Below are 71,662 nucleotides of genomic sequence, written 5' to 3'. Positions count from 1 at the left end.
CGACTCCTTCCCCCCGCTTGGCAGCGACAGCCCTTCCAGCAGCACTCGCAGCCGTTCCACATCCGCCTCACGCAGCTCTCGGGCCAGCTCTCAAGGCCGGCCGGAGATCAAAGCAGCCAAACAAGTTGGATGGAAGACTCCTGCACAAGTCACCGCTTCTCCACCAGATTCACACGTAAGGGAGCTGGCAGACATGGTCAAGGAACTACAGCTACAATAGGCCAAAGCAAACGCTAAAATTCATAGCCTAGAATCAGCACAGGCAAACCCCAAATTGCAACCGCAGCAGGTGGCTCACGCTCCCACATCCGACCCCGTAGGTGATCCACGCATGGACACTGAGCAGTCTAAGCGCACGAAGCGTAAAGCACCTCCCCCCTCCTCACAAGCAGACATAGATGCCAAATTCGAGGCAGCTGATACGCGAATGGCCCAATTCGAGGGTGCCCTCCTTCGACTCGCCCCCACCATTGACCGTCTAGTAGAAAGCTGCGCCGCAATGGCAGCCAACATCCAAACCCTTCATGCCAGGCTCGATACCCTCACGAATTCCCCGACATCCGCAACCCCCTTAAAGTCGACAACCCCTCCTAACTACCCAGCACCCATTATTGTCGCTACGTCGGAGAGTGCAACCGCGCGCTCACGTGCAGGCGGCATTCTTAAATCACCCGTCGTGCTATCACAGCGCCCCGAACCCTACGGGAAACGCGATGGCTAGCTCCTCCTTCACAGTTTGGCAATGGAACTGCAGGGGCTTCAAGGCGAAGCGGCGAGCCTTGGAGCACACCCTGCAGGCCCAGCCGCACACCCCCCACATCATCGCACTTCAGGAAACCTACATGGACACGAAACTTACCAGCTACGCCGCATATAACCAACAAACGACAACAGACCACCGGCCCAACACCGCCATCCTGGTCCACCGAAATTTAGCAGCTAATCATATAGACCTTAGTTACCCCGAGGTTCCGCACACTTTCGTACAGGTCCTACCGAACAGCCGCTCACAAGCCCCGCTCCACATCCTCAACGTCTACAGCCCCCCTAGCGACAAAAGCACACGAGTGGCAACCCTCGTTCGTAAGGCCTGCGCGACTGCACAAACAGGGATGCTACTCATCTTAGGTGCCTTCAACGCGCCGCATACCGAGTGGGGCTACCCCCGCAAAGCATGCGGTCGTATGGGAGCCAAATTGTGGGAGACAGCCCAAACACTGGGCCTGACACTACTCCTAGACCCCGACAGGCCTACTCCGATTGGAAACAGTGTCTCACAGGACAGCTGCCCCGATCTCACTTTCGCCCGCAACATCCCAGACGCACGCTGGGAAAACCTCGGCATGAACATAGGTAGCGACCGCTATGTTCTCAGCACAACCTTCACGGCTACACACAGCAAAGCCCCCAACCGAACAATCAGGCACACTAACTGGGACGCCTTCCGATACGTGCGCGCCAAACGCACTTCGGCCCCCATAGACGACCTGGACACATGGACAAACTCGCTGCTCGAAGACACCGCCAATGCCACCTCCACGACTACCCAGGACGAGGATGGCCCCTCTCCCGACGCCAAACTCATACACATGTGGGAGGCCCAGCGCAGTCTTAGGGCTCGCTGGCTCCGCCAAAAACACAATCGACCCCTCAAGCTCCGTCTCGTTCGCCTCGAGCGAGAGATCGAAGCTTACTCCATCAAACTGAGTCAGGAGCAATGGCATCAAACGTGCGACCGTCTTAACGGCCAGTTAGGATGCGAAAATTCGTGGTTCTTGCTCAGACATCTACTGGACCCAACTCACACCAAATCCACATCTCACAAGAACCTCACCCGTGTCATACACGCTTTTCAGGGAACAAATGAGGAACTCCTCGCTACCCTGAAAGACAAATACATCAATACTTCCACTGAAATTCCCATTCCTTCAGGATACACGGGTGCTCAGAACACCAACATGGACGCCGACATCACGGCAGGAGAAGTCCGCGCCGCCCTCAACCAGATTAAAACCACCGCGGCCGCTGGCGACGACCACATCGCAAACAAGATGCTTCGTAACCTCGAAGATCAGTCCGTCGAGGCACTCACGGACCTCTTCAACCAACACTGGCATGAGGGTCGCCTTCCAGACACTTGGAAGCATGCCAAAGTGATTTTCATACCTAAGCCAGGCAAACGACTCGAGCTGGGCAACCTTCGGCCCATCTCGCTCACGTCCTGCCTGGGAAAGGTCATGGAACACGTCATACTCAATAGACTCCACACTCACGTAGACCAAGAGGACCTTTTCCCCCCCACTATGATCGGTTTCAGGACCGGCCTCTCCACTCAAGACATTATGTGGCAAATCCAACACGACATCCTCGATCCGAGACCCATCCGAGCTACACGAACCATCCTAAGCCTAGATGTCAGCAAGGCTTTCGACAACGTGTCACATGCTTCCATCCTGGCAAACCTCTCACAAATGAATGTAGGCACTCGCACTTACAACTACATCGCCGACTTTCTTCATAACCGCACAGCAGAACTTCACATTGCAGACCTCCACAGCGAGGAGATCACACTAGGCACCCGAGGAACACCACAAGGAGCAGTCCTATCTCCGTTCCTTTTCAACACTACAATGAGAGGCCTCCCTCCGCTCCTGGAAGAGATACCTCACATTAAACACTCATATATGCCGATGACATTACCCTGTGGACCAACTCTGGCTCTGACGGGGAAATCCAAAACTCCCTCCAAACAGCAATCAATAAAGTACACTCCTTCGTACAGGCGAACGGGCTCAGATGCTCCTCCACGAAGTCCGAATTACTAGTCATCAGGGACAGACGAGCTCGCCTGCCCGTACCCGACCCGCAAGAACCTATTGTGCTTCAAGTCGACACCCATCCCATACCTCCGGTCCGCGCCATCCGCGTTCTGGGTATGTTAATACAGAACAACACGCAAAACTCGGAGGCCATTCAGCGCCTCCGCACCACAGCCAATCAGATCAACGGCCTTATCCGCCGCATCAGCACCCGCCGGAGAGGTATGAAGGAGGATGACCTCTGTCGGCTCACGCAAGCTTTCCTCATTAGCAGGATAGTCTACTCCTACCCCTACTATCACCTCCGCCGGAAGGACGAGGAAGCTGTGAACAGCATTATACGTTCAGCGTACAAAGCGGCACTGGGGCTACCTCAGTACGCCAGCACACAGCTCCTCCTCCAACTCGGCATCTACAACACGCTCACAGAACTCATAGAGGCACACAAGACCACCCAAATCCACCGCCTCTCACGCACTAAACACGGGCGGCTCATACTTGACCGTCTCAACATCAACCCCATAGGCGACGTCCACCCCACGACGACCATTCCGATAGGGGTCTATAGCCGCCTAGTTATAAAACCAATCCCCAAAAACATGCTACCTGGCCGCCATGATACGCGCCGTCAGCTGAAAGCCCAAGCACTAGACGCCACATACCTTGCCGACGAACACGCAATATACGTAGATGCTGCACGGCAAAGTGCAAACACATACGTGGCTTGTGCAACCACGCCACAATCTACTATCGTCACCGCCGCCACAGTAGTAGCTCACTCTCCGACAGCGGCAGAAGAAACCGCCATCGCGCTGGCCATCGCTACCCACGTACGCGCACAGTCCTCAGCGACTCCAAAAGAGCGATACAAAATTACTCGGCAGGTTTTATCTGCCACCCCGCTGCACGCATCCTTCGCGGCTGCACTCCCGACCATAAGATCAATCTGGTCTGGGTACCCGCCCACGCGGGAAACTCTGGAAACGAAGGGGTCGACCGACTAGCCCGAGGACTAACCAACCGGGCGGCCGGCCCCACGGACCCAGACGCTCTTGCCGAGGCTCCCCAGACCTTTGCCGAAATTACCAACCTCTACAGAGAGATGAGACGCCAGTTCCCGCCTCCACACCCCGACTTGAATCGAGCCCAAGCCACCTTGCTCCGCAGGTTGCAGACACACTCCATCCTTAGCCATTCTAGACTTTCACTCATCACAGACGGGGAATACGACCCCGTCTGCCAAAATTGTTACCAGGGAGAAATCGCCACCCAGGCTCACATCCTCTGGGGTTGCGCGGGAAATCCGCCCCCTCGAACCTTACTGCCAGCTCCCTCCGAAGACGGATGGAACCAACTCGTCAGAAGGCCAGACAAGAGCATCCAACTGGCACTCATTTCGTGGGCCCAGGAAGTCGCCCCCACCTGGGGGCCACACCAAGCCCACCTGCCCTAAATCCCGCCAATCTATGGCAATAAAGTTGTTTCTCTCTCTCTCTCTCTCTCTGTTCAGTGGAACTGTCGGGGCTTCTGTTCCCGCGCAAAGCGGGCGGATCTCCGACTTTTCCTTTCAACCCTCGATTCACTTCCGGCGGTGGTTGCCCTCCAGGAGCCAGGGAGTGGCGCAACCCAAGACTGCTTGCTGGAACTGGGGATCTGGGGTCTTCTTCTCGGAGGATCAATGAAAGTTTCATTCATTCATTCCGGAGCCCTCTACTACGGAACCTTTTCCTTCATTTCTTTCAGCCCTTCTTTATCCATTCCATTAAGGCGCGGTTCAGGTGTCCACCGAGATATGTGAGACAGATACTGCGCCATTTCCTTTCCCAAAAACCAATTTAATTTAATGTTGTCCATTAACCGAGAGAGGCGGTTATGCGCCTTTCCTTTCTTCGCATTCAACGGATTCTAAACCACCTGTTTGGTATGAAAAAAAGGAAAGGCGAATAACTGCCTCAGTTTGTTGGTGGTGGAGGTGAAAACTTTTAATTTCTGAAATAGAGTTTGGGAGCCACAGAGTGGCCCCGATACATGGTCGGCGTCCCTTGTCCGGGACACCGCATGACAATGCCCCGTCTCTCGCCCGTTTCACCAGAGCCATTTGGGACTCAAGCGAGGAGCAGTTGAGAAGGGCAGTCTCCCATGCCTCTCTGGAAGGGGTAGGGGAAAGGTGGTTTTTGGGGATTTTGAGTACATGCCCACACCATGTGGAAGATATCACAGGTCTCCCCACAGTGAGGGCATCGCCCAACCGTGTTAGGATCGTAATGTTTAATGATTGCAGAACAGAGTAGAGTACCTGTCTGCAGGCGCCTTAAAGTTTGCTCCTTCGTCTTACTCAGCCCCTTTGCAGGGGCCGGGAAAAGGCGGTGGTTGTCGGTATAATGCGTTATTATTTCCCTAAATCGCAGCAGCGGCTGGTTAGTCTCCGAGCCAGAAGAGCTGGGATGAGGAGCCCGGTGAATAAGCGCTCGGGCAGCCGCGTCAGCGGCCTCATTACCTCGTAAGCCCTGATGGCCAGGAGCCCAAATAATTCTTTTCGGTGTTGGATCAGTGGCAGTCCGTCTTAGAATACCAGCAGCTAAGCGGGAGATCTCCCCTGCCAAGTAATGATCGCATGCTTTTCGGGAGTCCGTAATGATGATTCTCGAATTGGCGTGGGCGGCAGCAAGCGCTGTCGCTACTTCCTCGGCTCGCATTGAATTCGGGGCTCGAAAAGAGAGTCCATCAACGTAGATTTCCTGGTGAACGACAGCGGCCGTGTAAAATCCCGTGGGCGATGGCCCTGCTACATCTACATAATATACACCGGGTCGGGAGCCGTGTTGTTTCTAAAGAACCCGAGCCTGCGCTCGTCGTCTGTTTTCGTGCATGTCGGTGTCCATGTTACGGGGGAGCGGGGAGACCCAGAGCATATGGTGCCACAGTACTGGGATACGCTCCGCCTCCTCTGGAGTGCAGTCGTGTTGGATGTGTAAGCGGTTTAGCAGGCGGCGCCCAGGGGCAGTCTGCATGAGCCGCGTGTATTGGTTCACGAGGTGGGCCTCCCGAAGCTCCTGGTAGGAGTTTAGCACCCCCAATGCCTTGAGTTTGGCATTAGAGGTAGGACAGCAATTCACATCTCTTTGTCAGGAGGTCCTATTAGAGAGGTGGAGGAGCTCCGTTTTCTGGGCCTTTTCATTCACCACAGACTCAGACAGGACTCCACCATTGTGAAACTCAAGAGAGTAGGCGAACAGGTAGGGCGCATGATCCGCCGCGTTTCCAACAAGCGGGGCGGTCTGCGGGGCAAGGACGCGCTTCTGCTCGTCTATGCCTTCATGACTGGCCGGATCCTCTACGCCGTGCCATATCTCCGCACTACTAAGCAAGACGAGGCTCGAATAGACGCCATCATCCGCAAGGCAACTAAGCGAGCCCTGGATCTCAGTTTGTTGATGGACGCCGCAGTCTGCTCTAAACGCGATTGCGGTGTCCACTGACGCAATGAGCAAGTTACACTTCTTAACTCAGAGGCTTGACATACACAGATACAGGCTGCTGACCCGGGGAGTGTGGTTAGAAGTGGTTTCGCATTAAAAGCGCGGCGGACACCAGCACCGTACCGTGAGTGGCAGCCGCGCTTTGACCGAACGCCTCGTATTTTTGCTTTGCCGCAGACGTCTGTCTATATATTCATCGTAATTTTTGCTTTCACGTCGGCCCTTAAAAGCGTCATTTCACATGAGCCATACGCTTGAAAAGGTTCTTAATGTTGTTCATGCACATTCCGGCGGCAGGAAGCGTACGAAAGACGAACTACCAAGAACAGAAGTTGGAACTTGAGCTTATTTACTCCCCTTTCGAATATTAGGATCACGTATGAGCTCATACTATGTCAATGTAATAGAGAACCTCCACTTGAATATCAGGTACTAAAGGTGGGAAAACTATTTCAAGCTGACTTTCGTTATGGCGGTCTGTGTGGCGCCCCTGAGTGCCTGTAGTGAGCGACCATGTATTCTGGCGGCAGTCTTCTGCGTGTTTTGCAGCTTCAAAGACAGTTGCACACTCCGATGAGGCAGCGCGTTAGGGGTAACTGCGTCGATGGGAGCGGACAGAAATGAAGAAAAACCGATCATGGATTATGTAGCAGCGTTGTAGGCTTACGTTATGTATGGTACAACGAGGTCCCAATACGTGTGGCTGGCAGCAACCTACATGGCCAGCATGTTGCCGAGAGGACGATTAAATCGCTCCGTTAATAATTTGTTTGTGGAGGAAAGGCAGTACAGGTTAACATACAATAAATGAAAGTTCAAGAAAGTGAGGACTTCGAAAACACAGCTTATGAAGGCACCAGTTAAACGTAGCGCCGTAGGCTCTGAAGGTGTTCGATCATTTAAGATGGTCCCCAGCTCATCATTTATTGGAGATGTGCTCCTAACAAGAAATAGTTAAATCTGGAGCGTATGATGACATGAACAATAATAAAGCACTGTTTAAACAGTTGACCAGAGAAAAATATCTCAGGACTTGAAACATGTACTTCCTTGATGAGCAACAATCTCGCCGGGCAATTTATGTCCTACATTCTTGGGCAAAAATTTCAGGATTGCAAAAATTTTAGGGACCTTTATAGTAGCATTGAAAGTGATGGTCCATTCTTCCGACGCCTAGCAGAATCTTTGTTTTAAAATTTTTCTATCACTTACATCGAGCAGTTATGACTGCCATGGAAAACCCATGGGGAATGCTTTGGACGATAGTCAAAAATGCTAATAGCAAAAAAATTCAAGCCTGGCGACGGGAGATATGCGGATATATTGCCTTGGTATTAAAGTTTTTGGAGACTTAGTAGGGAAGCAGCACGCTGCGCTAAGTTGCCCGTTGGTCAGTAATTTTTCTCTTCTTTCAAATCTTACGCCCCTTTAGGCGGATTCCCCTAACACAGTAGATACTTACTAGCTTCATTCTCTACTACGTGCGGCTCTTTGGGGGTAGCAAAAATATGTGGTTATTTACGAGGGTCATCCCAAAATTAAGGTCTCCAGTTCTTTTATAAATCGAAAGAAATGTTTACTTTAAGCAATTTACAAACCATTTAAAAGGTAGACCATTCTTCTACTTTCCCACATAATCGCCGTTGCGGTCGATGCATTTTTGCAGACGCTGTGGCAGTCTTTGTGTGCCCATGTCATACCAGCTCGCCGCCATACTATCGAGGAAGCTTTTGACCGGCACACTGACTTTGCCGACAGACTGTATGCGCTTGAATTTTCGCGGCTTGAGCGAATAGAAGTGCCGCTACTCACGTGATTCCTGTTTGGTCTCAGGTGTGAAGTGGAATGCACATTTGATTGTAAAACATTTTATTCGCCGGGAAGAGCTTGGCAAGAGGTCGCGTTAAGTAGTGTGCTGTCCCGACTCCAGTTTGAATTTCCCGCCCGGGCGCCAACTTCATCTGCGAACACTGGACTTCTCTCCTCCCCGCTCTTTCTCTTCCTTCTCCCCGCGCGCCTTCCCTCTCGCCCGCGTGCTTTCTCCCTCTTTACACCTCCCTCCGGAGGTGTCATGTTACGTAACTCGTGACTCTCTCGTTCCTTCTACCGCGCTGCACGACTGTGGCAGCACCGCGTTTTTACAAGTTGTAAATGCCTGGATAAATGTTCGATTTTCCTTGTATTTGCGATCTGTCATCTATCTGAGGAGTGGCCGCAGCCCCAACGCGTGCCACGGAATCAGAATAGTAAAAACGCGATGAACGTCGAGTCGGTGTCTCGCGCAATCTTCGAAAGCACCTAGGCTCCGCTGGCTGGCTCCGCTCTTCAGAAGTTCCGTTTTCGCATCGCAGCCACGGACGACATGGCGTCACAGGACCGCAAGTCGCCCGCTGCTCAAGTGAGTCCGGACCAGTCTCATTTTGCATGCTCTGAGAACACAGCAAGCTATGTGCAGTCACGGCATTCGTCGCGCTCAGCTCGTTCGGAGCGTTCGGCCGTCTCGACAGCGCCAAGCATGCTGGCCGCCAGAGCAAGAGCGGAGGCCGCCGCTGCGCGAGTACAGGCTTCTCTCAAGAGGAAAGAAGCCACGGTGAAACTGGAAAAGGCCAGACTGGAAGAACAAGAGAAAAGTGCGGCTGCGGCAATCGAACGCAAGAAACCCGAGCTAGACATAGAGTTACAAGTCATGCAGTTGTAAAGAGAAGCGGCCGCCGCGGAAGCGCAAGCGGACGTCCTGGAGGCTGCCGTAGATCAGCACGGCGGGGAGCATCACATCTGTCGGACTGTCTCCGAGGCATCCGAAGACCGCGCTCAACGTACCTTTGACTACGTGCTTGACCAGGCTCACGTGCGCATCGGCTCGCGCCAGCAATCGCAGCAGCATGACGGCGGGGAGCATTACGTCTGTCAGAACGCCAATGAAGCACCTGAAGACCACGCTCCATGCACACCAAGCGCTCGCAGCCAAGGCATCACGCAGAACATTGCTCGTCATCCGGGAGATGAAGCTAACGCCCCTGAACTGACCGCCATGGCTAAGTATCTGATTCGGCGCGACCTTGTGAGTACCTCGCTTACGAAGTTCGACGACTTCCCTGAAAACTACCGGTCGTAGAAATCTACGTTCAAGGGAATGACTCAGACTGTCGAAGTCACGGCAAGCGAGGAACTTGTCCTTCTCGTGAAATGGCTTGGGACCGAATCGTCAACCTACGCGAAGAGGCTGCGTTCCGTGCACGTCGGCAGCCCAGAGGCCGGGTTAAAGGTAGTTTGGGAAAGACTTGAGGAATGCTATGGTCGCCCAGAAATTATAGAAGAGGCCATCTTTCGAAGAATTTCGAACTTCCCCAGACTGACCGACAAAGACACCCAGAAATTGAGAGAGCTGGGAGACCTCCTTCTTGAAGTTGAGGCAGCAAAATGTGACCCTCACCTGACTGGGCTCTCCTATCTGGACACCGCAAGAGAGGTAAACCCCATTGTAGAAAAGCTGCCCCGGCGCTTGCAAGACATGTGGATCGCGAAAGGCTCCAAGTACAAACAGAATCATCAGGTCGCCTTTCCCCCTTTCTCGTTCTTTACCAGCTTTATCAGGGACCAAGCGAAAACGAGAAACGATCCTAGCTTCAAACTCAGCTCCGCAAGCGGCACCCCTTCAAGGCTCACAAGAGTAGACAGATGGGCAACGGATGGAAGCCCGAGAAGAGCACCCATCTCAGTGCAAATGACGGACGTGGAAGCAAGCACTGGCCATCCGCCCTCAAACGCATTAAAGTGGCATGATGCAACCAAGTATTGTCCTCTGCACAGGAGGCCTCACCCCCTCCGGAAATGTCGCGCGTTCAGGGAAAAGCCGCTGGATGAACGAAAATCTTCGCTGAAAAAATTTGGGATATGCTACAGCTGCTGCGCTTCGACAGACCACTTTGCAAGAGACTGCAAAACAGTTCTGAAATGTGACGATTGTGGTAGCGATCGGCATGCCACGGCGCTTCATGCTGGAAATGTCAGCCACAGGCCTCCTGTAGCTCAGAACGATGCTGAAGATGCAATTCTAGACAAGGATTTTGCACTTCAGGTGTCATCCAAGTGCACAGAGGTCTGCGGTCAGAGCAACGGTGTCAAATCCTGCTCTAAGATCTGCTTGGTGAAAGTCAGTCATCCGACTCAGCCTCACAAGACTGCAAAAATGTATGCCATCTTAGACGACCAGAGCAACAGGTCCCTTGCAAGAACAGAGTTCTTCAACATTTTCGGACTCAATGGTCACAGTTCCCCCTACACACTAAGGACATGTGCTGGAACTACAGAGGCAATAGGAAGAAGAGCGTCTGGCTTTCTCATAGAAGACATTCATGGCTCCGTGAAGCTTCCCTTGCCAACGCTTATCGAATGCAACGAAATGCCTAACAACAGGACCGAGATTCCAACACCGGAAGTGGCATTGCATCACCCTCATCTCAGAGCTGTTGCTAAATTCATTCCTTGTTTGGACCCTGAGGCCAAGATTCTACTTCTCCTCAGGATGTCTCTCCCGAGGAGAAGTAGAATAGACAAGGTTCGACAACAGCGCAACGGACCGGCTGATGCGCCATTTGCTCAGAAACTGGATCTGGGATGGGTCATCGTAGGAAATGTCTGCATAAGTCGAAGTCGCACACCGGACTGTGTCAGCAACCTCAAAACAAACGTCCTCGAAAATGGACGTCCCTCCCTTTTCGAGCTATGTGAGAATCATTTCTTGGTCAAGGAGAAGCTCACTGCCATGCAGCGGTCGACACACTGCTTCCAGCCAGCTCAGCACGCTGCTAGGAAACACAGCTATGACGATGGGATCGCTGAAACGCTGTTCCAGACAACGGAGGATGACAACAGACCTTCACTTTCTGTCGAGGACAGGAAGTTCTTGAAGCTGATGGACGACGAGTTCTCAAAGGACGAATCCAACAGTTGGATAGCGCCTCTCCCCTTTCGTTCTCCAAGGCCATGGCTTCCGAATAACAGGTGCTTGGCCGAGTCGCGGCTCACAGCTGTCGTACAGACCTTCAAGAGAAAGCCAGAACTTAGGGAACAATTCACGAGCTTCATGGACAAGATGTTCAAGAATGGCCATGCCGAGGAAGCTCCACCAGTTCGAGAAGGAGAAGAATGTTGGTACCTCCCCATCTTTGGTGTTTGCCACCCACGAAAACCCGGCGAAACACGAGTTTTGTTCGACTCCAGTGCACAGTTCAAAGGCGTGTCTTTAAACAGTGTGCTGCTTACCGGTCCAGACTTGATCAACAGCCTGCTCGGAGTGCTCATCCGATTCCGGAAGGAACCCGTGGCCATAACTGTGGACATAAAGCACATGTTCTACTGCTTCCTGGTGCGAGACTACCACCGAAATTATCTAAGATTTCTGTGGTTCCGCAACAACAACATCTACAGTGACGTGGTGGAGTACCGAATGAAGGTACATGTGTTTGGAAATAGTCCTTCACCAGCAGTTGCAACCTATGGGCTGCGGAGAACAGCACGAGAAGGAGAGGAAGAATTGGGCAGCGACGTCAGGCAGTTCATCGAGAGGGATTTTTATGTGGACGATGGGTTGAAGTCTCTCTCTACAGACAAGGAAGCCATCAGCCTGATACGCCGCACACAACAGATGTTGGCCGCGTCAAACCTCAAGCTCCACAAAATAGCCTCTAACTGCCCTACAGTGTTGGAAGCATTTCCAGAAAAAGACTGTGCCAAGGATTTGAAGGATCTTGACTTGTGCAATGGCACGCCGCCAATCCAACGCAGTCTGGGAGTTTCTTGGAACCTGAAGAAGGATGTCTTCACATTTACGACTCCAATCCAAGAGAAGCCATTCACTCGACGCGGTGTCTTGTCAGTGGTGAATAGCCTGTACGACCCACTTGGGTTTGTTGCTCCAGTCATCGTTCAAGGGAAGTCCCTCCTCCGAGAGCTAGTCGTTGGGACATGCGACTGGGACTGTCCACTTCCAGAAGACAAGAGGGCCGCGTGGGAGACGTGGAAAGACTCCTTGCAATTGCTCGAGCAGCTGTACATACCTCGCACCTATTCTCCGGCCTCACTCACTACCGCACAGAGCAAGGAACTGCACATATTCTCCGACACATCAACCAAGGCTGTGGCTGCAGTGGCTTACCTCAGAGTGACATATCCAGATGGTGCGTGTTGGGCTCGACGCGCCGTCTGCAGCGACGACAGTGGCGCCAGCGGGACTGGGCTACGTGAATAACGGCCGGTTTCAGCACGCTGAGTGTGTGTGTGTATTTGTGTACGCGTTTGCTTCCGGTGTCCCGTTCTGGGAATTGTTTTGGTCGCGCACACGTGCGCCCGCCGGTGGCTCCTTACCCTCTCCTTCGAGGTCGAGAAACGGCCGTCGCCCCCTCCTTCTCGGCCGAGAGACACTGCTGGCTAGCCTTTGCGGCAGCCTTTGTCGGCGGCTGCGGCGGTGGGAAAGCGTGGCGGCGCAACCAGGGGACGGAGGCCCCTAAATCGGCTGTCGGCGGAAACGCGTCTGTTTGGATTCTCAAGTTCGCTCAAAACCGACAGCGGACCGACAACGAAAGGGAGTCCATCACGGTGCGAACGGCTCCGACTTGACAGCGAGAATGTGTATATCACCTTAGTTGCCGCCAAAGGACTCCTAATTCCACGGAACGATGGTTGAACAAAATACACAAATCGACCATCTGTGCGTGGGAGGACCGGCGAGAGTGTGAATGTCCCGCCTTTTTGTCACGGTGGCGAGAGGGTGATGTTCCGCCCTTTTGTGGGCGGGTTTCGTCAAGGAATGTGATTGGCGATGTTCGAACAACCAAGTTTCCCCCAGATAGGTACCTAGGGAATTGAAAAGGTATAAAACGTGGCTTCAGTGTGCTTCTAGGGAGAGACTCCTGATAACCTGCTTTGTAAATAAAATCGTCTATCTTGTCTGGCAGTAACCGGCTGCATCTTATTCCGCACGTTGCTGGAGAGAAGAACAACTTCGGAGACCATCCCGAGGTACGAACCACAGTGCACTAAAACATATCTGGCGCAGTCGGCAGGATCTCCAGCGATGGGCGAATGAGAGCAGCAGCGGTGGACGGCGGACGAGACCGGTGGCGTGGACGGCGGACCCGAGAACGTCACTGAGGAGCCAGCGGCCTGCCAAAGCGAGTCCCTCCTGACCTGTGGAAGAAGAGAGCACCGCGGAGCGACTCTTCAGAAGTCAGGCGAGTGCCTCTTGGTTTTCTGTCGGGCGCAGTTGATGACAATGCCATATAACTTGCGAGACAGGGAGGTTAACACCACAGATGCGGAGTCGGACGGGGTTGAAAGCTTGCAGGAGTTGGCGGTGACCAGTGACGCGGTGGGGGATCTGAGTAGCGCCATGGCGGAAACAGCGTCGGAGCAACAGATGAAAATGCTGGAGCTTCGATTTAAAATTGCTGAAGCAGAAAAAGAAAAGCAACGATTAATTCTGGAGAGCCAGAAGTTGCGAGCCCAAGAGCGGGCTGAGTCCCACGAAGAAGGTAACAGCGGAGCGCTAGCTGTGGATAGGTCAGAGGAGGATAGGCGCCTAAAATATGCATCCTTATTGAAAGGAGTACTATCACCGATGCCGAGTCGGGAATTCCTAGTGCCCGGGTGGTTTGAGGATGTGGAGGCGACTCTTGATTCATATGACGTCCCGTCTGAGTGGCGGGCCGGGCTTGTCTTGCCACAGTTGAGTGAAAGAGCACGCGGATTGCTTTCTACGTTGACAGCCGAAGAAAGAAAGGACTATAGAAAAATGAAGCAAAGTATTCTAGATGGATTGAGGTTGTCAGCAGCCGAATATAGAAGGATGTTTGAGGGATCGGCAAAAGCAGCAGATGAGACATGGGGCCAATTCGCAATCCGGCTGGGAAACTATTTTGAATACTATACAAAAACCTCGAAGGCTACCACTTTTGCAGAATTAAAGCAGTTAATGGTCACAGACAGGTTGAAGGAGTGCTTAGCAGCTGAGGCACGGGCCCATATTGTTGTCAATGAGAATCAGAGGTTCCTTTCTCCGGGCGAAGTGGCCAAGCTGGCGGAGAGTTTCGACGAAAGCGTGAGATGCAAACCAGGGTCAGCAGCTCATTTGGGAGGCTATCGAAAGAGGCCGAGTGGGGACCAGAAGGAGCGGGCAGGTGCAACACCTCATCAATGGGAGAATTCTACTTTAAGAGGAATGAAAGGACGGTGCTTTGAATGCAAGTCACCAAATCACTTCGCTAGAGATTGCCCTCTCAAAAGGACAGGGGATAAGGCAGGCAGACGAGGCCAAGAAAAACCAGGAGACCGCGCCGTGGTGGCTAAAGTAAATGCTCATTTGGAAGAAATAGCTCCCGCGAATGAGGTTGGCATGCAGGAAACAGAGAGGGTAGGTAGGAATTGCCTCGAAACAGTAACATTGAAAAGTTCGGAACAAAGCATTAATGCGGTGATTGATTCCGGGACTGAAATGACTGTTATCAGGCGAGCTCTAGTGCCGAAGTATGAAGCAGCTGGTTCCACAATAAAGCTGAGGGGAGCTTTCGGCGAGGAAGTGAGAGCTGAGCTTGCATATGTGCCTCTCAGAGCAACAGAAGGTGCACCGTTTGTCTCGTTCGACAGGGCACAACCAGCTTTGCTATGTGCGCTGACAGACAAACTGTTGGCCGGAATAGACGCGCTCATAACTCCCGCAGACTACAGACAACTCCTTGAAGAAAGGGCAGTTGTAAACAAAGTTGTTTCAGAGGCAGAGACCGAAGGCGGTGAAAAGGAGACGACAGAGCATAAAAATCAGCAGACGGGTGCGTCCTTGGCGGTTACGGGAACAGACGAAGAAGCCGAGAAAAGGCAGAGCGCTCGGCAAGTTTTCCGTGAGGCTCAGGAAAATGACTCGTCGCTGCAGGAGGCTTGGAAGCAGGCTAGAGCTGGCACACATGGAATGATAATCCAGGATGAGTTACTCTATCACCAGGAGCACGTAGTGGGACGGATGTGCACACAGTTGGTGCTGCCATCGCATAAACGACAGGAAGCACTAGTGAGGGCACACGATTCGCCTTGGGCAGGACATTTGGGAGAGCGAAAGACTTTGCAGCGCATAAAAATGTCATTTTATTGGCCGACCATGGGCCGGGAGGTCAAGGAGCATTGTCAGTCCTGCCACCAGTGCCAAATCAGGGCCCCTATGAAAACACAGGACCGCGTACCCATAACGGCATTGGCCAGGCCTAGTGCACCATTCCAGGTGGTATACATGGATTGTATCGGTCCACTGGATCCACCATCAGCAAGGGGACATCGCTACGCACTATGTGTAGTTGATTTGCATACTAGATGGCCTGAGGTTGTTTGTTTGAGGTCCTTAACAGCTAAGGCTACCTGTGACGCGCTCACCCAGATATTTTCCAGAATGGGAGTGCCAGAGACCATATGCTCAGATCAGGGCACAAATTTTACATCAAATTTAACGCAAATTATGCTGCAGAAAATGGGAGCGACTCCCAGATTTTCCACTCCCGATCATCCACAAAGTAATGGACTGGTAGAGCGGTGGAACGGCACTTTTAAAAGGATGCTGTTTCACATTGTAAGCGAGCATGGACGTGAGTGGGATCGAATGGTGCCATTCCTGCTTTGGGCTTATAGAGAGGTGCCACATGCCATCACGGGTAAATCACCGTTCGAGCTTATGTATGGTAGGATGCCTGTCGGACCTCTGGCTATACTGCAAAAGACGTCGTCAGGAGACTGGGTGGTTCCCGACTCATTGGCAGTGCCAGCAGCAGACTATCTCGAGAAATTGAGAAATGATCTCGAGGAAGCCAGTAGGGAAGGGGCAAAAAGTAGCGAGCTCACGCAGCAAGCTTATGTGGGGAGGTACAACTTGAGGACCACCGACAAACAATTTTCTCCAGGTGACCAGGTTCTTTGGCTGGAGAAAGAAGGCGATGGGAAGTTAATGGCACACTGGAAAGGTCCAGTAACAGTTGTGGAAAAGGTGCGGCCATATAGCTATACGATTGAGATAAGTGATGGCACGCGCCGATCAGTGCATGCAAATAAGCTTAGGCCATACAACGCGAGGGTCAACACTGTAGGCATAGTATTTGAAGGCGACACGGAGTTTGGAGAACTTCCCGCGTGGTCAGATACAACGACAGCAGTTGAGCAGCTGGAACGGGTAACTCTCAGCCATTTAGATCTGCTGCAGCAAAGGCAGGTAAAGGAACTAATCGGGAAGCACTGTGAGGTGTTCAGTGATAAACCTGGCCGCTGCAACTGGGGAGTGCACAAAATCAAGCTAAAAGATGGGGCGCAGCTGAAGCGTGCGTACCCTTACAAGGTGCCCATGGCCCTAAGAAAGGAAGTTGACCGACAGGTGGCAGAGCTAAGGTCGTGGGGTTTGATATATCCGATAGAAAGCTCCCATGCACATCCCGTGGTGTGTGTTGCTAAGAAAGATGGCAGTGTCAGGTTATGCTGTGACTATCGCAAGCTGAATGAAGCAACGGAGCCTGATGCGTTTCCTATGAACCTGCCAGGTGACCTAATTTACGAGGTAGCGCAGGCAAAGTACATAACCCTGCTCGATATGCTAAGAGGATATTGGCAGATTCCGTTGGACGAAAAAGCCCAGGAGTACACAGCATTTGTCACCTCGTCTGGACAGTACGCTTGGAAGGTTATGCCGTTTGGACTGAGAAATTCGGCAAGCACCTACCAAAGAATAATCAATCAGATCCTTGTACCACACCGTGAATATGCGTGCGCATATATAGATGACATGTGCGTCTTCTCGCAGACATGGGAAGAGCACCTCGAACACCTCGGAAGGGTACTGGCTTCGCTAGCGGCCGCAGGGCTCACAGTTAATGCCACTAAGTGCCATTTCGCGCAAAAAGGAAGTGCGGTTTCTGGGTCATATCGTGGGGTCAGGAAAACACGGCGCAGATCCAGAAAAGCTTAGAGCCATTCAAGAAATTCCTGTACCACAAACAAAAAGGCAGCTGCGTAGCTTTTTGGGGCTAGCAAATTATTACCGGGATTACGTTCCGGAGTATTCAAAGGTGGTGCTACCACTGACGAACCTGACTGGAAAGCGCGTGCCTCAGAAGATACCGTGGAAGGAGGATGCCGAGGGTGCTTTTATAAAAGTAAAGGAGTGTTTGACAAAGGCCGCAGCGTTGAGCGCACCCGATCTGAACAAAGAGTTCATTCTGGCCACTGATGCTTCAGATTATGCCGTCGGAGCATGTCTAGCACAGTTGGATGACGAAGGAAGAGAGCAACCCATTTCATTCCTGAGCAAGAAATTAAGCCCGGCCCAGTCACGATGGGCTACAATCGAGAAAGAAGCCTACGCCATCATTTGGGCGCTGGGAAAGCTTGACACGTGGCTGTTCGGTGCACGAATCAGGGTAATTACCGACCACAATCCCTTGAAATTTCTTACTCTGACCACGCCACTAAGCGCGAAGCTGACAAGGTGGGCGTTGGCTCTCCAGAAATATAACATTGTAGTGGAGTACAAAAAGGGGTCTCTAAACGCAAATGCCGACGCTATGTCGCGTATGGTCGCCAATGACGAAAGCGAGTAAGATACCGTCGTCCGTTTTCGCGGCCTCGGTTTGCGAGAGGTATGACATTGTTGGGTGCTGCGTTGGCGGGGGACCGAGGGGTACTTGTTGACAGATGAAGTGGGAGCAATGCGTCGAGCTCCTGTGATTGTTGTGTGCAGCAAGTTCGAAGACTGTGCCGCACAGTTTTGTGGGGAGGTGTTGGGCTCGACGCGCCGTCTGCAGCGACGACAGTGGCGCCAGCGGGACTGGGCTACGTGAATAACGGCCGGTTTCAGCACGCTGAGTGTGTGTGTGTATTTGTGTACGCGTTTGCTTCCGGTGTCCCGTTCTGGGAATTGTTTTGGTCGCGCACACGTGCGCCCGCCGGTGGCTCCTTACCCTCTCCTTCGAGGTCGAGAAACGGCCGTCGCCCCCTCCTTCTCGGCCGAGAGACACTGCTGGCTAGCCTTTGCGGCAGCCTTTGTCGGCGGCTGCGGCGGTGGGAAAGCGTGGCGGCGCAACCAGGGGACGGAGGCCCCTAAATCGGCTGTCGGCGGAAACGCGTCTGTTTGGATTCTCAAGTTCGCTCAAAACCGACAGCGGACCGACAACGAAAGGGAGTCCATCACGGTGCGAACGGCTCCGACTTGACAGCGAGAATGTGTATATCACCTTAGTTGCCGCCAAAGGACTCCTAATTCCACGGAACGATGGTTGAACAAAATACACAAATCGACCATCTGTGCGTGGGAGGACCGGCGAGAGTGTGAATGTCCCGCCTTTTTGTCACGGTGGCGAGAGGGTGATGTTCCGCCCTTTTGTGGGCGGGTTTCGTCAAGGAATGTGATTGGCGATGTTCGAACAACCAAGTTTCCCCCAGATAGGTACCTAGGGAATTGAAAAGGTATAAAACGTGGCTTCAGTGTGCTTCTAGGGAGAGACTCCTGATAACCTGCTTTGTAAATAAAATCGTCTATCTTGTCTGGCAGTAACCGGCTGCATCTTATTCCGCACGTTGCTGGAGAGAAGAACAACTTCGGAGACCATCCCGAGGTACGAACCACAGTGCACTAAAACATATCTGTGCGTGTCATGTTGGGTTCGTCATAGGAAAGGCTAAGCTAGCACCACATCCGGAACACACCATCCCAAGGCTTGAACTGTGCGGCGCGGTGTTGGCAGTGGAGCTAGCAGAGCTCGTCAGTCGTGAAATAGATATGGAGCTTGATGCTCTAAATTTCTACACTGACAGCAAGGTGGTCCTAGGTTGCATACATAATGAGACTCAGAGGTTTTAGGTGTATGTCAGTAACAGGGTCGAACGCATCAGGAGCTCTACACGGCCAGAGCAATGGCACTACGTTCCTTCCCACATGAACCCTGCGGACCTCGGAACAAGGTCTGTGCCAGCAGCCCAAATGGCAGGATCGGCCTGGCTGACAGTCCCGGAGTTTTTGTATCATCAAGAACACTGCTCGCGGGTATTGAAGGGCAAGTTCGACTTGGTCGATGCTGATTCCGACACAGAGGTGCGGCCCCAGGCAAATGTTCTCGCAACCAGTGTAGACGTGCAAGAACTCGGCAGCAGGCGGTTCGAGCGCTTCTCGAGTTGGATTAAGCTGACTCGCGCAGTTGCAATGCTCGTGCGGCTGGTGAGCAAATTTCGGGGCACCTCTCACAACGTGTCAGACTGCCCGCATAACAGCTCATCTCGACAACTAGGACCTTCTACAGAACACCTAGCCCGAGCGAAGGCAGTCATTATTCTGTCTGTCCAGAAAGAAGCCTTTTCAGAAGAGTTGAAAAGCTTGCAACGAGGAAAGCGACTTCCGAAGTCAAGCCCTCTGTGGAGGCTGGACCCATGGGTTGATTCCGACGGTCTTTTGAGGATTGGTGGCAGACTAGAGAGAGCCAACCATTTCGACCAGCAAGAGCGGAAGCCCATCATCTTGCCAGGACGACATCACGTCACCACCCTGATTTTGCGGCATTGCCACGAGCTGGTGAAACACCAAGGACGCCATTTTACTGACGGAGCAGTCAGGGCCGCTGGGTTCTGGATCGTCGGAGCTAAGCGTAGCATCGCCTCATACATACACAGTTGTGTTACGTGTTGCAAGCTCAGAGGAAGGCAGCTGCAGCAGAAGATGGCAGACCTGCCCGCAGAAAGACTAACCGAGCCACCTTTCACTTATGTCGGACTAGATGTATTTGGTCCGTGGCAAGTCGCATCTCGTCGGACCAGAGGCGGTGAGGCCAACAGCAAAAGGTGGGCCGTGCTCTTCACTTGCATGAGTATCCGCGCTGTTCACATCGAAGTGATCGAGAGCATGGACACCTCAAGTTTTATTAATGCTCTCCGAAGATTCTTCGCCATAAGGGGCTCGGCAAAGCAGCTGAGGTCCGACTGCGGGACAAATTTTGTTGGAGCGTGCTCAGAACTAAAACTGGACACCAGTGGCCCAGACCACGAGAAGCTAGGAACATTCCTGTCAGACCAAGGATGCACTTGGGTATTCAACCCCCCTCATGCTTCTCACACGAGAGAAGTGTGGGAAAGAATGATAGGAGTCACACGGCGAATTTTGGACTCCATGCTTCTTGAGAGTACCTCTCGTCGCCTTACTCACGAAGTCTTGGTAACCTTCTTGGCGGAAGTCTCGGGGATCATAAATTCCCGACCCCTCGTTCCTGTCTCAACGGACCCCGAGTGCTGGGAAGTGCTGACTCCTTCAACACTCCTGACCCAGAAAGTCGGCGGCAACACAGTGCCACCAGCCTTCGGTGAAAAGAATGTGTATCGGCGACAGTGGCGGCAAGTTCAGTGGCTGGCCGACGCCTTTTGGTGCCGTTGGCGACGCGAGTTCCTTACCACCCTGCAGAGTCGTCGGAAATAGCAGGGGACAACTCGGAATCTCAAGGCAGGTGACCTCGTGCTCCTGAGAGACAGCCAGATTCATCGCAACGAGTGGCCCATGGGACTCATTGTGAACGCCATCGCGAGTGCGGACGGCAGGGTGCGAAAGGTAGAGATCAAGACGGCGACACGGGGAGTGATTAAGACGTTTCTCCGTCCTGTGACTGAGACAGTCCTGCTTATTCCGTGTGAGGACTGAACACATCACATAGTGGTTATATGTATAACCAGACGGGGAGTGTGCTGTCCCGAGTCCAGTTTGAATTTCCCGCCCGGGCGCCAACTTCATCTGCGAACACTGGACTTCTCTCCTCCCCGCTCTTTCTCTTCCTTCTCCCCGCGCGCCTTCCCTCTCGCCCGCGTGCTTTCTCCCTCTTTACACCTCCCTCCGGAGGTGTCATGTTACGTAACTCGTGACACTCTCGTTCCTTCTACCGCGCTGCACGACTGTGTCAGCACCGCGTTTTTACAAGTTGTAAATGCCTGGATAAATGTTAGATTTTCCTTGTGTTTGCGATCTGTCATCTATCTGAGGAGTGGCCGCAGCCCCAACGCGTGCCACGGAATCAGAATACCCAGGTTTCCTCACCCGTAACAATAGAATACAAAAAGGTCTCCTTTTGATCTCCATAAGGCGAAAGAAATTGCCGGGAGAAGTCAACCCATTGCCGTTGATGGTCGTCTGTGAGCATTCGCGGAGCCCATCTTGCGCGCGCCTTCTGACATTGCAACTTTGCGGTCAAAATTGTATGAATAGTGCTTCTATAGATGCCAGGAACCGAAATGCAGAGTTCGTCGAGTGTGAACCTCCGACCTTAGCGCATCATTTATTCGACCTTCACGACTGTCTCTTCAGAAATTGACTGTCTCCCGCTTCTTTCTTCTCGTGAATTTCAGTACGACCAGCTGCGCACTGCCTACACCACTTGCGGACGTTTTTAAAATGCATGCACGACTCTCCATGCACTTCCGTCAACTGGCGATGAATTTCGATTGGTGTAACGCCTTTTGCGTTCAAAAATCGAATAACTGCGCGAACTTCGCACCTGTCGGTAGCAACCAAGGGGAGCTCCATTTCAAATAGCTGCCGTGCCAAGACTGACACTGCCTTTCGTGCTGAGTCATGGCTTGTTTGGAAGACGGGGAACAATGAAAACAGCAGTATGACGAGCAGCCACGCAAACCGTTTCCCTGCGGCCGCAGCCCTTTGGAGACCTTACTTTTGGGATTACCCTCGTAATAAACAAAACGAAATGGAAGGAAAAATATTTTGCCGGCCGTAGCATCTGCTATCCGATACTGAAGCAGCCAGCGGAAATAAAGAGACAACCAGCAGAGCGCACGACATAGGAAACGACAACTATGAGCCAGATTTGTGTTCCTTCCATGAAATGTTTCCTTTCATTGGCGATGAGGCGAATGCGGTAATCGAGGTATCTATTTCTTGAGATTCCATTAGATTGGCCACTTCAGCTCAGCAGGATCAGAAATCTCCTTGATGCAACGCTTTAAGAGCGGTTGTAGAAAACGTTATCGCCTTCTCTACCACCGTTTTTTTCATTTTGGAACTTCACATTTGCTTCCTCCGGGGATTCTTCCTCCCAGTTACACATCGGACACACCAGACGCCCCAAGAACTGTGGAATGGTACCGTGCGATGTCCTTGCGTAATGCATATTTCAGAGTGTTTGAAGCCTTACCTAGACTTACTTTAAGATAGTAAAGCGAGTTCGTTGCATGCATGCTGTATGCGTGCTCTCTTAAACTCCACTCGTCGACCTCATCCATCAAAATGTGGCTTCGCGCCGAGGTTGTCTTAGTGCCGCAGTCACTGAATTGCCGCTTGTTTGACCAGCGAGAGTTTATAGATCATTACTTTCCGTTGTGTCGTCATATGTTCCTTTAACATGATCTAGCAAGCTCTTGAAATGGGCTTTATGGCCACGCCTTACACTATAATATTTCTACGTGTAAACTGAGGCTCCAGGAATCCGCGTGATGCAATCGCTGTTGTGCTCATGGCGCTATTTAGCCTGTAGAAAAACCTCATGATGAATCGATAAGCAGAACTGGACGTTTAAAAAGTCTATTCTGAGGGAACGGTCCAATTGGATGCGAGGATATATAAGCTGCTCAAAATCGCCCTCCTGACTGGCTGCCCTTTCTTGAGCTGTGTGTTTACCGGAATTCTGAAATACGGGCGGATCGACCGCATAAGATGACGCGAGAGCGTATGAAGGAATCCCAGTATGGTAGGCAGTCAATAAGGCATCAAGCGGGTGAGTGAGGACGTTCCTTCCATGCATCAGAGATAAAGAAGCCACGGAGGTGTTAAAGTGATATTAAGTATCGGTAAATGAAGCTTCTGCGCTGCCACAGGGTGGAACGCCGCTCGGGGCAATGGTATGACAATCTTTTATTTTAGTGGGTATGATTCAGAAGAAAAGTTATTAAATTCGCTGAAAAGATTCTGCTTCAGTATCGTCTTTCAGTTGGCCCTCACGTTCTGCTTCAGGTTAATCGCCGTTTCCGGGAAATGTTCACCTTATTTGTCAAGAATGGCACCTTACACCCTATGATTGAGTACAAACAACATTCACGCAGAAATTTAGAAAGCAAGGCATGTAAGTTGCATTTGTAACGGTGCTAGAAAAAATCTATAGGAAATGAAAATCGTGATTTTATTTATGTGCAAGGAAATATATAAAATACAAGTCCGCAAGGCCTTCACATACAGAGACACAATCTCTCTTCGGTAATTAATGGCGTCTATACAGAAGGTGTTAACGCGGTTGGATTAGAAAATTTTTGAATGAATGGTAACGCTCAGAATCCTAGTTAACTGCGATGTCCTGATGCCATTGCCGTCCTAAAATATTTAGGTGACTAATTACTGTGCCTCAGAAATTACTTGATGTGGTTTCGATGATCTAGATAAATTGGGATGTTGAATAGGTCACGTTCCAGCAGGGAGTTCTCCGCCTTTCAATGACAGCAACCATGTTGGCCGCAACCGAAACATTCATTTCATGCACCTGAATCTAAAATTTCAGCCGCACGTAGAAATCATCTTGTGTGAGCTTCTTAAGTTCAGCCGTCGCAGTTTCAGCTGGTCAGCTAAGATGTTTATCCAAGCCCTTTGCTTTTTCCGTCAGGTGTAAATCCGACCATAGTAGATGAATTGCATCGCTTAGGCTTTAGGTAGCTGTTTAGGCATCACACAAATCGACACTCATTTTTTTTCCAGTCAACCCAAATTGCACGCCTTTAAGACACAACTGGGTGGAAAGTTGGGCGAGTCGATAACGGTGATCCACGACATGTAGCGGTAACAGGATGAAGGGCCAAAAAACAAGTACGCAACACAAAGATAACCTAGTGAAGGATGGTCACTGCCGCTGATGGTGCAATATGACTGTAATTTTGACACTGCGGGCACTGCATTGCAATGGTTACATGTGGTTGAAAATTGTATGGCTGTCCCTCTTGACACTTTCTAGTGAAAGTAAAAGGAAAAGAATAGTACTTTGCAGATCACGATCGATGTTCGTAGTAATGATGCCATATTCTTCGGTTGGTTCTGGTTCATTATAAGAAGCACAGCTCCAAAATTACGCTATTCAACACTAATTCCACATGACAAGTGCTGGAAGGAACGGTGACCTACTAAATGCTCGGAAGGTAAACTAATGCCGCAACCTGTATGCGGCACTCGTCTATCGAGGAGCCTTCATAGAGCAGGAAATAGAAATAGAGATTATGATGTTTGTTTTCTTGTCAGTACCTGTACTGTACACCCAAGCCCGCCTTTCCGTGCTTATTTCCTTCACTTCTTTCGAACAGTCCAAACTCCCCCCCCCCCCCCCCCTTAAAAAGCTGCTTCCATTCATGCCGCCTTTATATTTTAGGCGCTGGTCACGAAGGCATGGGCGAGTCGTAGCGCGTCTCTGCACCGCAGACCACCCCACTTGTTGGTAACGCGGTTGATCATGCGCCCTACCTGTTCACCTATGCGCTTGAGTTTCGCTATAGTAGAGTGCGGCCTATGCCTGTTATTGATGAACAGAACCCAGGATCTGGAGCTCTGCCACTTCTCTGATGGGACCACCCGACAGAGATATGTGTAGAGACGTGTTGTCCTTCTGATTTGTCCTGACATGTAAAAGCTCAGATTTGGCGGCAGCACATTGGAGGCCACAGTCGGCAGCATATCCATCGACTATGGAGGCGGCCTGCTGAAGGCGGTCCTCCATCTCTCCAAGGCTCCCCTCGGTGGTCCAGATTGTAATATCGTCTGCGTAGAGCGCATGTTTTATGCCCTCCAACTGAGCCAGTTGGCCGGGCAGGTGCATCATGGCGATGTTGAAAAGAAGCGGTGATAACACCGCCCCCTGTGGTGTACCCCGTGTACCCATAGACTGATAAAGAGCTTGCTTGTCAAGTTAGTGATAAAGAGCTTGCTCCTCAAGTTGAAGAGCAACGGCAACGCGATGGCGGGAGATGCTTTGGCTATTGGATCGTGTTAAGCCAAGCTTAGCCCTTGCAATTTTCTTTGAACTTTTTCGTTTTTCACTCCTTTATTTTTCTCTGACTATTTTACATAGAAAATAAGCATTACATAAAAAATCTGCGGGGCGCTTAACCAAAACAAGTTGAGGGGCTTAATCGCACACTTCTAGCAATATAAAAATTACTTTTAAAACACAAAGCATCTCATCGAGAACAATGCATGCGAGTGAAAATCACGTAAGGCCTCCTGGAAATTTTCAAAGCCTGACGAAAATGATTCCATATTCCAGTATGGTAGAAGCGTAATGAGCGTTTACAGTGAGAGTTGCACGTTACAGGGAGATTAAAGCTCTCGTTTCTAGCACTTATTATGTTAGTGGTTGACGAAAAGTGGATTGTGAGTATAGAATCCTTGAATACAATGCTATGAAATCTAATATACAATTTTAATGGACGCACAAGCATAAAGGGTAGTATCAAAAGCTCTCAACAGAGCGTAAGGTGTGGCTGGTACAAGAAGAAGTAACATCAAAGAAGATCAAAATTTGAATCATGCACTATTCCTTGCCTAAAGCGTTAACGAGGGTGAGGCGATGCTCAAAGTGGATGACACAACAGATAATGAAGCAATAAAGGCATGGCCCTTTGTGCAACGCCTCTAGGTAGGTGCTCGGGAAAGGCAGCATACATCATCTCACACGCGCCCTTCTCGGGGACGAAAGACCACTTGCTGGTGAGTGGGACGAAGCGAAAGTCCAAACTCCTCGTCAAGGGTCTGCCGCTCAGCCGGCTCTTCGATATTGAAATGCTGCAGGATGGTGGTGAAGTAGGCAAACACCACCATGCTTGCAATGGATTCTCCCGGACACTTGCGCCTGCCTGCAAGAATCAAGAAAAGAAACACAGGAGCTACTCAGTTTTTAAAGCGAAAGCTTTACTACTTGCAATTTCAGCCGTTGCCGTGGCGCGGCGGTGCCACCATTGACCTTTAGTTGACCTTTGTGTGACGTCATGTGTGACATCACGCCGAAGAGAAGGGCGACCGACTCGCGAACTCGCAAGCCGCGGCGTTGCCACCACCGGCGCGTAACTCCTGCGCTCTCCGATAGGAGCGTAACAGGTGTTGTGACGCCACGCCGAAGAGAACGGCGACCGACTCGCGCCGTCGCAAGCCGCGGCGGTGCCGCCACCGGCGCCTAACTCCTGCGCTCTCCGCTAGGAACGCAACAGGTGCTTTGTGACGTCACGCCGAAGAGAAGGGCGAACGACTCGCGAAGTCGCAAGCCGCGGCGGTAAACACAGATAAACACAGTTAGAAAACTTGCTCCGGGTATGCGACCCCTTTCTGTCGCAAACTTCATCTCAAAGAGATGCGAGCGCCATCTCTCGGGTAGTGGGAGTACCGCGTTTGTTTTCCCATGGCCTCCGTGACCAGCTCAAGCATCGGTGCTTTAACCATAGAGAAAGATTGTTTAACATCGCGCTTGATCTCAGAGGCCACGATTTCTCTTCACCGCCGCGGCGCCCATTGGTTGCGCTTGGTCAGTTTGCTGCTCGAATGGTTAACGTTAGCTCGCGCTTCGCATCGTCTGCGCCGGGGGCGGCTGCTTATAGCCGCGCTCATCTACGAATTGGAAAGTCCGCGTGCGCTCTATGTCTGGGGTACGTGAGGGCAGGATGCTCGAGGTTGAGCTTCTGGCTGTAAATGTCGGAAAAAACTGGAAGCCCTTCTTTCCGCGGTTTAGAGAAACATGACGTACCGCTTGCCTCCTCGTAGCTTATGTTGATAATGTTATCTAAAAACGTTGAGCTGGGAGTAGCAGACGACGCGCTCATCCTAGAGCTACCGTAGTGCCACCACCTAGACGGCGATAGCGTGGGGCCGCTCTGCTCCCTCGCTCGCCGGCGCAGTTTCCCAACTGTCTTTATCTAGAAACGTTGCCACCACTGGTGCCTAACTCCTGCGCTCTCCGCTAGGAGCGCGACAGGTGTTGTGACGTCGCGCCGAAGAGAAGGGCGACCGACTCGCGCCGTCGCAAGGGCGGCGGTGCCACCACCGGCGCCTAACTCCTGCGCTCTCCGCTAGGAGCGCGATGGTGGCGTTACGCTGAAGAGATTAGTCTCGACTCACGTCGCTAGAAAGCAGTAGCTGTGCCAGCCACCAGCGGCTTAACATTGCTTCGCGATCTCGCGCCGTCCGTGTGCGACGGCGGTGCACATGAACGGCGGCCTGACTGGACTGGATTGTACTGGACTGGATTCGATTGGATTGGATTAGAATAGATTAGATTAGATTACATTAGATAACATTGGATTGGATTGGATTGCATTTGATTGGATTGGATTGCATAACAGATGCATCGCCACAAGTCTAACCACAAGCGCCACCACCAGCTACACTACCACCTGAACCATGGCGTCGGTACGGATATTCCTTTCGCAATTACCGGACTTAACCAAGCTAAGCCGCAGCGAATTTTTTAAAATACTTTCCTACCATTTGACTTGTACCTGTCTTTTAATTAGCTGCCCAAGAGCAGCGTTTATGATCTTATGCGTTCACATTTCGCCATATATCCTCGCTTTTATGGCGCCGAAGAGATTTGCAGTTGCCTAATATTTCAATGCCGCAAAAGCATTAAGCACCGCCTATTTGTTACAAGTTCAAATACGATTAGGTCCCACTGCAGGAACCTTGTTCAGCCAGTAGAGCACCGTTCCCGCACGGAACGAGGCGTGGTTAAATTTCTAACGAGTAGACGGCAATTGATGCGATTCCACCATTAATGCTGACTAATGCGTTTCCGTGAAACCCTTTACAGGGAATTTGTGACAGCAGTCTCGGTAATTTTTTCTGTCACCACGTGCCATATGAGGAGGAACTTAAGGCTACATTTTTTTTTTTTGTAAAAAATGCACGTCGGTAGCGAGCGCTCCGACATCCCGAACCTTTTTGTCTCTGCTATGTAGCCTTAGACAACTGGCCTGCTGCGCGACGTATACATGTGCGCGTAGATGCACTACGGCCTGCAAGGTCAGATGAGGCAAACATGCTATGAAAAAGGGTATTTCCGACAATTTTCCTCTTTAAAAAAATTTCTTTCAATAAGGGAAATCCCAGTACCTGTGTAGTTTGAATGCTCTAGAAAATTGCAATTAGAAAGGTGAATTCTTGAAAAAGAATATTTTCCTCACCAAAAAAAAGAACCACTATATTTTCGTTGTTCACGCATAGACGCCTGTCGTTCAAACATTCGACTGTTTTGCAACAAATCTTAGGCAAGGGATCGAGACGCACCTGCTTTTGATGTGTACCGGTGATCACCTAGAATCTAAATCCACAGTTATGCCCAGAAACGCGACTTCTCTCATTGCAGTGGCATAGGTGATAAGGCCTCATAACGCCTTGATTTCACCGATGTTTGTAGTGTTTTTCCATGCTTAGTCATAATCGATGGTAGGCCCCACACTCACGATAAAATACTGCTGAGGGCAAGGTCTTTCTAACGCAGTCCACAATCGGGTAAAACCTAGAAACGAGCATCGCGCATGTGAAAAATGAAAATTTTGGTTTGGTTTATCGGGGTTAAACGTCCCAAAGCGACTCAGGCTATGAGGGAGGCTGTAGTGAAGGGCTGCGAAAATTTTGACCACCTGGGGTTCTTTAACGTGCACTGATATCACACAGTACACGGCCCTCAAGAATTTCGCCTCCATGGATATTCGACCGCCGCGGCCGGGATAGAACTCGTGTCTTTCGGGTCAGGAGCCGAGTGCCATAAAGTGCTTGCAAACATACCTGCTTTCTAGGTTCTGTTAGTTAGAATTAATCAATTAGTTAGCTTTATCGCACTACCAGACAGCAACACCTCACACCATTTGTTCACAGACCTACGAAATGCGGCTGCGCTTCACGCCATTATTACCATAGGAAAACGGGATCAATCTCTCCGGCTTCTTAGCTCGTGCTCCGCTGTCGGTGAGAAAACGTTCGGGCCGGAAGACCTCCGGATCACCCCAGAAGGATGGGTCTTGAAAGATGGACCACAATGACGAGATCACGATGCTTCCACGAGGGATGACGTAGCCGCTCACTTTGACGTCTTCAGTCGTGCTGCGCACAAGGGAGGGCGTAAGCGTCCACCAGGGTGCCAGGTGTTAAGCTAAAAGGCAAGAACTCAAAGCAGCACAGGAACCTAAAAGAACAGTTCAAGTTCATTTGGGTAGAAGGCGTGTGTGCTGACAAATATAGAGGTGGACATGTAAAAAAAAATTCCAAGTTAAGGACAAAAATTTTATCTTGACTTACGCACGGGGTAGACACTCCCATGGCTGTATTTATTTTTATTACAGGTGTAATAATATAATACTCAACAGTCTAGCAAGGGAACAACAGTTAGCAATTGGTAGCGAGGTGCTGGAAGTAGTAAGGGAATATGTCTACTTAGGGCAGGTAGTGACCGCTGATCCGGCTCATGAGAGGGAAATAATTAGAAGCATAAGAATGGGGTGGAGCGCATATGGCAGGTTCTCTCTGACCATGAATGGCACTTCGCCAAGATGCCTCAAGAGAAAAGTATACAACAGCTCTACCTTACCGGTACTCACCAATGAGGCAGTAACACGGAGTCAAACAAAGAGGGTTCAGCTGAAGTTAAGGACAACGCAGCGAGCTATGGAAAGAAAAATAATAGGTGTAACGTTAAGAGATGGGAAGCGGGCGGAGCGGGTGAGGGAACAAACGTGGGTTAATGGCATCCTAGTCGAAATAAAGAGCGATAAATGGGCTTTGGCAGGGCATGTAATGTGAAGGCAAGATAACCGGTGGTCCTTAAGGGTAACGAAGGGGATTCCAAAAGAAGGCAAACATAGTAGGGTGTGGCAGAAAGTTAGGTGGGCGGATGAGATTACTAACTTTGCGGGGATACGGTGGCCGCAACTGGCAAAGGACAGGGTTAATTGGAGAGACATGGGAGAGTCCTTTGCCCTGCAGCGGGAGTAGTCAGGCTGATGATGGTGATGATGATGATGATGCAGCACTACACCCCTTCATTGGCCGCAATTGCTTCGTTGCGTTTTATTCCTTTCATCTGCTTAGAAGTTCTGCCCATCAATCCTTAGCGTGAAGGTCATACATTCGTTTCTCACCGTTGTCAGTCCTAAGGGTATACAGTCTTAACGGTATACAGATGTCAGCTTTTTGCTGCAGCATGAAGTTGACGCCCGTTGCCAGTGAAAATGACCTTCTCCACTGGCAGTAATGTTAAATTACACTCTCCTTGGTTGTGCTAACTTAAGTGACCTTCGCGGACACTGTCTTCGGTTGAGCCGTGACAATATTTTTTGCGTGAATTTTTATGCCTGATTTTAGATATTACACTCGATTGGTTTTACTGAAGCTGGCTGAACACTTTCTGTGGATTTGGTGAAATGTTTAGGGGAGTCCCCCAAATGTGGAGTCGATTTGGAGTAAGGGAGTATTTACTCGTTGGCAATAACCCGAGCGCAGCCATACGACTAGAAAGGGAAGCTATACAGCTTCCATAGAAAATTCTCAGTTAAGAAAAATTTCGTCCTGGTAAAGCGTTCAAACCGCGGAGCCACGGTTTCACCGTTCTTCTATGGAAGCAGGGTCTTAAGAGGCTATAGCTTTCCTTTGCAGCCGTACGGCTGCGCTAGGGTGGATGCCATTGAGTAATTACTCTCTTATTTCAACTCTACTCCACCTTGGGGGGATTCCCCCAAACATCATACCAACTCTGTTCCCACTTCAAGTTATTAATCAGTTCTCTCTTTCCCTACGATATGCTACCCATACCGGTTAGCGTTACGTGGTAGAGTAACTGCTCCGGTGAACCGGTGGTCCCGGGGTCGAACCCAGGACCAGGACGAAATTTTTCTACAAAGCTTTGTGGAAGCTGTACAGCTTTCCTTTCTAGCCTTATGGCTGCGCTTGGGCGGATTCCAATGAGTAATTACTCCCTTCTTACTTTCTGTAGAGCCATTGAATAGCTGTTCTTCGCTCGGTGCACGCCGGCGCCCTATGCTCCAGTACGCTGTTTCAGCAGCAATGTTGTGAACGGCAACGCGAATAGCTCTTGTGCCGTGTTTCTACCACAACGTTGCCCACGCCAACGCATGCAGCGCACATCTCTCCGTCAGTACCTCCACAGTACCTCCACAAATATTATTTTGATAGTAGTATTAGTTGAGAAGAAGGCAATATGCAATGTACAGCGGGAGTGTGTCTTACAGTTTAACACTAGGCGTGATTATCTGCGGCGATAGCCTAGTGCTTTCATGCAGTGGCCAGCGAAGCTGATTTGTTCGCGCCTGGCCGCGGGCTCGGTGCCCAGTTGGGCCAAATATTTTAAGGCGAAAGCCTTTAATGCCTCATCGCAGAGGTGTCATGCTTTTCGGTTGGTCGAAATGGTTATGACGTCAGAGTGCGCGGATTCGAAGTAATGAGGTCACCCACAGATGTCGGACGCCCCTTTTTGGAGCACTCGAAAACTAATAAAATAGTTGTCGTCCGCTCCGACAGGGGGCATAAGGTGTCCGTGGGTGACCACATTACATACATAATTACTGCGAACAGGGCCATGGACACAACTGAACTCATCGAAGCAGAGAGAGAGTCGTGCTAAAGAAGCAGTCGAAGTCGGCAGTCAAAGTGTGCAGTTGTAATGTGTACACAAAGTGTGTAGTCAAATAAAGCCCTAGTACTGCACAAACAGTCTCGCAGTCAATGCCAAACAGTGCGCCAGGAAAGGCTTTCGCCTTGCACCACTTTGGAGAGCCAAAGTGCCCCCTGAATTTTTTGTTTATTTGTTTATGGCTTTCCCAAGGTCACCCTCATGGACAAGCATCACACATGCCGGTGAGCCGGTTTGAGCTCGTGAAGTAGTGATTTATCACTAAAACCGTCCTGCATCTTCGGTCGTGTGTGAGGAAGAGTACATGAGCCAATAAACCGTCTTCTAGGAATGGCCGACTACTCTCTTCTACCATTAACCAGGGGACTATCATGAACTTTTACAATGAACTAGGGCTAGCGTGGAAGATTGCTTTGGTTTGGGTTTATAAGGGTGTAACGTCCCGAAGCAACACAGGCTATTAGGGACGCCGTAGTGGAGGGCTCCGGAAATTTCGACCACCTGGGCTTCTTTAACGTGCATTGCCTCGCACAACCAGCGCGGTAGATTTAGAGAAAGTTACCTTTCTCCTAATTTTCTTGCACGAACGAAGCTCTGCGCTCTGCACTCCGCTGTTGTGAGTTTCTACTTGTTAGGACATTGGCTAGATAGAATCGCGGCGTGGATGCTAGCGTTACAGGAAAACGTGGTCAGCGCGAACTAAAAGGGAAACCGAATTTCCGGAACATACTCATATAAAAATATCCGCAATTGGTTTCAGTATTAAGTTGATCCTTCCAAAAAGACTATGGCGAAGTTAATCTATGCACTCGATAAATGTGTTATTAGTACAAACATCCTAAATGCCTCTCTACTGCACATGGCTGCCGACAAATGGAATATGCACTTAGTCTTATTTCATCGCTGCAGGATTCCTCGATAACTTTACGTGTCCGCGCGTAATTGTTGTAGAAGAAGGAAGGATGAAAAAGGAAGTACACGGGCCTGCCCACTGGCTTAGCTGAGTCACAATCGCTGCCACGTGCAGACAGAGCAGAGATGAAAGATGTAAGAGGAAGGATAGAAAGAACAGTCGCGCGTCGCAACAACCGCGTCCGCCGAAGCGACGACGCTGGTTCACGCCGGCAAACCGGGTATACCTGGAGCCGTGTAGAACTGCCAAACGATGGTAGCCGCAGCATGGTTTGTTTTAGATGCTATTAAAACCTGTTCTGCGTTTCCATTCAGCCTCAAAATCTAAGTATTTCAAGCCCTCTAGTCGAGAAGCAGAAATGAATCGTTTGCTTCGCTTTTCGGATGATGCATTAAAGCTCGTTTGCAGAGCAAAGGAGCGCAGTTATGTAGCCAACAAGTGAGAACTAGGACGCATTGCTGTCCTACGCAATGAATATTTTGCCATGAATATTATGCAATGAATGAATAAATACACCAGGCCGGAAACAAAGGATCCGAGAAGGAAACGAAACAGGAACTAACTTGCTGCTGTTTTATTAGGAAGGCCGTGTTATGCTTCCTTATATATTTTCAAAAAACCGGCATCATGCAGGCTTGGACTACATTTTGGCAGATCGTCAGTTTCATCAATCACTCAACGAATGTGTCCAGGCAGAGCTCTCAGTGTGCCACTCAGAGATTTCTTCGCTCACTCCGGCACAGCCCACGACCCGGCAGTGCTGAAGCACGACTTTGGTCGAACATTCTTAAGTGTGCTCCTGTACCATACAAGAAATCAGTCAGTGACGCGAATCCTACGTTGTTTTTTTTTTAATCAGAGTGAAAGAACAGAGGTGTAAGGAAGCTTATGTGCTTGTGCTCTAGAAAATGATCTCTGATTACCAAGTGCAAAAAAGTGTTGCCAGAAGCAATCCTTTTTTGGTCCCGAGGAGACAGGACGAGGGTAAGAGATAGAGGTGGGCATTGAATATTTCGAAAGGACTTAAAAAGTAGCGGTGAGCTATCCACATATTTGCCATGTGCTGCACGCAGTAACACAAAGAGTCTCCAGAGGAGTCCAGTGCTACTGATTTGTACACTGTGTTTACCCTGACAAGGTTTTGCTTAGGTGCCGAATGGAGGATGGTAGGAGACAGATTGGGAGCGTACACAGAGGGCCTCACATAAGGGTTTTCTCAATGCCTCACACACTCTAGGGGTCATCACGAAGTCAAGTACTTCCCGCAGAGAAGCGTTCACGCAAACTTTAAATGGCGCAAGCACGTTCCCAAGGTACGCGCTAAGGCACTGAGAAAGCTCTAATACTTTAACTGCACTGTTAGAAACGCAACTCAAGCATGTAGGTTAACTTCGTGCAAATACCTTGGGCAGGCCATTCTTGCTTCGGACGCTTCGGCTGTCGGGTTGGCGAACTCAGATTGTGACCTTGATGAGATCCAATGTATCAAGAATAAAGCAGTCTTAGCTTTATTTAAAATCGATGTCACCGCAACGTCCCCTCTGGTCACATGCCAGCCAACTTACACTCCAGCCACTATGAAGTACAGGCGTGGGGGCGAACGCATTGTCATGTTGCGCGGTGTTTTCGCGGGTCACCGCAGCTATGACATTTATAGATCATTACTTGTGTAGAACCCGACTCACTAACAAACTGAGCATGAACACTGTGCCTTTCTCATCTTTTTTTGAAAGTGTTTGAAGTAGTAACATAGTCTACTGCACGCGTTGATAATTCATGCAGCGCAGTTAATAGCGAATATAAATGAGAGACCAGATATCAACAGCCATCCGATCTTCTGTTGCTATTTGTTTGGTACACATCTGTCGTTTTCTTATCCTGGCCCTTGTTTTTTCGAGGTGTTATCGCAGTATTATCTTTCAATTTTGATTTTTTCCTTTCAGCGCCAAATTATTGACTGCCTTTTATGGTCTTTTGTATTGCTGGCCGCTCTAGTGCATGGCCTCATCATGTCATTCGCTTGCGAGTTGTTCGCCGTTGAATTGCATTTTATTGCATAAATAAGAATCATATATCAGTTTTCGAAAGGATACCCCTCTCGTAAACTGGTGCGTCTAAGTTAGAGTACTCTATTAAGTGCACAGTAACTTACACAAAGAAACACTCAAGCTAAAACGACTGCACTGGGACCAATTGAAGCATGTCTTCGCGGCGAACAGTTTCTCATCTTGGAGAGTAAATGAGCATGATAATCGTTTTGAAGTTGCCCTTTACAGTAGCATTGGGTCTTTTTTAAGGGTCTGATAGTTGGGACAACGACGTTGTTACGGTCGGAATGCCATGTTTACTTTACCTTTTACAGTACATTGGGCAAACTGGCAGGTCCCTAAATGACCATTTGCATGAGCACATAAATGTGAAGAACGGGGGAGGGGGGGGGGAGGACATCTAGCCTCCCATTGCAAAACATCTAGTATCATCCAGATTCTGGGCACTGCGGAGTCATAGGTTCGCATGCTGATCAGCTCAGTAGGGAAGTGATTCAGGCCTACAATATATTATAAAATAAGAACGCATGTATGAGTGAGCCATCTGTCCTTTTATCCGACAAATAAATGATATTTCTGTCTGCTAAGAAGTGAAACCTTTGCGAATGAAAGTTTTTCTTTGATTAGTCCTTTTCTCCACCTTTCGTGCTTTCTTTCAATGTTTTCTTATTTCTTGCGCAACTTGCTTATAAAAGTGGGCTTCTTCGCTACAAATCATCAGTTGTAAGTAAGCGCTCGTGTGTCTGTCTCTTCTCTGCACCCTTGTCTTTTTCAAGGTGTTTAAAGAACGACTTTTTACGGAGCGTCACTCGCTTCGAGTGGCGGTCATGTCAAGATAAAGAGAAGGGTTCCGTGGTCACCTTCGCATCAGGTTGAGCGGGTTCACGGGCTTGCAGCGCGTCGTCTCCCACATGAATGCCCGCGTGTACGGCAGCCTGTGGCGGTCGCGCCACGACACGCGAGACCTTCCTCCGCTGCTCTTGAGTACGGCGTCGATCTCGGCCTGCATGCGGCGCTGTAGGTCAGGCTTGGCGGCGCAGGTGAGCAGTAGCCATTCCAGCGTGGTGCGCATTGTTCCACTTCCTCCACCGAAGAAGGATGCCAAGTTGCCGACGAGGAGCTTGCCTGCGTCGCGGTTAGTTGATTAATGCCCTTAGGGATTCGTGTTCAGACGTGAGAATTGCCCATTGGCCACAACTCCAAAGTCATGGAATAAACTACCTGCCGGGAAGAAGTGTTTCGTCAAAAACTGAATTTATATATAAGCGCCCGCTTACGATGTGATGTGAGTGTATGCTATAGAAGTCTAAGTGGATCAGAATAACCCGTTGTCTCACGATTTCGAGTCTTTTTCTCTCTCTGCTCTTATCAATTCTTCATCCTTTCGTGCAATGCACGGTTCAGGTGTCCATCACAAATAGCATAGATCTGCATGTTTCCTTTCCTTACGTCCACAGCATCACCCATTCACAGAACTGTGCATATCACGGAGTTTGCGACCAGGCTCCGAGGACTTAAAGCTCTTTCTTACGTGTGACACTGAATGCCCAGTGGGTATAATTCTTGGAGCTCCGTGCGCTGATCATTGTTGAGGTAAGCTCTGAGAGCATAGGTGGCTCAGAGCGCAACGTCTTGTTCATTGTGTGCGTTTTCGTCATTTCAGAAAACAGATTTATGAATTATGTATATATTGGTACTGCATACAAACAAAACAATCAAAATGAACAGGCGGACACGAGTAGAGAAAAAGAAAAGAACAGAAAGAAAACCCTGAGTAGAAGCAATCCTGTAGAAAGATTTACGAAAAAAAAAACAACATTGAAAACCCAACAGCATTCAAGATTTTAGAATGAGAAGAGAAATAATGAAGGCACTACAACAAAGATATTATCTTAAGATTTGCAGCAAATGAACGAGAACACCTTTATCTTCAGTAGCAAATATAAAAACCACAAAGTAGGTCATAATGAACAGTTCAAACTGATATATAATTCATTATGCAATACAGCAGAAAAGTAGTGATTAATGATTACTGAGACTTGCGGAAAATGACGTGAGGAGCTGGGTGGAAAATGTGGCATCTGGATGCATATCACGACTTGAATGATGTCCTCTACGAGGGGGTACCCAAAAGAAACCGGACTAATTTTTTAAATCGGTACAGCTTCTGTGCTACCGCGTTTTATCGCAAGGAGCGCATATAACGAACATTTCATAGTAAGTATGCCGAGTGCCGTCGCTGAAGGAGGTCAGACTAGTTTAGGAAGAGTTTTAGAGTGACGACTGTTTTGTGTGAGTGTCGTTTTTGCAATAGCTGATTTTCGTGAACAGTGTGCTCCGGTGAAATTCTGATTTTTTCTTGGAAAAAGTGGAACGGGAACTCTTGAAATATTGTGAAAGACGTTCAAAGACGATGCTATGGGGACAACTCAAGTGTTCCTGAATTAAATCCTGAATCAAAGCAACAGTCATGCCAATGGAAAACTCCAAATTCCCCTCGCCTCAAGAAAGCTCGTCAGGTGAAACCAAACCTCAAAACAATGCTGATTTGTTTTTTCGACGTGAGAGGAGTCGTCCATTCAGAATTTGTTCCGCAGGGTCAGACAGTTAACCAGGCTTTCTGCTTGGATGTTTTGAAAAGATTGGGCAACAGTGTTTGGTGGAAGCGGCCTGATTTGAAGCAGACGGGTGACTGGTTTTTCCACCATGGCAATGCCTCTGCTCACACAGCCCTGTCTCTACGACCAATTCCGACCAAAAATGGCATGACCTCTGTTCCTCAACCCTCATACTCACCCGACCTTGCCACGTGCTACTTTCTTTATTTCGTAGAATGAAAAGACAGGTGAATAGAAAGCGTTTTGCTGATGTTGCTGAGGTGAAGAAAAAAACGACGGAGGGACTGTCAAGCATCACAAAAGATGAATTTAAACAATGTTTTGAAAAATGGAATGAAAGATTCGACAGACGTATCATTGTAAGTAGAGAGTACTTTGAAGGATATTGAAGGTCTGTGCTGAAAATGTGAACAAATAATTTCAAACAAAAATAAGTCCGGTTTCTTTTGGGTACCCCCTCGTATTGTAACCCTGTTTTATACTGGTAGGTGCTACTGAGCATAAGTCGGGATTTTGAAAAGTAAACAAAGCATCGGATTCCCATCACTGCATTGAGAACAAACACTTCGTATCACATGCATTTTAACAAGATCTGCCATGCTCTCAGGGGTGGGGCGACAGAATGGTGCTTATTAAACACGCCACACATATTATTTTCATGCAGCGATAAAAACAAGAAAACTGGATCTGCGTTTGCATGGACATGTTTAGTGCAGCAGCCAATACCTTATTTTCTCTTTCACACATTGGGCCAACTTTACAAATAATCGGCCAAAATGATGACCGCAGCGATTTTCTTTTCAGCATGTTAAATTCTTCATTCAAACGACTTTTAAAGAAAACTCAATAGCTACATTTTTCTATTGTTACAGTCACTTTTCGAGATAAATAGCTTTACTTGTTGTATTGGCCGCCTGGTATAAAGCGTCTTTTCATTTGTCTTCTAAGATTCTCCTTTTGAGGCGCGCAGTTGTTTTGCAGTTTTGTATATTAATTATCCGTTACGCTTAAAACAATCACCGTATTAAGTCTTATCCCTTAGCCTCTTTTTTGTCCCCTTACTTTTGTGCTCCTATGTTGCACATATTGGTATCTTTAGTGTAAATAAGAATATAAAGAAACTAAGCGGAATATGCTTAGTTTTCTACTGACAACGAAAGCTGCATTCATGGTCCAGGAACACCACGTCTCCTTCATGATCGTAGTAGCTACAGCTTCATAAACAATGTAAGCCAGGATTTAGGTAATCTGCACTTGGGAACATGTGCGAGGTGCTTCCCATTTCAAAGCTGTCATGATCCAGGCAGACCACATCTCCTTCATGATCGTAGTAGCTACAGCTTCATAAACAATGTAAACCAGGATTTAGGTAACGTGCACTTGGGAACATGTGTGAGGTGCTTCCCATTTCAAAGCTGTCATCGTCCAGGAAGACTACGTCTCCTTCATGGCCGTAGTAGCTACAGCTCCATAAAGAATGTAAGCCAGGATTTAGACAACGTGCACTTGGGAACATGTGTGAGGTGCTTCCCATTTCAAAGTTGTCATGGTCCAAGAAGACTACGTCTGCTTCATGTCCGTAGTAGCTACAGCTCCATAAAGAATGTAAGCCAGGATTAGGCAACGTCCACTTCGGATCATGTGTGAGCTGCTTCTCATTTCAAAGCTGTCATGATTTCTCTGATACATTTTCATTCCTTCCCTGATCTACTACTTGAAGTCAGACATTTCAACTGAAGTGTGAAATTTTTTGTCGTGGAGAAATAATCGATCGCCGCGGAGTCAGTTCTGCATCAGAATGCGTGCGATCGATCGTGCGTCTCAAGAGACTACAAAGTTTCCGATTGATTGACACGCACCGGAAGTAGAATGAGAAACTGTTTTAAACCACAAGGGCGCTGCCAACCGGCTAAGCTCCAGTGATCGAAACGAGCAGGCTGCAGCTAGGCAGAATTTAAAAATATTCTCTATGTCGCCAATACCTACTGTATACTCACTTTACCTTACGCAGTGTGAAAGCGGCACTGCGTAAAGAAATTTTTTCCGGGGTATTAAAAGCGATAGCCCCGAATAGAGCACTGCACGGGCCTCAATCTGAGGCCCAAGCCCGGCCCGGGCCCGAGACCTGAAGCCCGAGCCCGGCCCAGGCCCGCGACTTCAAGCCCGGGCCCGGCCCAGGCCCGCTAAATTATCGCTTTAGCGAGCCCGGCCCGGCCCGTGAATCCAGGAGTGAAGCCCAGCCCGGGCCCGGCCTGGCCCGTTTCACAGTAACGCTTGAGGTATACTGCTCACTCTGAGCGAGTAGACTGCTACTAGACCGATAAGAAACTGGCCGACAAAGGTTCTGAAACCACAGTTTGGCTTGCAGAAAGCTGGTTCTTTTTAACCCAGAAGAAAGTGATTGGGCAGTGATCTCGTGTAGGTGCGCAAAGATAAACTCGGCAGTTCCGAGAGCCAAATAAAAAGGGCTGCTTACGCGCGTAATAGACTACTTTGCATTCCCTCATGATTTTAATCAGTTATATTTTGCCGCCCGGAAGTATAAACAATAAAGCTGCCTAGCAAGCAGTGGGGTGACATTTTTTTAGTGAACGCGACCTCACAGGTTGAACTCATAGCCGAACTGGTCGCCTTTCAGCAGAAACGAAAAGCTAAACGGCTTGAGTATTTAACGGTGTGTGTTTTGAAGAATATAAGCGGCCTAAACTAATATCTTCTTCCCGAATTAATTTCTAACAGTGGATAGGTATGTTTTCGGATGACGAACGGTCAATGGCCAATTAAGACCGGTTAAATTTTACTCTTACTGGCAGAGCAGAAGATAACGCGCGAACCACGTGATTACTTACAGGGCAAAACGCTTGTCATGACAATCAGGCTGAAGAAGCGAGGAGGGACAGATGTGGCTATCAGATGAGATTTACAAACTCTCGCGAGCTTTTATAGCTATTTCATTTACGAGACGTTCCGATCAGCTGAACAGAAAGAAAACCAAATGCGCTTTAGTTCGTGAATTTTCTCACATTAAAAAAATATCTATAAAATAAAAGCTATGTTTTTTTAGCTTAAGGGCCCAAGGGGAGTCAGGCTGTCAGAGACACCGAAGCAGAGGGCTCCGGATCATTTCGACCACCTGGGTTTCTTCAACGAGCAATGATGCGACAAAGTGCATGGCTGTCATGCTAGCCGCCGAAACAGAAATGCGGCCGCCGAGGCTAAGAGCAAACCCCGGTTCCCCGGCTCAGTAATCAAGCGCTTTGACCACTAAGCCACCGCGGCGTGGAAATAAGTAAATAAATAAGTCAATGAATAAAGCTTAGTTTTTTTTTCTCAGCCCGTGCTATAACCCATAGCTCATTCGTGTCGCTGCTCAAATGCCGCAGTTGTGTACTTCACTCTACAATAGTGAATGAATAGTCGGACACCAGCCGTTTCTGTACGGACCCAAGCCCGACTCGGGTCCGCAGCTTTAAGCCCGAGCCCGGCCCGGGCCCGCAACTTCAGGCCCGGGCCCGGCCCAGGCCCGGCGAAAGAAATCATGTCCCGGCCCGGCCCGGCCCGCGGGCCGGCCCGAGCCCGTGCAGTGCACTAGCCCCGAATAGGCATCATAATTGTCATCATCACCATGAAAGTGAAAGGGGAGAAGGAAAAATCTAGGATTGTGCTTTTCAGCCCGATCACGAATTATTCTCCGTTTCTGAACTCACGTGTAAAAGTTCCGTGCCCGTCTTGCCGCTTCATTTCTCGTAGGAAGCCGTCAATGTAGTCTCTCACGGCGCCGTCATAGTGCGTCTGCTCGTGAGCTTCGAGCTGACTTCTGCGAAATAGGAACGAATACGTGAAGTTCCGTATCAAAGTTGAAAACGCATCCGCTCTTCGAATTACGGGTTGTAGACCAGAACCCTTTCTTTTCACAGGCAACTTGAAAAGGCAACAAGGTTTGAAGCTGATATAGGTCAAGTGTACCTGCTTATTGGATCAATTGCCTCAACCGCATAGGTGTATAAAAAAGAGCAGTTTCATCAACCGAGGACGTTAAAGAAGTTAAGCGCTAAGCAGATTTCTTACAACCAAGTTTCTGAGTACAAAGGATCGATTGTGAGGCCTCCGAATCGAGTGCTCAGTGCCAGCTGTGTCGGTGGCAACAGCAATGTAGTTATACGGACATGATAGAAAGTTGCGTCTGTGTATTGGGAACAAATGAAGAGGAAGCAACTAAAAAGAGACTTTGCTCTCAGTCCGACAACATTGTTACCATATCAACGTAGTCGCTATAACAAAACTGAAAGGACAACCATTATTAAAACAATATTATATTACTTTGCTTTGCGCATGGTGGCCTTAGTTTTCTATGCGCCATTAAATCCGGCACAACACAATAATTGTTATTTTACGTTTTCTTGTTGCTCCTTATGCGCGCATCTACCCTTAAGCAAGTACGCAGTTTGAGGAAATGTAGGACAACATACCGCTACTGGTGAGGAGGAGCTAGCCGTTTACTGCCTTACTAAAGGGTTATAGAAAGGTGTCGGCTGTCGTCCCTTGATGCTTTTGAGCCTAGAGTTAAGCTTCTGAACAGCATGCGATATCGTATGCTTTGGCGACTCACTCGCAGAACTGATCTCTTCGTATCATGACGTCGTACAGCCGACCGCAGGCTCCGAGATGAAACCAGGAGAGTAGCTTGCGCAGCCAAGGGAAGAAGTTGACTGCCAGCACCTGAGCGGACAGCGCCGGTATGACGTCCACCATAGCGTTCATTTCGGCGCTCTCGGGGGCATCGTACTCGAACCGCCGCCCAAACAGTAGCGTGGTCATGACGTTCGAAGTGCTAGGGGTGATGAGAGCCGCTGGTGTCACGGGACGGCAGCTGCGGGACGCCACCTCGGGCAGAAGGTGCGACAGTTCCTCCTGGACGCCAGCGTGGAACACACGTCTACAATCGAACAATAACAAGATTTTCCGTAGACACTTCAGAAACGTGGTATAGATCGCAGAGTAAAATTTGTTTCAGGGGCGTCTCAAACTCGTAGTGGAGTGGAAGCTAGGAGCGCATGCCAACAGCTCCTAGAAGTGTGTGGCTAGCTCGCGAGTGCTAAGAATCGCGCACAGGGACACCCGTCGCCACGCACTCTAAGTTTCGAGTTCATTGCAGAATTTCGGAGACGAAACACGTGTATTCGGAACGAGCAGTAACATTTTTATGATTATGGTTGCACAAGATAGAGGAGAACGCTGTACGGACGTTGGTTCGGTTTTCAATCCCTTACATCCTCTTTCAGAAGATGTCAGAGTCGCCATCTTTCGGTATTTTTTAAGCATGAAATGCTTTTAGGGCCCGTTGTCAGCAGTGTAGTGACGTCACGCCGAAACCGAGAGCCATCACCCGGGCACTGAATTCCACTCATCCGGGCTCTGAAACGAGAACATCCGGGTACCGTACGAGACTTAACGAGATTTAACGAGACTCTTTAAGCCCTCCTACGGGACCGGCATACAAGCGCCGGTTGCTCTCCAAACGAGTCACAAAAAATAACTGCATCCAGTGTCTTGTCAATGTTTATCAAGATATCAGCGAGCTGTGCATTTGATAATGCACGGAATTATAATTTCCGATTTCTAATAACGCGTGCAAAAAGCACATACATGCCACAATACACTTCGTTGTCATACGTGATCTGTTAGGGGCTTTGAGAGAAGGCCGCTTAGAGAAAGAGGGGAGCTCCAGGGCGAGAAGGGCTTTCGGCTGAAAAACTGCTTTCGCGTGCTCCCCAAGGATGGCGCTGCGGTCCTACACTCACGCATGTAAAAGATCGGCCGCAGGGCCTTCATGCCCACGAGGAGTATCTGTTCTCGCTTCGGCGAGCGCGGCTTCGGCCGCTTGTCTGTTCTTTGAGCAGCGTCCGCTCCGGCGGACGCAGTTGTTGCTGCGACGCGTGTCTTTTCTTTCCTTTTTCTCTTTCCTCTGATCTTTTAACTCTCCCCTATCTGCACGTTGGCAGCGGTGGTGGCTTGGCTAGAGCCAGTAGCAGGCCCGTGCAATTTCCTCTTCATCCTTCTCTCAGTCACAACAACAATAACAACTTCATGCCCAGAGGAGGAGTATCTGCTCTCGCTTAGGCGAGCGCGGCTTCGGCCGCTTCTTTTTGAGCAGCGTCCGCGTCGGCGGACGCAGTTGTTGCTGCGACGCGCGTCTTTTCTTTCGTTTTTCTCTTTCCTCTGATCTTTTAACTCTCCTCTATCTGCACGTGGCAGCGGTGGTGGCTTGGCTCGAGCCAGTAGCAGGCCCGTGCAATTTCTTCTTCATCCTTCTCTCAGTCACAACAACAACAACAACCTTCATGCCCTTTCCCCCTCTGGCAGGCAGATGTATACACGCTCGCGGAGTATTCGAACGCGCTGCATATACATTCTTGTCAGGCCTGCGTCTCGTCCTGTCCGCGTACGCTTCTGCATCGTCCTAGATTTCAATGCCGCCACCGTCACAGCTGCTTAAGCCGAGCAATGGAGCCTGTGTTAAGCCCGTAAACATTTCATGCTTACTATACTCTCGGTTACGGGAGAGGCATTTTTTTTACCCACGTTGACCATCACGTCAGCTGCGAGCCTGTGTGTGTGTGCAATGCGCTTCGTGCGCGTGTTGCACGGCGCTGTCGGGGCGTCCCACAATCGCCGGGAGATCCCTATCGGCGCAGGCCTGTACATAACATGAGCCGCGCGGCCGCACATAATACGTGCGCGTTATCTGATCGATGTCATCGGCGAGATTTCGTTTTTTTTTAAACGAAAGGAGGGTGCCTGTACAGAAGACTACTGTAACGATGCGATAATGGGTACGAAGATGTCCCAGTCGCATATAGACGGAACCTTTTTGTAACTAAGGCCTTGTCTGGAAAAATGGTCACCGAGAATGCCTCCAGAACGTGACTTTTATTGGCACTTGGAAAGTTTGGGTATTCCATTCAAAGTTCCCCTGGGTTATCCTACCACCGAAACGGTTAAATCAAGAGGCGATTTGCTTCTTATTTTTAGGGACACCGGGGCAGGAATGCTTTCCGCTGTCTTACGGTGCTTTTAGTCGCGTTCAGGCGCGTTGACTCTGGCGTGGCGTGGATTTCGCACGGGAAGTCTCAGATAAATCAACATGGTCGCGTTGCTCCGAACGAGTCGCCAACGACTTCCTGGGTACAGTCGCTGAGTGGCTGATTTCTAGCGACCCAACCTCATGTTCAGAAACTATTCAGCCAGTCAGCGGCATTGAGCGAAATAACAACGCGAATCTTGATGTTGACATCTGTATTCATTGTTCGCCGGGAAATTCCAGCACACATGCTTCTGCGGACGCGTTTGCGCCCCGGTTTTAATGCACACTTCATGTTCTATTTGACTAAAGACGTCGTGCCTCCTTTATGACACTTTCCGCAGAGCTGCCGATGGAGGCAGCAAAACATTACCCGTGTAGCAACGCGCATGATTCACACCGGCCACGTGCCGAGGAAAAGCAGGCAGCGCCGGCACTAGGGATGGAGAACGCTGTGGGACTTTGGACTCGGTTGGACGCTGCCACCGCGTTCCCTCGAAGTCGCTTCAATAAATGTGAACGCGGTCGTCCTTTCCCGGCGCCTTCAACAAGTACGTCGTCACAAGCACGGGAGCGGCCGAAACGGCTCCGTGGACTTAGAGCAGCTTTGCATGAGGCATGACAGATCCTGCCGAGTGTGGCGCGGTGTTCGGCGAATAGCGCAAAGGGAGGTGCCAGAGTCAGTTCAGGGCGACGGTGTTCTGCGAGAAGATGACGGTCGATGCTACTCTTTATCGTGGTGCCGTGTAGCTGCTGTATCGCCAGCTGGAAGTCCTCCAAGTAGATGGCAATGGCTGGCCTACACGGCTCCTGTGGCCCTGATGAAGGGTGCGAGTAGGGCGGGACGGGCACTAGGGATGGCACAGGTGTGACCGTCGAAATAACGGTGACAGCTGTGACGATGGCGGAGGAAGCTGCTGGGCTTAAGGGTGGGTGCTTGGGTGAAGCGGAAGTGACAGTCCGGAGCGGCTCGCCAGTGCTTATGCACGAGTGGGCATGGTCGGCTGTGGATGGCTGACAGAAGGTTGCGGCAGTGACAGGCAGTGCAGCTGAGACTGCTACATCAGACGGCTGGCTGACAGCAACACATACAGCTGGTGGGCGGGCAGTTCCCACACTACTCGGTGTGGGCAGCCCTACCATTCGTTGCTGAAGGTGGCTCAAGTCAGGCACCAAAGCAGACGCTTGCTGCGGCAGTGTCGAGCTGCCAGGGTCAGACTCCAAGAAGCTGTTGACAGTACTGAGGGCTTGGGGTGTGGCCCCTTGGGCAGGCGGTGTGGCCGCCTACATAGTGGGGCTGGGATCTGACAGACGTTGCGGTGCCGGCAATGTTACTTCGCCCTAAGCACGTTCACTGAGGTCAGTGACGGACGGCTTTGGCGGAATGAGCGATGAGGCGGCAGGTGAGCTTTCGGCTGGCAGCGATGCTACGCAGTAGGTTACGGAAGTTGGCGGAATGGGCCACACGCCGAGCAAGAACTATACTAACGGCGGCACTATTTCAGATGACAGAAGTTGCTCACCGGGCTGTGCCGAAGGCGCTGTAACGTCCTTATTGGAGGTAGTAAGACAGCAGGCGCTGAACAGAGTGGCGCGTTCTTCTTGACGCGTTTGCATCCTTCGCCTCTTTTTTTACATGCGGTACTAGCAGCGTAGCTTACTATATGCAGAGACACACACGTCAAGCAGTTTAAGGAGGGGGTTCGGGAGGCGAGACAAGCTGCGATATCCTATGTGAATACCCGATACAGCACGCCGCGCGTTGCGAGTCTGCTAAAACCTGTCGCACTACCTTCGCGACACGCCGGTGTTAACGCTACTTTATTCCCGCAGTGATGACTTGTGACAAGCGGTAACTCGTAAGTCATCCTCACATGTATGCGTTGCTCCAGTGTCTCTTTGCCAGCGCCAATTTTACTCAGCGTCTTCAGCATGAACCGGCGCTGCTCCTTCCATAGAGGTCCGTTGATCAGAATGACACCTGGGAGAGAAGCCAGCAAAAGGGTGGAGGCACGAGATTACAAGGTTACATCATGTGCAGGTTACAGGTTACGGTAATCAGTCAACCTGTTGCAAAGCCCCTTCCAAACCTAGAACAGCAGTATTTTCATTTCACCTGTTACAACGCAATTGATGACACCAGCAAACAAGTAACTATTGTGTAAGCACTGGCAAGAAGCTGGCCTATTTTAAGGCACTATCCGATGTGAACAGAACAGTGGCACTGAATCACCAAACGCATGCAGTGATCATTTTTCATCACTGAGAATAGAATAGGGCAAATGTTTATTTCTGGTCTTATACACACCTATAAAGCTGGCCGTCTCAAGCATTGTCGCTTGTGTGGGAGACACTGCCGCCGTAGCTTAGTTGGTAGAGCACAGGACGCGAAATTTGGAGGTCGTGGGTTGTTACTCGATGGGCGCCAAGTAATTGTTTTTCTTCTTCTTTGTTTATATGCAGTTTTCACTATTACCACAAGTTCGGAAAAAAAATCACCTATACTCCTTGGTCGCTGTGACTGTAGACTTCCGTCCTGTCTGCCATAACGAGCCCCTCTTATTGTCTTCCCGAGCTTACCCAGTTAGTCCGAGGCCTCACACAAGATCCTTGGTTGGTACCGCGTTATGTAGTGCATTCGCATTACAACTCGTGTCAGTGATAACTACTTGACCAAATGGTGTGCTGCCTGTGAACTGCCTTGGCCCCGTAAACCTTCTAACCTCATAAATACACATGAACACCTGCGCCCATTTTAAAGCGACAGTGCTAGTTCCCCTGTGTCGGAAAATACTGCCCGGCGTCGGCGTCGACGTTGGAGACCGTTTGAAGCCTCGCCGCCGGAGCGGACCTATGTGGGCCGCCTAGGTCACGTGACCCTGTGGCGTCGTCACAACCTGTCCACTGAGTTGTGAAGAAATTGACTGCCGTAGCAGGTGGCAGTTAAATGGATCATTGGTCACCAGAGGTTGCTAGGAAGGCTAGGAAACTGGGTCTCACATGCCCCACCGATGACAGTCCCTGCCATCGCAGGGCAGTGGCGCATCGCTTAATCGCTGCACCACTGCACCAGGAGTGGTATGAGGACTTCCAGAGATCTATGAATGTAAGTAGAGAATGACAAATTAAGCATATACAGGCATGAACCGATTAACGCTATCGCACCATTCCCTGAAGGCGGAACTTAAGTGTCCACGCCAGTTTTTTCTACGTTTCAGTGGTCGTCGTGTCGTCTCCGTTAATTTGTCAGACCACCCAGAATTTGCTCTGCATCTTGTATATTCCGCCTTAACCTTTTTCTCCTGTTATTTTACGCTCATGTCCTTGAAATTGCAGTTGTTTTTTATTGATTATTGGTATTTGTCCACTAACACCACAACTCTCGTTCTCGTCTGGTTTTTTTTTTCTTTTGTTGCCCTGACCTCAACCTCCTCTTGAACTTTTTCATGAACTTCTTTATTGCCGCCTTGTGGGCTGATAAAATCCACATGGAAACTTAGTCATGCAGTCTCCACGTCAGTAACATCTTTAAGCTGATGTTTATGTTCATACTGATGTTTCTTTTTTTACTGACCACGAAAGCTCTTCCGGGTTTTCTTTTTCATTGCCTGACGGGCACGCAATGATAGAAAAATAAAATTAATCGATTCGCACGCTGTGTAGAATATTCGTGTGCTTCACCTCACTAGAGCACAAAAATGCGAATCAGGTCTTTAATGTAAGTGTCGTAAAAGATTTCCTTGCTTTTATTAAGGCCAAATTATTTTCATCTCTCGTTGTTTGTGACATGCTGCCTCTATTTCTTTCCATGACTTCCTTCCATCACACTGTAAACTTTTTGACACAGTCCTCTTCTCTCTTTCACCTTAATATCCGAGATTCTTTCCCCCAGGGTAGCGTAAGAAATCGCTACCTCCTCCTGGTTAACCTCACTGCCTCCCCTCTCCATCAACCTCCCTCTCCACATGAAAAAAAGAATGCCGTGATCAGAATAAACAAATAAATGAAACGAGGCGTACATACTTTGAGACTTTCCGATGATGTTTAGCGGGAATTCTTCCGGTCTGTTGAGCAGCGGCTCCTGCGACAAGGCCTCCTTCACGGAGTCGTAGTCGCAGAGGAACACCACGTACCGGCTTCCAAGCATGAGCCTGCATCCACACTTATTTCTTCAGCAATCGTGTCAGTGAAAAAGAGAGGAAGGATACGCTTCCACTATGAAGCTTTAAGTTCTGGGAGTGGTAATATAAGTACATCAGTAAAAGCAGGCGCGCTTATTTCCTGCTTTAAGGCGGGCAAGACCTTGCTGACTGCTGATGTAGACCGACTCATGCTCTTGATAAAAAGCTGCAGTAACGAAAAACCAGGGGAGGATACAAATCGGCGTATGCAAATGAAAACTAAAATAATCAAATTCTGATTCCACTTGAGGGCTGTAGGTGATTTAGGGCTCTGCTTTCTCATAGGGGACAGGAGGATTTAGGACATGGTTCAGGGGGATTGTTTACAAGCGGATGACATTTCTTTTTTTTTTGTGGAATAGTTTTGACTGCACTGTTCTTATAGTATCATGTAATGCTAGTTATGAACTAGGTATTTTTTTCTAGAATATCACCGAATGGCCCCCATGAAGAGAGTTTAGGTGACAGGTTTATTCGCCTAAATATAACGTTCCATTCGGTGGTTAGTGCATGGACCAGAAGAGTGTGATATTTCGTTCGGAAACAGGAATAATGGTCTATTTCAGCTTCTAGCTTAAAAAGTAATGGAAGGAAGCTTCCACCATCAGCTGACAATTTACTACGTCAGGAGCGAAAAAAATTTGGCTTCGAGGGTTTTTCCCTTTAATGAACTTGTGTAAATTCATCGTATAAATAGCGATTGGATATGTTTTGCCCATGGATGAAAAACAGCAAGAATACAAAAAACAACTCAGCACAAATTAGCCTGACCCGAGCAAAACATTTCAACTACCAGCAATGTTACTAAACACTTCGTCGCAGTGAGGTCTTGCTGCGGCCAGAAAGAAGTATTGGAAAAAGTGCTGGCCAGGAAGAAGTACTGAAAAAAGCATTGGCTGTTAATTATTTTTCGTGTGATTTTTTTTTTATCGAATGACCTTTTTGTCCCCCTGTTTCACAACTCTCGCTCCGCTGACAAAATGCAATTTCCAGCAACGTTTCAACGTAGGCTAGCCTGCAGCACTACGTCTTTTAAGTTTAGGTCGCGGTATTTCTACACACATATGATTTTATGGCAACTACACTGGGGACGCCTAGTACAGTGTCTCAATTTTGAAAATCGTTTGCTCTAACGCCGCATGCAGATGTAACGACGGCCGAAATATGTATAGATTCAAACGCCTGTGCGAATCACAATTGGTTGGTTTGGTTTACGGGGTTTAACGTCCCAAAGCGACTAAGGCTATGAGAGACGCCGTAGTGGAGGGCTCCGAAAATTTCGACCACCTGGGGTTCCTTAACGTGCACTAACATCGCACAGTACAAGGCCTCTAGAATTTCTCCTCCAAAGAAATTCAACCGCCGCGGCCGGGATCGAACCCGCGTCTTTCGGGTCCGCAGCCGAGCACCATAACCACTGAGCCACCGCGGCGGCTCAATCAGAATTCAACCCGTATGAGTGCACCAACTGTCAAACTAAGATTTCGCATGTTTTTAAGGTGGGGTGAGACATTAAAAGTAGTGAAAATAATCTGCAGCAATACCACAATCAAAGCTTCGTTTTGAAACTTGGCACAAATGATGCAAAGAAGCTGCAGTAGCGAAGAGATTAAGTTTTGACTAAAAGTTTTTTCGTTAAATTGTCGTCAACCTCTCAAAAGTAGAAAATTGGACAGCTGCCGTCGTAGCTTAGTAGAGCACCGTACGGGAAATCCGGAGGTCGAGGGTTTGGATCCCACCGACGGCATGTGGTTTCTCTTCTTCCTTCTAATAAATATCTCAGCCGCAAAATAGTTACACTATTAACCTCCCATTTATCAACTCTAGAATAAAAAAATGGCAAACATTCCCTTATGCTTTGTATGGTTTCTGTGGCTGTTGGATTCCTGCAGATGCGTGTCATAAAATGGGAGCACAAGTACACAGCATACCCGAACACGTTTCCGTACTTCTGCCTCAGGGCCTCGACTTCCCGGTATCCGTTGTTGAGAATAAAAGGCACGTTGCCCAGAAATGGCACGCCTCGTGGTCCGGGCGGCAAGTCCCTCCGCAGGCTCTTCTTCAGCCAGTCGCAGATGTACTGAAACAGGACTGCCGCTATCCCGGCTACCACGCCCGTCATAAGACACTTAAGGAACAGAGACAGCATGATTCCTTTTGCTGTGTCCTCGCTCTACACCACGAAGCTTGTATTCTGTCAGGGCCTGGAAAATAGGCTCTTGTACCTGCAAGCACAAAGAGGTAAGGAGGAGCATGAATTTAATAAAATTGTAGTTTGCCTGGGCTCAGCTATGGGGCCGACTTAGTGGCGGTACCCCGCCTTGTCATGTCCCCTCTCGCAATACGCCTTATTGTTCCAGTATAGTCCCAACATGACCACATAACATTTATTGGGTATGTTTCAGCGACCTTGCAGCAAGCTTCAAGAAAAGGGCCGAACGCTTTGTGAAGGTTCGACTAGGTGCCCTGACAAGGCCGGCATATCTTTTAATGCGCGCCTGATTTGGTAACTAGTGAGGGTGAATTGCCTGACGTTGTTTGATTTGAAGCAGCGCAAGGCCGAAAGGCAAAGAAGAGAGCAGAGAAAGAAACGGACAACACGTGTTACTGACGTGTTACTCTTAAATCTAGCAAAGCGTCTTCAATGAAAAACTCACAAATGTTGAGCACAAATTCTCACTTCAGTTTAACTGTAATGGTAAGTTAACATGGCTGCTTTTTTAACTTAGAATTTATGGCAAACCGTCGACAGTTTCGTGCAGTACATATAGTCGCAACCGTACTGCAACATCAGGGTTACAGCAAAATGATATGTGTCCACGCTCATCTCGGAAGCAGGCCTGTACCGACGGACTGTGCATTTACTGCAGCCTTGTGCAACACGATTTCTTCCATAAAGGAGCGTATGGGGGAGGGGGGGGGGGGGGGGCAAGGGAGTGCTTAGTCTCCTAACAATGTTTCAAAATACCGCGTTTTATTTTAAGCTAAGAACCAGGCACCTAATTAGAATTATCGTTGGTACAACAGTGGCAACGGACTTTTCTCAGCATACTTTGCAACATTGACATTAGTTTCTTGAGGTAGAATTAGCATTAAAAAAGTTATCGAATTTATCTTTGTTACCTAGCAAAGCAGGGAGGCTTCAAAATGTGCTGATGTGATCAAGATGGCTGCCTACAGCCCTCTACCTCTAAAATCTGCGTTGAGCACACGTGTCGCTTTTTTTTTTTACTATGAGCATAATTACGCTTAAACATCTATTTTGGTATAGGACTGGCAGCCCAGGAACTAAGGTAGCTGCGTCATTATGTAACACGAAGGCAAAGTTGTTGATGACCCGAACCTTAGTTCATTGAGCGCATATAAAATTAGGAAGTCGAAAACCACAGAGGAACAGACAGCATCACGATAAAAGAGTGAAAATAAATGCCTGAATGTAAAACTTCTTTGTGTTAAGTTGGACAAAATGCACTGAACACTGTATCGTCTGTACTAAAGAACATGTACGACGCTCCGAATTCCGTAGCCCTGTTTTAAATCACCATCCATTAAGAAACAGCGCAGCGATGGGAACGTCGTTTCCAGCGTCGCCGTACTATGCTGAAAAGAAGAAGACAGTGAAAACTAAGACAGTATAGGCTCGGCTCTAGACATTCTTAAAAGAAGAAAAAAAAACTACATCGGCTGCTGCTAAGCACGAGCAGTTCAGCGAAACGCTGTGCCCGCGACAGTGTTCCCGTTGCTGTTTGCCTCTGCTAGCACTCTGCTCATTTAATCGCATACATTTAGCAGGCGGCGGCTCCACTGACGGTCCCGGAGTGACCAAGGGGTACCTAGGCTGAATACTACCCTGTTGCAATTGCGTTAGCATGAAACATTTGCTGCGGCCATATGTCGATGACGTTTTGTTTCACCGCGAAGCCTGGCGGATGAATTATGCCATGGCCGACGTCTCTTCTGTCGCGTACGAGCCGGCCGAAGAGTGATTGTGAGTGTGGCCGGTGAGTGTAGCTGATACACCGATTTCGTCCCTGCCATGGCGAAGGAGCTGCACGTCTCGCGGGACCGCCGCTCTGAGCATCAAAGGAGACTAAGTGACTAAGTGGATATATGGGTGTGCAAGGTGCGCTCGGCCAAGTCATGCGATCTTGCTTCAATGCCAAAGCTAGCCCCAACGTTCAAGCGGCGAATGAATTATTAACAGTCTAGGACTATAGGAAATGATTTCTGAGGCGCCAAGACGAAGGGGCCACGAAACCCAAGCAGCACACATTAAGGGCAGTCCCCTAGGGGTTGCAAGCATTTTCAGCGCGAAAAAGTTTATGAACGCAATTATTTCATATATTTTAAGACTTCGCTATAGTAATCAATATATTTGCAGATCTCCTGTCGGCAGGCTTCCATTTTTATATTTTTAAAGCGAAAGCTTTACTACTTGCACTTTCAGCCTTTGGCGTGGCGCCTAACGCCTGCGCTCTCCGCTAGGAGCGCAACAGGTGCTTTGTGACGTCACGCCGAAGAGAAGGGCGACCGACTCGCGCCGTCGCAAGCCGCGGCGGTGCCACCACGGCGTGGCCTCCGCGATCGAAGCGCGCTTTTAAGGCGGAAGCCTTTAATGCCTCATCGTTGTAAGCAGGAGCTGTGGACAGAAATGTCACGCTTTTCAGTTGGTCGAAACGGTCATGACGTCACAGTGCGCGAATTTCAAACGGGGCCAATTGTACTTTGTACAAACGGGGCTACTAACCATGCAACCAATTAAAGGGATCGTTTAGTGATGCTCCAAGTAAGTTTCACTGAGTTTAATTAATTCCCTACTTAACCAATTAGTCAAGCCTTTCTAGTCAGACCAGATAAATAAATAAAACCCAGTAAGAAATTTGCCGAGCTTGCGAATCGAACCCCGGTCTCCGGAGTGCGAGCCGAGCACGCTACCACTCCGCCATGCCAGCTTTTTTCTTTATTGCCTTGGTTTGGAATGAACAAAGGTGCGTCTAGTGAATACGGTGTCTTCGTTCACTTATAGTGTACTAGAATACTAGTACACTATAGTTCACTCCCATCTTCCTCCCTTTCCGTTACGGCTAGGGTTAGGTGTCCACTGAGAGATGAGAGACAGATACATTTCCTTTTCTCAAAAACCAATTCACCGACGAGCAAGGCGTATTTGTCCGCGTTTCAGATTGACCCAAGTTGTCGTGACGTCACCGCGCGCGAAATTTGACGGGTGTCCACCGAAATATGTGAGACAGTTACTGCGCAACATCCTTTCCTCAAATACTATTTTCGACTAGTGTCTACTGAGATATGTGAGACAGTTAATGAGTAATTTCCTTTCCGCAAATACAATTTTCATTTTGTTCATTACGGCCCCTCTTTATTCTTTCACTCACACTTCCTCCCTTCCTGTACGGTGCGGCTCAGGTGTCCACCGAGATGACAGAGAATTACAGACCATTTCCTTTCCTCAAAAAGCGTTGCGTTCGAAGGGCAACGCACCGCGCCGAACAGGTGGTGGCGTTCTTTGGACTCCGTGGCAGCGCTACAACACGCTGTCGCGTTCCACTCCTAAAGGCGAAGCTTAACCGCCATTAATCGGCAGTTAATTAATCTACCAACAAAATGTGCACTGAACAATCGCGTAGCAGAATGCAGCACTCAGGCTTTCGCCTTTCACCAGTTTAGCCGCTAAAGTTCCCAAGCATGCCGTTGTAGCCAGTGCAGGAACAGCAGTTCTACAGTCTGCATTAACATCACCAGCAACCAAGTATATCCTCACAGCGCAGCAATTATAGTTTCACTACTAGTTGCACATAGAATAGCCAAGTGATCACCACAGCAGCACCAAGGTCGAATTTCTCCTCCAAAGAAATTCTGCCGCCGCGGCCGGTTCGATCCCGGCCGCGGCGGCTGAATTTCTTTGGAGGAGAAATTCGAGGCCCGTGTACTGTGCGATGTCAGTGCACGTTAAAGAACCCCAGGTGGTCGAAATTTCCGGAGCCCTCCACTACGGCGTCTCTCATAGCCTTAGTCGCTTTGGGACGTTAAACCCCCATAAACCATAAACCAAACAAGTTTCACACAAGCACCACAACAGCACGACTATCATGTGAGCGAGGGCGTAGCCATGGGTATTGCTTTCGCGATTTCCCGGCTTAACCAAGTTGAGCCACAGCCATTTTTTTTTTTTGCTATCATCAAAGCGGTCCCTATTCGTATTCTGTGGCACTCTCCATAGATGAACTCACCGCTCTTCGAGTCGCCATTGAATACATCAATCAGCAGCGCCCTCAGCGGTGGTCTATTTTCACCGATTCGAAAGCTGCCCTCCAATGCTTACAAGCTGCTCTTGGCCGTGGAGCCTATTAACAACTGGCCGCAGAAATTCGACAACTACATCACTCTGCCATCAACAAAGGACATGACATTATCTACCAATGGCTACCGGGGCATAGCGGCATAGCAGGCAATCACCGCGCGGATGAGGTCGCGCGAACTGCTCAGGACGACGGCGATTTTGTGTCGATCCCCATTTCGAGATCGGACGCAGCGAGCAGGCTTCGCGCACTTGCGCGGGACATGACGCTTGCCGCGTGGAATTCCGGCCAATTTTGCAATTCCCGTTTACAATCCTTGGACCCAGATCTGAAGCTACGGCTACCATCACGCCTACCACGACGAGAAGAAACTTTGCGGTGTCGCCTCTGGCTAGTTTTAGCTTTCACCAACCACTACTCATTCTTAATCGGTATGGCTGATAGTCCTGCATGTTCCATCTGCGGGCATGGTGAGACCATAACCCACATTCTTTGTCACTGCCCTGCCTACACCACCGAAAGGCAGTCTGGCGCCTAGATCCACGCCCTTTCACGGAAATGAAGATTCTCGGCCACTGGCCGGAGCGGTCGTCGGCGGAGAAGGCCTGCAAGGCACTGCTCCGCTTCTTGAGAACTTCTGGCCTGCGTCATAGGCTGTGACTTTAATGAACAGTGACGTTTTATAGTGACTTCAATTTTCTGTTACTCTCCTTTCTCTATCCTTTTTTTTTTTGTCCCCTCACTCCTTTCCCCCACCGTGTAGGGTAGCAAACCGATTATTCTTGTGGTTAACCTCCCTGCCTTTCCTCTTCTACATCCAGTTCAGTTCAGTTCAGTGCATTTATTTCAGTCATGTACAATGGCTGAGGAGAAAGGAAAAAAAAAAGCCGCGCACGCGGCTTGACAAAGCTCCCATCTCCCGTAGCGGCTTGGCACGGCGATGACAGACAGCAGTAAAACAATAACAAGAGAAAGCATGAAATAACAAATATGTACAATATCTTCATAACAGATCACCAGAATAGTCTCGGTACTGTTACACACACGCAAATGATAGTTTAATCACAGCACATGGACACTTTGTTTATTTTACAGTTGGATATGATTCATTCTTTTGTAAGAACATATTTCTGACAGCGTTATATGAAACGGAAAGAATGGATTGATTAGTGAAAGCGTTACTATTAAGGAAAGATGGCAACACATACCTGAGAGTTTGAAAACCGTAATTTGTGCGTGGACAAGGTACATACCAATATTCGTAGTGTCTTGTGTTGTGAACAGCGGTATTTTCCCGTAGATTCGCAAGGTCAGCAAAAAATGTGGTGTCACTATGTACCTGAGATTTGTACTGCTGAATTACACGGTACTGATGAATAACCCTTGCATCCATAATGCGGTATTTTGCAAACAGAGCACTCGTATGTGCTAAGTATGTGGCACCCGCAATTGGTCTGACTGCATTTTTTTGTAATGTCAAAACCTTCTGAATATTAGTTTGCGTCGTTGTACCCCAGACCAAGTGGCAATATTTAACATGAGAGTCAAAGAGGGCATGGTAAATAACAAGTTTTGTCCTAGTAGGTATCATGCACCTTAACCTTCTGAGTATGCCGACAACGCGAGCTAGCTTACTCTCCATTTGCTCGATGTGATAGTCCCATAGCATAAATTCATTGAAGTGAACGCCAAGTGTTTTTACAACATTAGTTATTTCTATCATATTACCACCCAATACTAAATCTGTATGTACAGCCCATTTGACATTTTTAGCTCTAAAAAATATCGCCTTTGTTTTCCGTGTGTTTATTAGTAGGGAATTTTTTTCAGACCATGAGTTAAGTTTGCCCAACACGCTGTTAGCTTTTTCTACTATATCATTCGCGTTGGTGCCAGACAGAAATAAAGTAGTGTCGTCAGCGTAAATTACGTATTCTATTTCGGAGTCAATGTGTACTAAGTCATTAATATATACATTAAATAATAAGGGACCAAGGATACTTCCTTGAGGTACACCATGCTTTATTTTATTATAAGTAGAGCGATGATTATCTATAGAAACGTACTGATATCGGTCAGTTAAATAGCTGGTGATAAGAGATAGTGCCTTGTTCCGGACACCGTATGCAGAAAGCTTAAGAAGAAGAGTTTCGTGATGAATCCTATCGAAGGCTTTGGAGAAGTCTATGTATATTCCAAGGGTTATTTGTTTACATTCAATGTTATTTAGGATTATTTCTTTTTGCTTCAGGAGAGCCATTTCAGTAGAGGACTTAGGTCTAAATCCAAACTGTCTTGGAGTTATCACGTTGTATTTTTCAAGAAAATTGGAAAGTCGTAAATGTATTGTTTTTTCCAAGCCCTTAGAAAAAATAGGCAATATAGACACTGGTCTATAATTACCAAGATCGTTTTTCGAACCACCTTTATAAAGAACAACTACTTTTGCTATTTTCATGTCCGAAGGAAAAATGCCGGTAGTCAAAGACAAGTTATAAATATAAGTTAAAATTGGGCAGATAATGTCCAAGACGTACATAACAGGTTTCATTTTCAGTCCAAAAGCATCTTCACTGTTTGTATTGTTCATGCCTTTATATATATTAAGCACCTCATTTTCGTCACAACATGTTATAAAAATACTGTTACTTGTATGATTCGTAATGTAATCCAATGCCATATTATTGTGTTCACTATCAACAAGTCCACTGAAATAGCTATTAAACTTGTTTGCGAGTGCGAGTCCGCTATAACTAATGCCTTCCATTGTAATACTTTCAATTGTATTTGTAGAGTTAGGGCTCAAGACTCGATTTAACCTATTCCAAACTTTCTTTTGATCGGTCAAGCCAGCGAACATGTTAAGGTGATATGCATTCCTCGCTTTTCTTAAAGTTAAGTTCAGGTTGTTTCGGTACCTCTTGAATGTTACCCACGATTCTGGACTGCGACTTTGTAAGAACTTCTGATAGAGGGAATTTTTCCTGGCAATCATTCGAAGAATATGCGAGGTAATCCAGGGTTTACGAGCTCGTTTTGGTTTCTTTACATCTTTGTACGGAAAACTGTTACGATATATAGAAGCGAATATCTTCAGAAAACAACTAAACGCTATGTCAGCAGTCAATGCAGCAAAAACTGGTTCCCAATTGACGTTCATTATTTTGCGTCGAAATGTTTCTAACGTAGTTGAGGTGATCTGCTGTATTTTTAAATTTCTTTGTTTACAGTTTGATTTTAATACAGGCACACTATTACATACGATGTAAACAGGCAGGTGGTCACTAATAGCATAATTAATAACCCCGGTTGAGAGCACATTTGTTGCGTTATTTGTAATCAGCAAATCAAGAAGTGTTGCTGTAGTGGGTGTTATGCGTGTAGGCAATGCCACAACGTTTACAAGACAATATGATTCCATTAGTAATGATAGTCGTGACCTTCTGGGTGTATTTTCATGCATATCGACATTGAAATCACCACCTATATATACAGTGTAATTATATTCAGTGGCAAATTGAAAAACATGCTCCATATAGTGAAAAAAGTTCTCAACACAACCATTCGGGGGGCGATACACAACAGTGAAGAGGTTCTTATTGCTACAAACTGAGAGCACCTCATAATCAGGTGTAACCGAAGTAATCTCATCAACCCTTTCACACTGAACACTATCAAGCACAAACAAAGAAACGCCTCCGCCTCTTCTGCTTGTTCTGTTTAGGAAGTAAGACTGATAGTTGAGCAGCTCAGGACAATCAACTTTGTCTTTGACCCATGTCTCAGTAAGCATTACCACAGAGAACATGAATTTAAACTGTTCAAGGAATGCACGTAAAACGTCATGTTTATCACGAACAGACTGAATATTCAAACATAGCACTGAAAAATGGTTAGTCTGGCCCTGAACCTCATTGTTAATATCATTAGGAGAGAGGTAAGTATCACCCATATAGAAGGAACTAATTACAACCAAGAGCAGTGACTCACTGCAACAACTTCCTCAAATCGTCATCGCATCGAATCACGTGTGCCAGTTCCCCGTTCGCCTTTCGTACAAGCACTTTGTTGTTCCGGTGCCAGGCATACTTGTAGGCATTCGCATCAGCCCATTTCTTCGCAGAATCGAGAAGCGTTCTGTTCAACCGAGTCAGGTTTTCTACGATTGAGACCTCAGAGTCAGACGTTCTGAGTGATTTGCCTTTCAAAAACCATTGATCTCTGAGCTTCTGGGAAGTGAAACGAACTAGCACACCTGGAACTTTGCCTTGTTTCGCGGGTAGCCTGTGTACGGCATCTACATCGCCTTCGCACAGCTCAGGAAGCTCGATTGAGTGGGCCACATCATTCACTTTTTCAAGCAAATTCTCACCATCTGACTCCGAAATGCCGTGGAATACCAAATTTTGCCGTCTACTCCTCCACTCCAAATCGTTCACAGTGACCTTCAGATTATTCACTTCCTCACTGTTACTACAACTTTCAAGGACAACAACTCGCTTTCGAAGTTCCTTAATCTCTGCCTCTTGTCTAGCCATTGTTTTTAACACTTCATCATATTTCTCTGACATCATATTGATCGACTTGTCAATATTGTCAACTTTTTCTGGAAGATGTTCAAGTTTCTCAAGTCTCGCAAGGATAGCGCTGAGAATGACAGGTATATTGACTTCGTCTCCCTCCTTGCCGCCTCCCGCCCCTCTCATCCTTCTCCTCCTCCTCCATAGATGCGAACGATGAAAAAACTTCACAAAGAAAGATTTTCCTGCACTCGGGAGATGAAACATTACCTTCAATATTTTCATAGCACTACCTTAGAAATATCGATTCAAAATTATTGCCCAGGAATGGCTGACACGCTAGGTCTTCCTTGACTGTCCTGTAACATTTCACGTGGTGGCCTTCAAGATAAGCTTCGTTTAACAGTCTTTAGTTTAAAAAAGCAGGACAGCCAAAAGAAATAAAAGTGATCAATACAGTTCCACGTCCGCTGTCCAAGGCAGAAAAACATCCGTACGAAACGTGGAACCCAGTCTGCGAAAATAACAGGACGAGCAAGAATGATTCAATTTGATTGTGCCTATTGCCTCATCAACGATATTCACCTCGTCTGAGTATTTGCCTTTGCCTCTGATTTATTCCGAGGCGACTACGCCGACTTTACTATACAGTTCTAGACTTACATTTCTGTCCTTCGGCTCGGTTGTCTTCGATCGCGGAGCGTGCTAGGTGCGCCGCGTTCAGAGTCTGGTCGAAAATAGTGCGGGTGCAGGTGCAGGTGCGTAATGGCCTTCATTGCCTCGAGCCTCATTTTACTTTTTGTAGCTCGTCTGCTTCGTATCGCTGTATCATACCCAGCATAGGAACAAACAGTTCGAGGAAAAAGGGATAACTCGTTAAAAGACCACACTGCGTGCGTAACAAAACACCACATATAGCAATAAAGCACAAAGGAAACAAGAAAGAAGCCCCAGGCTTCGACTCCGGATTCGGTGACCTTGGAACCGCAAAAAAGTAAAACACAACCAAAAAGGCAGTCACGTACGCCGCAACTTCTTTCTTGCTAATGGTCAGCTCAAGACTCCGGCAGTATCGGGGCCGACCTTGAGCCGCCTCCGCTTTCGCAATGCGAGGGGGTTGTCTAAATAACTGAAAAAGCGTGCATGCATTCTTGCTCTTCCCGAGACACATACAAAGAAACGCGGACGCATCAGTTTTATACAAACAAAAGTAATTTAAAGGTTGCCGCCACTTCTGTGACAAGGGGCCACTCTTCCAGTAGAGGATACAAAAAAAGAAACAGCTGCCTTGAGACATGTATATCGCACCAGAGAACGTTCACAACAGTCCAAAACAAAAAAAAAATACATTTCATAGCCAGTACGACTTAGCAACCACCCTGAGGAAAGTAGAAAGTGTGTGTGTATGAATGCAGGACATGACATTATCTACTAATGACTACCTGCGCACAGAAGAGCATAGCTGGCAGTCACCGCGCGGATGAGGTCGCGTGAACTGCTCACCACGACGGCGATTTTGCGTGGACCCCCATTTCGGGATCAGACGCAGCGGGCAGGCTTCGCGCACTTGCGCGGGACATCACGCTTGAAGCCTGGAATTTCGGACAATTTTTCAATTCACGTTTAAAATCCTTGGACTGAGATCTGAAGCTCCGGCTTCCATCCGGCCTACCACGACGAGAAGAAACTTTGCTGTGTCGCCTATGGCTTAGTGTAGCTTTCACCAACCATTACTCTTTCTTAATCGGAATGGCTGATAGCCCTACATGTGCCATCTGCGGGTATGACGAAACTATAACCAACATGCTTTGTGACTGCCCTGCCTACAGCGCCGAAAGGCAGTCTCTAAGCTGTGCGCTGGGGCGTCTGTATCCACGCCCACTGACGGAAATGAAGATTCCTGGCCACTGGCCGCGGTGATCGTCGGCGGCGAAGGCCTCCAAGGCACTGCTCCACTTCTTGCGAACTTCTGGCCTGCGTGATAGGCTGTGACTTCAACGAACGTTGACTTTCTATGTGACTTCAATTTTCTGTTACTATTCTTTCTCTTTAATTTTTTTATCCCCTCACCCCCTTCCCCCCCGTGTAGGGTAGCAAACCGATAATTCTTCCGGTTAACCTCCCTGCCTTTCCTCTTCTACATCCTCCTTCTGCTCGGGCAGGAATAGGCCGTTTTATGCTTCCCTAGGTCATGATATGCGTGCTTGCCTACCAGCGCCTTCTGCAATCTCGGCAAGGGAAGGTCCGTCTCAGTTTCATTAATTGCAGAAACCATCCTTCCCAATGGAACGTTTTAAATCAGTTGCAAGTGAATATTGATAGAAAGTGATTTGCAAGGAAGTTATGAGTCGTCACTTATAAATGCAAGTTACTTTAGGAGTTGCTGCTATTGTCCACTGGGGAAATAAGAAGAAAAGAAAAGTAGTCTTGGAATGACTTTCCTGGGGAGGTAAGGAATTCCCATCCGGTTGGAGTGTAGAACGAAGAGCGTTGTTGTTTAGTTAAGAGTGAGCAACGAAAAAATTGCCAACGATTACGTTACTTCCTAATGCGAAATTTCAGTGCAGTTCATCAGCTGTTTCAGCTTTTTGATAGATTCAGGCAAAGAACTCGAGCAAGACATGTGGGTACAATTAAAGACAACTTGTTATTTTTCACACACATCCCTTCTTCAAGAAACACTCCAGTAGCAGTTCTTGATTCTCATGAAGGAAGCTTCGTGGTTGGAGAAATAGATGGATATACGCTCGACTTGCTGCACCCATGCCTGGTTCTCAAAAACGAGGTCTATGCAAGTATTTCGCGAGGTTGTCACTGCGGCGCACAGGAGTGGCATTGCAGGAGGAGCGAAGAGAGGAATGAAGTTATTGGGAGGCCGCACCTGCGACGAACCAAGCGGTGAATTAAACGGAGTTCAACTAGAAACACCTCGGAAATGATGATGGCGATGTTATGGTTAAAGACGGTGAGAAATAGACAAACTGGCTTGCAAAAAGCTAGTACAATGCCTTGATAACCGTACTTCGCATGCTCCGGTGAAGCGGTGGTCCCGGGTTTGAACCCCGGACCAGGACGAATTTTTCTATAACTACGAAGTTTCTGAGAAGTTTTGTAGCCGTACGGCTGCGCTCAGGTGGATGTCAACGAGTAATTACTTCCTTATTACAAATTTACTCCACCATGGGGGTTTCTCCTAAACATTTTACCATAACACACGGACATGTCCCCCAAAACCCCGCCGCCTAATGCGGCCCTGGAGCTGTGGGAGGTGAAGTCAACCAGGCAGCGCTCCTTCTCACCGCCAGAAGGTCGGCAGAAGCCCTGGACTGAGGGATCACCGACATGCTTTCCAGCCACCATCCTCTTAAATAAACGTTTAATAACTGACGAAACAATCTGTCGGATATAGAGATAGACTAAAGAAAAGCCGCTTGCTCTCACATGCCGCAAAGGCTGATCACCTCGCATGTTATCGAACACGAACCCAAAGAAAAGTTTAGTAGAGCAGAACGTTGGGCCAGTTGGTATAGCGACATGTTCAAGAAAACTTTGCGTAGAATTACACAAGACGGAGGGCGAAACACGTACACACACACGAGCGCTCGTGTGTGTGTACGTCTTTCTCCCTCCGTCTAGTGTCATTCTGGGCAAAGTTTTCTTGAATAAGTCACCGAAGTAAAAGTAGGGAACACTCTGAAAATGCTCTTTGAAAAAAAAAATGACAGCAACTCAGCTAGGTTTGGCGAAATGCGACACAGGTACGTTAGCACTAGCTGTGCTTAGTTTAACTTCATTACTAACGTCTCCGCCTTAAGAGTCTCCGCCTTATTAGTGGAACTGGCTATCTTACTATATTACTATCTTACTTTCTTACTAGGCGATACCACTCCTGGCGCTCTAGTGCAGCCGTTAACGCGATGCGCACCTGCCCTGCGATGGAAGGTGCTGCCGCCAGTTGGGCTGCGAGATCCATGTTTCCTTGCATTAAAGCACCACCTGCCTGCCACGGCGGTGTTTGCTCAAAATCAACTGTGCAGGTTGTGACGACGTCACAAGGTCACGTGACCTAAGTGGCCAACCTGCCACCTATGAGGGCCCCCTCGGGGTAGTTGCCCACAAAGCGATCGGCACACAGAGGGAACTCACCGCATAGCAAGCATATCTGGTAAAAAGTATTTTACATCAAGAAACAGTTAATGAACGCCATTTTTTCATATATTGTGATATCTTACTGCATGATTTCACTACAACAATCAATATATCCGCAGATCTCGTCTCGGCAGCCCGCTTAGCCTTTCTCGCCTCGTTTTGACGCTGTCGACCGGCCTTGTACCATGCGACGACTTCTGGGCCGAAAGACTCAATTTCACGCAGCCTGTACTGCTAAAGTGAGCTAGAAGGGGGTAGTGGGCTCGCTGGGGCTCTTTCCCTGACGCGGTATATGTTACACGCACGGGGTGGCGCCACCGGCGACTTCACTGTAGCGCTTTGCTGGTTGAGCAGCTTTCTCGCGGCAGTCTGGCTTGGAAAAACTCGCTGCCTTCAGTCACATTTGTTAGACTTGCATGGAGCAGGTAGACAGACGTCGAATATAATAATAAATAATGCTGCCACCGGTAGCACACGATGAACTAACAGGTTACCGTGTTCGAACCGCAAACGCGTTTCTGGCTCCTCTCCGGCGTACCTCCCGCAACGCAGATCAGAAACATGAATGCACACCTGTATGAAAATGATTGCGGTGCCCAATAGCCCCGCTTTCTGAGGATTATTATTCACGGCTTCAAGTATACGAAGCGTGCAAGGACATGCATACTTTCTTGGTATTTCTTTGGCTACAGCTGTAGCTGTCAGCGCCGTTTCGTTGTGCGCATTTCTTTTGGCTCGTGAACTTGCTGCTCACACCGTTTCTGGAACAGAGCTACCTAAAATTGTTGTGTTCAACATAGCTTAAAAGCTTGCAGCAGCACATTCTCCACTACTCGCGCTTGTTCAATGTAGATAAAGTATCTCAAATAACTGTAAAATGAAATGGCTATTAGCGCATATGCAGTTTTTACATTGACATGAAAACTAACCTATAGGAAAGAAGTGAGGCCGCACCATGGAGTTCTGAGCACATGAAAACCGCGATTTATAGGACGTGCATGGTTCATGAGCAGCGGCTCAACTTTAAATGTTTAGTTTTTTCTCGCTTCCCTGATCCGCCAGCATTCCTTTCACAAACACACAAAAAAATGCAACCGTGTCGTTAGATAAAAGCTGATAACGTTAGCCGTGAGACGCGAGGCATGCTGTGGCCCCCGATTTCTTGCGAGAGCCTTTCTTTTACAACTCCGAGTACATCCATGATGCTGTCCGAATGCAGCTAGTTGCAGGAAAAACACTCCGTGAACATATTTTCTAGTTTGTTCATGTAGCTGTACAGCTGACCTGACGGATACAGCAGTCTCTTATTTATTTATTTATTTATTTGGCACCTGCATTGCCTTTCGGCATTACAGCAGAAGGGCACTTCACATTCAAAAAACAAGAAATCATGCACTTAACAAGTGAAAAAAAGGCTTCATTAGGTAGAACATTAACAATATGTGGCAGCAAAGCATTCCATTCGCGAATTGTTCGCAGAAAAAAGGAATAGCAGAGTATACCTTTAGAAGCTTTAAGTTGTGGTCCCAATTCGCTTCGAAACAGGCGGCTTCATATATTTTGTTACGTCTATCACTCTTGGAATAGAAAATGTTATGTAAAAATTTTGATCTCAGATTTCTTCTTCGAGTTTTAAGTTCTGGCCACTGAAGATTCCTTTTGCTTTCTGAGATACTGAGTGTCCTGGAATTATTTCCAAATACAAAGCGGACTGCCCTGTTTTGTATTTTTTCCACTTTATCAATAAGTTCCTGTGTGTGCGGGTCCCAGCACACTGAGGCATATTCGAGTACCGTGCGGACGCGACTAAAATATAGCTGTTCTTTGAGATGTTGTGAAAGGGCTCCCTGCGGCGCCATGGTTAGTAGGCTTGTACAGGCTTCGCAATTCGTTTTCACTACATTTTCTATCAAAGTACCCAGAAATGTAAAATGTCAGCCTAGAATCACTTCTAGCTGCATGCTGGCTGTGGTCAGCAGATGTCGGTGCAGTAACTGGCTGACCTAGTTACACTCGTAGCTGCATTTGTGTTTTCTTGATGTGACAGCGTGTCAGCGCAAGTCTATATCTGGCAATGCGGCTAGCTCGCCCTGGTCACAGTTCCCCTGGCTTACTGTCTTGACAAGACCACTAAATGAAAGACATTATCAAAAACTGTGTTGGGAGTGGGGCCTTCACTGCTACCTGATGACTGCCGGATAATACCAAATAGGTTTTCAAAGGGGTCCTGACTGGTTCTTGACGTCATCCAGTATTTGTATCAAACTTTCTGCGTAAGATTGGCTGGTGTACTGATTATGGCAACGCGCAAGACGCGAAGGCAAACAGCAGCGGCGGCAGCGGCTCAAACGCGCGTCAACGCACGCTCCTACAGTGAAGGCGGCGGTGGTGCCGCCTCGCGGGGGCGCAGAGAAGTAGAATCTGTTGACATAGACGGCGTCACCGCAATGCATGGCGGCGGCTAAGGAGTGAGCCCACTACCCCCTTCTAGCTCACTTTAGTACTGCCGCCGTGACGAGCACGACCGATCTCCTTCTTCCATGGTGCGCAACTGTGGAGCGAGCGCATCGCTTCCGGCTTATATCCCAGCTGCGAGGTGCGACTCTGCGCATGCGCAGTGCAGCGCAGCGGCTGCCGCCCCATGGCTGCCATGGTACTAGTTGCCATGGTAACGGCGCATGCACCGTAGCAGCCTTTGGGCAGGCGCCGCCAAATGCGCTTCTGCTAGCCTAGTGTAGGAAGTAACGTAATCGCGGGCAATTTTTTCGCTGCTCACGGTTAACTAAACAACAACACTCTTCGTTCTACACTCTAATCAGATGGAGTCTCGCTACCTCTCCAGGAAAGTCATTCCAACACTGTTGTTTCTTCGCTTCTTATTTACCCAGTGGACAATTGCAGTACTCCTAAAGTAACTTGACCTTTTAAGTGGCAGCTCCTTACTTCCTTGCATATCACTTTCCGTCAATATTCACTTGCAAGTGATTTCAACCATTCTATTGGGAAGGATGGTTTCTGCAATTAATGAATCTGAGACGGACTCTCCCTTGGAGAGGTTGTAGAAGTCGCTGGTAGGCAAGCACGCATATTATCACGTAGGAAAGCATAAAACGGCCTATTCCTGCCCGACCGATCCCAACATACACTCTCGACTTTCATCAAGGTGGCTGCTAAGCGGTACTGGTTTTGAAATATTTTTTTTTGTTTCGAACTGTTGTGAACGTTCTCTGCTCCATTACACATATGTATGCCCTGCTAGAACTGCAGCCCCTGTTTTGTCTCTTCTTGCCACCATGCTGCTCCTTTCTTGTTATCTTTGTGTTTCATTTCTATATGTGTTGTGTTGTTGCGCGCGCAGTGCGGTCTTTTACCGATTCATCCCTTTTTTCCTCGAATTGTTTGTTCCTATGCTAGGTATGATGCAGCGGTACGAAGCAGGCCAGCTACAAAAGGTGAAATGAGGCTCGAGGCAATCAAGGCCAATGCGCACCTGCACCCGCACTATTTACCACCAGACTGTGAACGCGGCGCACCTAGTACTCTCCGCGATCGAAGATACACGACCTCAAGGGCGCTAATGTAAGTCGAGAACTGTATATGAAAGTGAGCGTTAGGCCGTGAGAATAATAGCAGTGCCTAGGAATAAGTCAGAGGCAACGGCAAAGACTCGGACGAGGTGAATATCATTGATAATGCATTAGGCAGGACCCAAATGACGTTGGCAGTCTGGGTTCTACGTTTTGTACGGCTGTTCTTCTGCCTTGGACAGCGGACTTGGAACTTAATAGATCACTCCTATTTCTTCTGGCCCTCCTGCTTCTATAAGCTAACGGAGGTTAAACGAAGTTTACCCTGATGGCCACCGCGCCAATTTTGAAAAATTGACATTTTAAGGTAGTGTTATGAAAATATTGGCGGTAATGGATCATCTTCCGAGTGTAGAAAAATCTTTCAAAGTTTTTCCATCGTTCGTATAAATAGAGACTGCCAAAGAAAATCAATAGGGAACGCTTTGACAATAGCACAAAAAAAAATTAAGCCTACCGACAGGAGATCAGCAAATACTTTGATTATTATAGCGAAGTCTTACAATATATGAAAACAGTGCGTTCGTAAACTTTTCAGGCTGAAAAAGGCTTTTGAGAAAATACCACTCGCGCGTGAGGTGTGGCTCCTCCCAAGCAACAGAGGTCATCGGTCCAGTATTGGAAATAGGTGGTTTTTACTCTCCTCCTCCTGCTCTTGGCGCCCTAGGAAGCATTTCGTATGGGGCTAGGCTGTTAATAATTCTTTCGCCGGGTGAGCGCTGGGGCTGGCTTTGGCTTGAAGCAAGATCGCGTGACTTGGCCGAGCGCACATTGCACAACCATATATCCACTTAGTCGCTTAGTGTCCTTTGATGCTCAGAGCGGCAGTCGAGCGAGACTTGCAGCTCCTTTGGCATGGCAGAGGCAATACCGGTGTGTCAGCCACACTCAGCGGCCACACTCACAATCACTCTTCGTAACGGTCAGAATAAGCGTCTGCCATTGAAAAATTTACCCTCCAGGCTTCGCGGTGAAGCCAAACATCATCGCCATATGGCTGCAGCATATGTTTCACAGTAACCCAATTGCAAAAGAAAGGTATCCAGCCTAGATGCCCCTTGGTTATTATCGGGACTGTCATTGAAACCGCCGCCTGCTAAATGTATGCTATTGGATGAACAGAGTGCTAGCAGAGGCAAACAGCAATGGGAACACTTTTGCAGGCACAGCGTTTCGCTGAACTGTTCGTGCTCAGCAGCAGCCGATGTACTTTTTTTGTAGCGACAGCTACATTACGCCAGGTTTTCGCCTCTTCGCCGTCGCCGCACTTTGAGCCGTGGACGCACTGTGACGTCACACCACGGCCGTCGATTCTCCGGCTAATCTCGTCGCGGTCGCCACGCGGCTACCGCTCCAGCCGTTGGGCGCTCGCTGCGCCCTCTGTATCACGTCACAATCCGCGCTCCGCTAAGACCAATCTCCCTAACCTCCTGTCTAAGGAAGATAGACGAGAGAATGATTAATGAAAAGATGACAGACTACATGGAGGACAAAGGATATTGCCCTGATGCTATGTTTGGCTTCAGAAGGGGTCTTTCCACGCAAGACGTACTCCTACAATTGAAGGAGGATGTCCTCACTGACATACCAAGGCTTACCAAAGAGGAGGCGATAGACTGGCCCAGACTACACTGGTACCTTCCCGCACCTGCACAAACTACACAAGATTTTCCCTACACAATATGAAGACGAATGTCCATGGTGTCAGCGTAAACCAACACAGAACATGTCACATGGACCAGCCCTAAGGAAGACTTAGAGCCAATAATAAACAACCCGAGTGTGATGCAATGGGAGCACTTGCTGGACAACGAGGACGAGGAAGCGCAATGATTTCTTGTACGCCGAGCCACGATGGCAGCAGTCAAGTGCGGCATCCTGGACCAAGGATCGACCACGGCGCCCAGTGACCCGTAACGGGCAAGAACACTTTAAATTTATCAACAATAAAGTTTTTTCCATCCATCCATTCATCCGCAGCTGTGATAACCGGTAATAAAGAAGGGGAGAGCTATCTTCCCCGCAGCCATAGTTGAGGCCGCAGTATGGATAGTGAGAAGTCGGCCAGCCTCGAGGAGGCAAGGGATCACCATAGAAATGAAGTGAAGAGGAGATAGCGGGCTGTAGCTATCGCTATTCGACTAGGTTTAACCAGAGCTAAACCACAGCCAATTTTTTTATTCTTCTTTTAAGAATGCCTAGAGTGGTGTTTAGCGCCTTCGTTTTCACCGTCTTCTTCCTTTCAACGTGGTACGACGACTCTTGAAACGCCGTTCCCGTCACGCCACTGTTTATTTATGGGCGATGGTTTCGAACAGGGCTACGAATTTCGGAGTGTCATACGCTGTTCTTTTGTAACGACGATATGGTTGTTAAGCATTGGGTTTTCGAGTACAGTTTTCGGTACATTTCGTCTAACTGAACGGAAAGAAGTTGCACATTCGGACATTTGTTTTCGCTCTTTTATCATGACGCTCTCTGCTTTCCCTGTGGCACTTGACTTCTATTTCTCTGAGTGCGCAATGAAATATGCTTTGGGTCATCACCAACCTTACCTCGTGTTATATTCTGACGCAGCTATCTTAGTGACATGATTGCCAGCCCTATAGCATAGTAGATGTTTAAGCGCATTGCGCTCATGCTAAAAAAGAGGCGTTAGTGCTCTACGCAGATTCCAAAGGTACAGTGTTGTAGGAAGTCATCTTGACATCAGCAGCACATTTTGAAGCCTCCCTGCTTTGCTAAGTAACAAAGATCAATTCGATCATTTTTTAGTGCTAATTCTAACTCATGGTTGGTTGGTTTAGAGAGTTTAACGTCCCAAAGCGACTCAGGCTATGAGAGATGCCGTAGTGAAGGGCTCCAGAAATTTCGACCACCTGGGGTGCTTTAACGTGCACTGACATCGCACAGTACACGGGCCTCTAGAATTTCTCGTCCAAAGAAATTCAACCGCCGCGGACGGGATCGAACCCGGGTCTTTCGGGTCAGCAGCCGAGCACCATAACCACTGAGCCACTGCGGCGGCAATTCTAACTCATGGAACTAATGTAAATGTTGTAGGGCATGTTGAGAAACGTCTACTGCAACTGTTGTATTAAAACTATTTCATTGCGGTTCCTTCCTTTAGCTTAAAATAAAACTAGTATATTAAAGCGAATCGTTATGAGCCCCGTGTCGCAAAAAATCCGGTGTCATCGTCGGCGGCGCGTACCGTGAGCCAAAAGTCCAAGAAGAAAAATTATAAAACCGAGTTGGAAATTTGTCCAGTTGGGGAATTCAACAAGGGCCTCCAGGAGTGCGAAACGAACAGGCTAACCACTCCGCCACGCCAGCTTTTTTTTCTTTATTGCCTGGCTTTGGCTCATGACATTGCACAACAAAAATACACATAACGCTATATACATACGACACTGTCGTGCTCAGCCAGCACGAGACTGGCTTCGTCAGCTTAAAATTCCCGCAACATGCACAACGGCTCTAGTCTTGAGAGCCACTCGGGAGGCTCCGCAGCTGCTTTTTGGATTGCAAGAAACCAGTCCACGCTTTCCAGAAAATAAATTCGGGCCGGTCGTGCGTCTTTGTCACAATGATAGCCGGCCATTCTGGAGCGTCATATACAGTGGAGGCCCAAGAGCATTATGAGATCAAAAGGTGCCCCATCCTCATTATCAGTGCTTAAATAGCGAATTCCGTGCGCGTCAAGTGGTAGCTCTTTCTTTATGGTCCTTTGTAACACGTCCCAAAAATAAACCCCTTCCCAGCAATGCAAAAACATGGTCTATTGTTTCAGGCTGTTTACAAATTACGCAGTTCGATCCCCACGGTAAAAATAAATCCTTTCCCTCTAGAAACTTTTTAACTGGTAACGTCCCGGTGTGTAACTTAAAAAAAGAAAGTCTTTACTCCTGGTGGCACCTGCATTTTCTTCACCCTTTTCAAAACATCCCCTCCCGGGCCTCCACTAAGTGAAGCTGTCGGGTGTGTACGCGCGTTCAGCGAAGTCACAGGTAGCGGGGTTATCTGGTCCAAGTGCCTTGGGCTCTGGCATGGATGGTGGCCATCCCACCCGGACCATTTCGCCAACGTACCGTGGGCGACGACCCCGGGCAAGTATTTGGGCGTTCCGCTCTATGCTTATCGCGATAGCGAGGAGTATTGGAAAGACCAAACTAAAGACGCACGTGACCGAGCTGTTAAATGGAAAGGCACCAGCCTTTCAATTTTCGCCAGAGCTACAGTCTGCAATCTTTTTTTTATTAGCAAACTCTGGTATGTGATGCAGG

The 71,662-nt window shown here is 48.6% G+C and overlaps 2 protein-coding genes across 2 annotated transcripts; one reads left to right on the top strand and one right to left on the bottom strand.

Moving 5' to 3' along the window:
* The first annotated feature begins 13,206 nt into the window (after window positions 1-13,206).
* Window positions 13,207-20,809, top strand: LOC149336711 (uncharacterized). The gene is made up of 3 exons (XM_089554215.1): window positions 13,207-15,471; window positions 16,186-17,226; window positions 20,763-20,809. Exons 1-3 carry the CDS (start codon window positions 13,566-13,568, stop codon window positions 20,807-20,809), a joined length of 2,994 nt encoding a protein of 997 aa, XP_089410341.1. The 5' UTR covers window positions 13,207-13,565.
* A 5,191-nt stretch (window positions 20,810-26,000) lies between these two features.
* Window positions 26,001-50,952, bottom strand: LOC149336710 (cytochrome P450 2J6-like). The gene is made up of 8 exons (XM_089554762.1): window positions 50,735-50,952; window positions 48,646-48,773; window positions 46,497-46,603; window positions 42,151-42,452; window positions 41,249-41,358; window positions 35,784-36,048; window positions 29,233-29,420; window positions 26,001-26,185 (listed from the first exon to the last, which is right to left on the bottom strand). The coding sequence occupies exons 1-8, from the start codon at window positions 50,950-50,952 to the stop codon at window positions 26,001-26,003; spliced, it is 1,503 nt and encodes a 500-aa protein (XP_089410888.1).
* Between the last annotated feature and the right edge of the window lie 20,710 nt (window positions 50,953-71,662).

Source organism: Amblyomma mixtum, chromosome 7, assembly GCF_055824585.1.
Source record: "Amblyomma mixtum isolate Tamu chromosome 7, ASM5582458v1, whole genome shotgun sequence".
NCBI classification, from domain to species: domain Eukaryota; kingdom Metazoa; phylum Arthropoda; class Arachnida; order Ixodida; family Ixodidae; genus Amblyomma; species Amblyomma mixtum.
The sequence above is the reverse complement of the archived record's forward strand: the minus strand, read 5'-3'. Positions and strand labels throughout refer to the sequence as shown.

Excerpts from the sequence above, each read along its gene's own strand:
- LOC149336711 (XM_089554215.1), top strand. The coding sequence starts at position 13,566 with ATGACAATGCCATATAACTTGCGAGACAGGGAGGTTAACACCACAGAT. Across the intron at positions 15,472-16,185 it reads CCGGGAGGTCAAGGAGCATT|CTTATGTGGGGAGGTACAAC; the intron begins GTCAGTCCTGCC and ends TCACGCAGCAAG. Across the intron at positions 17,227-20,762 it reads CCATTTCGCGCAAAAAGGAA|AGTCGTCGGAAATAGCAGGG; the intron begins GTGCGGTTTCTG and ends ACCACCCTGCAG.
- LOC149336710 (XM_089554762.1), bottom strand. The coding sequence starts at position 50,952 with ATGCTGTCTCTGTTCCTTAAGTGTCTTATGACGGGCGTGGTAGCCGGG. Across the intron at positions 48,774-50,734 it reads AAGTACGGAAACGTGTTCGG|GCTCATGCTTGGAAGCCGGT; the intron begins GTATGCTGTGTA and ends GTGTGGATGCAG. Across the intron at positions 46,604-48,645 it reads CATCATCGGAAAGTCTCAAA|GTGTCATTCTGATCAACGGA; the intron begins GTATGTACGCCT and ends CTTCTCTCCCAG.